The sequence below is a fragment of the Vigna umbellata genome, chromosome 3, assembly GCF_029865625.1.
Source record: "Vigna umbellata cultivar VRB3 chromosome 3, Vumbellata_1.0, whole genome shotgun sequence".
Taxonomy (NCBI): Eukaryota; Viridiplantae; Streptophyta; class Magnoliopsida; order Fabales; family Fabaceae; genus Vigna; species Vigna umbellata.
In genome coordinates, this window is record NC_142167.1 from 55113313 (window position 1) to 55184750 (window position 71438).

General features: G+C 35.1%; 5 protein-coding genes, 1 long non-coding RNA gene and 3 pseudogenes across 18 annotated transcripts; 5 read left to right on the forward strand and 4 right to left on the reverse strand.

Moving 5' to 3' along the window:
- Positions 1 to 3818: 3818 nt before the first annotated feature.
- On the forward strand, positions 3819 to 4525 carry LOC148202962 (uncharacterized). The gene is made up of 2 exons (XM_088108993.1): positions 3819 to 4230; positions 4488 to 4525. Exons 1-2 carry the CDS (start codon positions 3819 to 3821, stop codon positions 4523 to 4525), a joined length of 450 nt encoding a protein of 149 aa, XP_087965119.1.
- Positions 4526 to 8692: 4167 nt separating this feature from the next.
- Positions 8693 to 10287, forward strand: LOC148202963 (plant-specific TFIIB-related protein PTF2 pseudogene; annotated as a pseudogene).
- Positions 10288 to 15278: 4991 nt separating this feature from the next.
- LOC148202964 (uncharacterized) lies at positions 15279 to 48893 on the forward strand. Of its 2 annotated transcripts, none has more exons than XM_088108123.1 (12): positions 15279 to 15438; positions 15529 to 15590; positions 16115 to 16189; positions 16295 to 16373; positions 16556 to 16626; positions 16872 to 16973; positions 17744 to 17833; positions 18820 to 18894; positions 19181 to 19213; positions 19410 to 19487; positions 19804 to 19872; positions 48615 to 48893. In XM_088108123.1, the coding sequence occupies exons 1-12, from the start codon at positions 15378 to 15380 to the stop codon at positions 48876 to 48878; spliced, it is 1059 nt and encodes a 352-aa protein (XP_087964249.1). In that variant the 5' UTR covers positions 15279 to 15377; the 3' UTR covers positions 48879 to 48893. The 2 variants fall into 2 exon arrangements, with proteins under 2 accessions (XP_087964249.1, XP_087964250.1); XM_088108124.1 differs by having other exon boundaries at positions 19807 to 19872.
- On the reverse strand, positions 36378 to 41928 carry LOC148202965 (single-stranded DNA-binding protein WHY1, chloroplastic-like). 2 transcript variants are annotated; one of them, XM_088108125.1, is made up of 7 exons: positions 41713 to 41928; positions 41531 to 41631; positions 41333 to 41431; positions 37510 to 37604; positions 37277 to 37350; positions 36896 to 36993; positions 36378 to 36673 (listed from the first exon to the last, which is right to left on the reverse strand). In XM_088108125.1, exons 1-7 carry the CDS (start codon positions 41891 to 41893, stop codon positions 36554 to 36556), a joined length of 768 nt encoding a protein of 255 aa, XP_087964251.1. In that variant the 5' UTR covers positions 41894 to 41928; the 3' UTR covers positions 36378 to 36553. The 2 variants fall into 2 exon arrangements, with proteins under 2 accessions (XP_087964251.1, XP_087964252.1); XM_088108126.1 differs by having other exon boundaries at positions 41531 to 41625; positions 41713 to 41927.
- LOC148202966 (plant-specific TFIIB-related protein PTF2 pseudogene) lies at positions 42325 to 44184 on the forward strand (annotated as a pseudogene).
- LOC148202967 (uncharacterized) lies at positions 42680 to 48549 on the forward strand. 5 transcript variants are annotated; one of them, XR_015784588.1, is made up of 11 exons: positions 42684 to 42795; positions 44284 to 44403; positions 44692 to 44762; positions 45007 to 45108; positions 45900 to 45989; positions 46918 to 46950; positions 47146 to 47223; positions 47543 to 47612; positions 47929 to 47993; positions 48087 to 48184; positions 48404 to 48549. XR_015784588.1 is itself a non-coding variant. In XM_088108129.1 (10 exons), exons 3-9 carry the CDS (start codon positions 44751 to 44753, stop codon positions 47961 to 47963), a joined length of 420 nt encoding a protein of 139 aa, XP_087964255.1. In that variant the 5' UTR covers positions 42680 to 42795; positions 44284 to 44403; positions 44692 to 44750; the 3' UTR covers positions 47964 to 47997; positions 48087 to 48397. The 5 variants fall into 5 exon arrangements, 4 of the variants coding, with proteins under 4 accessions (XP_087964255.1, XP_087964256.1, XP_087964253.1 ...); XM_088108129.1 differs by lacking the exon at positions 48404 to 48549 and having other exon boundaries at positions 42680 to 42795; positions 47929 to 47997; positions 48087 to 48397; XM_088108130.1 differs by lacking the exon at positions 48404 to 48549 and having other exon boundaries at positions 42680 to 42795; positions 48100 to 48397.
- Positions 48894 to 60498: 11605 nt separating the features above from the next.
- Positions 60499 to 61967, reverse strand: LOC148202968 (uncharacterized). Its single transcript, XR_015784589.1, has 2 exons — positions 61653 to 61967; positions 60499 to 60690 (listed from the first exon to the last, which is right to left on the reverse strand). It is a non-coding gene; the product is annotated as an uncharacterized LOC148202968 (long non-coding RNA).
- A 2807-nt stretch (positions 61968 to 64774) lies between these two features.
- On the reverse strand, positions 64775 to 69613 carry LOC148202969 (uncharacterized). Of its 7 annotated transcripts, XM_088108135.1 has the most exons (12): positions 69480 to 69613; positions 69121 to 69191; positions 68773 to 68874; positions 67892 to 67981; positions 66930 to 66962; positions 66657 to 66734; positions 66268 to 66337; positions 65887 to 65951; positions 65696 to 65793; positions 65196 to 65476; positions 65019 to 65069; positions 64775 to 64880 (listed from the first exon to the last, which is right to left on the reverse strand). In XM_088108135.1, the coding sequence occupies exons 2-8, from the start codon at positions 69130 to 69132 to the stop codon at positions 65917 to 65919; spliced, it is 420 nt and encodes a 139-aa protein (XP_087964261.1). In that variant the 5' UTR covers positions 69133 to 69191; positions 69480 to 69613; the 3' UTR covers positions 64775 to 64880; positions 65019 to 65069; positions 65196 to 65476; positions 65696 to 65793; positions 65887 to 65916. The 7 variants fall into 7 exon arrangements, with proteins under 7 accessions (XP_087964261.1, XP_087964260.1, XP_087964259.1 ...); XM_088108134.1 differs by having other exon boundaries at positions 64775 to 65069; XM_088108133.1 differs by having other exon boundaries at positions 65019 to 65476.
- Positions 69614 to 69698: 85 nt separating this feature from the next.
- The window catches only part of LOC148202970 (plant-specific TFIIB-related protein PTF2 pseudogene), a 1885-nt pseudogene continuing 145 nt past the window's right edge, over positions 69699 to 71438 (reverse strand).

Genomic DNA, 71438 nt, shown 5'->3' on the forward strand with positions numbered 1-71438 from the left:
TTTAATCCATAAAAATTTAATAGAAACAACGCAAGCCTCGTTTGCCTTCGTTATTCTTTCGTGCTTTCTCTTCCCATGTGACCAAGCAGGTGCAACGACAAGGATCAAATGTGAGTTTTGCTTCATGTAACTTGCAGGCGTTTCACTATGTTAGTTGATGTTTTTTTATTGTTTTGCAGAATGAATTTCCTCCAGCAATGCGTTTTCGAGGCTCGAAGGATCCCTTTCAACTAGCGATGACGAGTAACTAAGGTGAGTTTTGATTTATTTAAATCAAATGCATGTTGTTTCATTGCCTTGTTTGAGCTTTCGTTTTGATTGAAAGTTTTCGTGTAGGAGTACAAGGTTGTTGGTTTGGAGTACAAGGTTAGTTTTGGTTTTCTACAGACAAAAAAAAAATTTAGCAATTTGAGAATTTTTTTTTTGAAGAAACTTTCTTCACCAATGTAAGTTTTCTTTATTTTACATTTTGTTTCATTTAAATTTTAGGATATATAGCATCACAATTAGTTTTATGTGAATCTTAATATGTATATATGTAGATAAAAAAAATCATTTTAGATGTTTGATTAATTATTAGGTCTATTGTGCTTTATAATTTTAGATTTGTTAGATTTTTTTATTATTTTTAGGTGCAGTGTTATTTTATATTAAGATTTATTATAATTTTAGTTAAACATGGAGCAAACTTTAATTTTCAAAATTTAGTACAAAATGATTAAACTTTAGTTGTTTGTATTAAATCTTGAATTGTCCAATTGGACAGTTTGAAAAAATTATTTTTCACAATTCGCTATAACGTATACATCAAAGTTTATGCATAAATTTGATAAAATTTCAGTTAAGACCATTTTATGTTGTTATCTGGATACATACTTGATTTTGGTTATACGTAATCACTTTCATTTCATGTACTTCAGAGACCAAAGTGAAATGATGCAGAAATTTTATCAAATTTATGATGTTAGACTTTTTCATATATGTGTTAGCAAATTATGAAAAAAAAAATTCAATGACTAAGGCCTTAACTTCTGAGAGTTAAAAATTTGAAATTGATGAAGTTTGTTACAAACATAGTATGATTGAAATAGATGAATGAATGTCGCATTTGTGAAAAGTATAATAAAAGGGTTTATGAGTTTTGCAATATGCTCAAGAATACACAATATCTATGAATGAGACATATTCTTATCACTATTTTTGTTGTCCTAGTCAAATACATCAGGACTTGGACACAATGTGTGTGATCATCTATTCATCTTTAGTATAGTGAAGAATTATATAGTTTGGACTTGGTGTGGAAAAGTATCACACAAGCATACAAAGTCATGAGGAACCAATTATATGGACGAATGAATGAGTGCTCATTTAGAGAACATGATATTAATAAAATATGTTTCCCATATACAACCAAAACTACATTCCCTAATTCATGATGAAGGTGATAAGATTAACAATGAGTATGTGATCTTCCAAATGTAGTTCACCTTAGATTCCTTTTGGGCTTTCTCTTCTGATGAGGATGAAAAGAAAAGGTTGGCAATAATTTGTTTTGTCTCTACAAAATGGGGACTATAACCCTTTTACGTAACATCTATAAGTTACGTTCAGAATTGTAATATTTATAATTTGATCCCTCATCAAATTAAAAATATTGCTTATGGTATGTGTACAATTAACCTTTCATGGCGTATATGTCGTTAATAATAATTTTTATATTAATTGATGATATATCTTAAAGAAAGTATGCATTGGATATTTTGGAGCAATCTGGATTGATGAATTCAAATTTTTTTAACACACTTATGAATCCTAATACTAAACTTCTACCAAATCAGGGGTAGCCTATGTCAAATCTCGAGTATTTTAGAAGACTAGTTGGAAAATTGAATTATCTTACAACTACTCGTTCTAACATTTCCTTTGCAGTCAGTGTGGTAAACTAATTTCTTAATTCTCTATGTGAAGATCATTGGAATGCATTCATCCGTATATTAAAGTACATTAAATGAGCTCCTAGAAAAGGGTTATTGTATGGTTCCAATAACCATAAAAAAGTTGTTTGTTATTCAGATGCTGATTGAGTAGGATCTTTTACTCATAGAAGGGCTACATCAAGATATTGTATTTCTGATAGTGGTAACTTGATCTTTTAGAAAAGAAGGAAACAATGTGTTATGGAAAGATTTGATGCAAAAGTAGAATATAGAACTATGACCTCAACCACTTGTGAACTTGTTTGCCTTAAAGAATTGGTTAAAGAGTTACAATTTGGAGATGTCACTTAAATGACACTTATATGTGACAATCATTGCTCTTCATATTAATTCTAATCATGCCTTTCATAAAAAGACCAAACATATTGAGATTAACTATCATTTCATTGGAGAGAAAATTGTATCTAGAAACATCATGGCTGAATTGGTTAACTCAAGTGATTAGTTAACAAATATTTTTACTAAATCTTTACATAGACTAATAATTGATTATATCTGCAACAAGTTTGATATATACAATTTGTATGTGTTGAAGTATAATGTCTTTATTTTATTATTAATATTTATGTTAGGGTTTTGTTAGGGGCTTCCCACCCTTTTATCTTTCAGAACTACTGTCTTCTATAAATACAATAGTAAGTTGTACCAGACTTGCTTAATCAAAATATAAGACTTTTCATTTTCTCTCAACTTCAAGTTGGTATCAAGATCCAGACCCTTGTGTCTTCTTCGTCTATCGTCGACAGCATCGTTTCTTTGTCTTTTTGTTGTTCGTTCCGTTGTCCGCCGCCATCGTCGTTGCTGTCTGCCGTCGCCGCCACCCAACGTCGCTTTCTCCGGTGAAGTCAAGGGTTAGGTGCGCCTTGAGAAGCGCAACCAAACCCTAATGGTCCTGTCCTCCGAAGCCTCCGCACCAGATGCCACGCACCGCTTCTTTCTGGCCCGTCCGTCGCCGCCGCCCAACGTTGTTTTTTCCGGTGAAGTCAAGGGTTAGGTACGCCTTGAGAAGTGCAACCCAACCCTGGTGGTCCCATCCTCCGAAGCCTCCGCACCGGCCGCCACGCGTCGCTTCTTTCCGGCTAGTCTCGACCACGTGTTCTGCACGCGCCACCTTCCCGGTGCCGGAGTTACACCGCGTCACTACAAATCGTCTCGCCAGGGCTTCTTGAGTGTGTTTTGGTTCCTGTTTCTCTGTTTCGTTGGCTTGGGCTCATACCTAGGGTTTTCTTCCTCACGTTTTTGAAACCCTAAGTTCCATTTCTTCTCACAGTTTTAAAATGGCTTCTTCTATTGGAAGTAATTCCTCTTTATCTGTTACCCTATCATTACATCTGCAAAACTGAATTGGAAAAATTATTTATCATGGTCCTCTGCTGTGGAATTGTGGTTTCTTGGTCAAGGACACCATAATCACCTTGAACAAGATATTTCTATGGTCCCAGATGAAGAAAAATCCCAGTGGCAGAAATTAGACTTTCAGTTATGTGCTATTTTTTGGCAATCGGAGCAAGAGGTTCTAGATATCTTGAGACCTTACAAGACATGCTCCTCTTTTTGGAAAAGGACCCAAGATATTTTTGCTAATGTTGTACAACGTCTTTTCGATGCAACCAAAAGAGCAACTTCTCTCAAACAAGTCAACCATGATATGGTTTCCCATGTAGCAAAAGCTCGGGCTACGGTAGAAGAGTTAAAGAACTTCTTTGTAGCTGATTCATTAGAAAATCTCAACAGGTTTACATGGTCCTAATTTTGAAAAGTTTACACTCTGATTTTGATCATGTATGTGATCAAGTTTTAGTTGATGATCAAATCCTGTCGATGGATGGCTTAGTTACTCGACTCCTTCGGGTACCTATATTGGTAAAAGACGAGAATTTAAGTGATACTATTGAAACATCAGCAATGGTGACACCGCGAGGAAGAGGAGGAGGTAGGAGCAACCGAGGAGGACGTGGTGGTCGAAGTGGACGTCCTCAATGCTCATATTGTAAGAGAATGGGTCATACCCAAGATAAATGTTATTCCTTGCATGGCTTTCCAGACAAAGCTGCTCATGTGTCTAAATATGATAATTCAGAATCTAGAATTTTTGATGAAGAGTACCAAGAGTTTTTGAGGTACAAGTCTGAAAAATCTTCTAATCTTGGCCAATCCTCCTCAATGCCAAATGTGTCAACTGCCTACATCTCTCAATCTGTGGAAGGTCATAGTCCATGGATTCTTGACTCAGGTGCCTCATATCATATCTCTAGTAACATCCTTTCATTTTTTTCCATGTCCTCTCCGAAAACTCCTAATTTCATTACTGTTGCCAATGGATCCAAAGTTGCATCTCAGGGGATTGGCAAAGTTACCCTATCTCCTTCACTAAAATTGAATTCTGTTTTGTATATTCCTCATTGTCCTTACAATTTAATCTCTCTGAGTCGATTGACTCGTTCCTTAAATTGTTCTGTAACCTTTTCTGCTAATTCCTTTGTTATACAGGAACATGGTACGGGTCGTCTGATTGGAGAAGGACATGAGTCACGGGCTTAAAACCTAACTCCTCAGTTTCCTGTTTTGCAACTTCATCCCCAAAACTTTTGCATGATTGGTTAGGCCACCCAAGCTTATCTAAGTTGAAGATGATGGTTCCAAGTCTCAAACACATTCAAGTCTTAGATTGTGAGTCTTGCCAGTTAGGAAAACATGTTAGATCTTCCTATCCTAAAAAGTATGAGACGTGATGTAATTTTGCCTTTTCAACTTTTCACTCTGATATTTGGGGACCAAGTCGTGTTACTTCTTTTGGTTTTAATTATTTTGTAACCTTCATTGATGAATTTTCTCGATGTACTTGGATTTATTTAATGAAAGAGAGATATGAACTTTTGGCAATATTTGTGTCTTTTTTTAATGAAATTAAGAACCAATTTGGGAAGACAATTAAAATCCTCAGAAGTGATAATGCTAAGAAATTCTTTTCTGCAGCATTTTCTTTATTCTTATCTTCCCAAGGAATTTTACACCAGTCAACATGTCCCCACACTCCACAACAAAATGGCATTGTAGAGAGAAAGAATAAACATCTCATTGAAATTGCACGCTCCCTGATGTTGAATATTAATGTTCCTGTTCATCATTGGGGTGATGCAGTCCTTACTGCTTGTTTTCTGATCAATAGGATGTCTTCTTCCTCTCTTAAGAATAAAGTCCCTCACTCTGTCATTTTTTCAAATGACCCTCTTTTCCATGTCTCTCCTCGTATATTTGGGTGTACTTGTTTTGTTCATAATGTTTCTCCAAGTCTTGATAAACTCTCTGCAAAAGCTATTAAGTGTATCTTTTTGGGATACTCTCTCCTTCAAAAAGGGTATAAATCTTATTCTCCCTCAACCAAGAGGTATTATATGTCTGCTGATGTCACATTCTTTGAAGATACACCTTTTTTCTTGTCCTCCATGGAGGACTGTTCATTTGTTCAACAAATGTTTCCTCAACCATCATGTGATTCCTTGGTTACTCCTGCTTCTTTACCTCAAACTCAAAATGCAAAGGACATTGTTCCTCCACCTCTTCTGGCATAATCTCAAACTCAGAACACTGAAGATCCTTGAGACTCAGATCCTCCTTCCTCAGATTCCCAAACCATGGATCCTTCATCCTCTTCACCCTCTCTTGACTCAGATAATAATTGGCCTATTGCCCTTCGGAAAGTTATTCGTTCTACTCGTAATCTTTATCCTGTTTATAATTTTTTGAGTTATCATCGTTTGTCTCCTCCATATTTCTCCTTTGTTTCTTCCTTATCTTCCATTAAGGTTCCTAATAATGTTCATGAGGCACTTGGTCATCCTGGATGGTGACAAGCCATGATTAATGAAATGCAGGCACTTGAACACAATGGCTTTGGAACCTTGTTCCTCTTCCTCCTGGTAAGAAGCCTGTTGGTTGTAGATGGGTCTATGCTATTAAGGTTGGTCCTACTGGTGCAATCGATCGTCTCACAGCTCGTCTAGTAGCTAAGGGATATACTCAAGTCTATGGCCTCGACTATTGTGATACATTTTCTCATGTGGCTAAAACCAGTACTGTTCGTATTTTGCTTGCTATGGCTGCCATTCGTCATTGGCCCTTTTACCATTTGGACATTAAAAATGCCTTTCTTCACGGTGATCAAGAAAAAGAGATATACATGGAGAAACCTCCTGAGTTTGTTGCTCAGGGGGAGTCTGGGTTAGTTTGTAAATTACATCGTTCCCTCTATGACTTGAAGCAATCACCTCGAGCTTGGTTTGGTAAATTTAGTTGGGTTGTGCAGAATTTTAGATTGAAACGATGTGAGGCGGATCATTCAGTATTTTATAATCATTCTTTTCCTGATAAAGGTGTTTATCTTATGGTCTATGTTGATGATATTGTCATTACAGGAAATGACGTCATTAGAATTGCTCAATTAAAGAATCATTTGTTCAACCGCTTTTAAACCAAAGATCTGGGTCGGCTAAAATTTTTCCTTGGTATTGAAGTGGCACAATCAAAGGAAGGTGTCATCATTTCACAAAGAAAATATGCTCTTGATATTTTGGAGGAAACAAACTTGACAAATTGCAAGCCCATTGATAGTCCTATGGACTCAAATCAAAAGTTAATGAAAGACCAAGGTGAACTTTTCTCAGACCCAGAGAGATATAGAAGGCTTGTTGGAAAACTCATCTATCTTACCATAACAAGACCTGATCTTTCTTATCCGGTGGGAGTTGTGAGTAAATTTATGCAAAATCCACATGTTGATCATTGGAATGCAGTGATTCACATTCTTATATATGTAAAAGGGAACCCAGGACAGGGATTGTTGTATGAGGACAAGGGAAACACTCAAGTTGAGGGATATTGTGATGTAGATTGGGCTGGTTGTCCAATTGATAGAAGATCTACCACAGGATATTGTGTTTTACTTGGAGGGAACCTTGTATCTTGGAAAAGTAAGAAACAAAGTGTTGTTGCTTGATCTAGTGCTGAAGCTGAGTATCGATCTATGGCTCTAACTACATGTGAACTTGTGTGGATTAGACAACTCCTGCAAGAGTTGAAATTTTGTGAAAATGAGCAGATGAAGTTGTACTGTGACAATCAAGCTGCCCTTCACATTGCCTCCAATCCAGTATTTCATGAAAGAACAAAAGACATAGAGATTGATTGTCATTTTATCAGAGAGAAGTTATTGTCAAAGGATCTTGTTACTGAGTTTGTCAACTCTAATGAACAACTCGCAGACATTCTGACCAAATCTCTAAGGGGGCCTAGAATTCAATTTATATGTTCCAAGCTTGGTGCATATGATCTATATGCTCCAGCTTGAGGGGGAGTGTTGAAGTATAATGTCTTTATTTTATTATTAATATTTATGTTAGGGTTTTGTCAGGGGCTTCCCGTCCTTTTATCTTTCAGAACTACTGTCTTCTATAAATACAGTAGTAAGTTGTATCAGACTTGCTTAATCAAAATATAAGACTTTTCATTTTCTCTCAACTTCAAGTGTATGCATCAACTTAAGGAAAAATGTTAGATATATTAGATTATTAGATATCTTATTTTATATATTATTATCTTCTTTATTATTTTGTCATTATTCTTTATTTGTATTTTGAGCTTAACTCATAATTATTATGTATATTTTCTACACAAGAAAAATTAATCTCAAACTTTTTTTTCACCATGATCAACATTAGTAAAAGTAAGAGTGGAATGTCAAATTTTGTATTACTAGAACTTAGAGTAAACTCACTTTATACCAGTATCTAACTATTGAAATTGTACACTCTGCTTGTGTGTCTGATATTCTTTACCCAAGTTTGGTTTGGCATGACTTTAGGACGAATTTGAAGCCCAGCTTTTAGCTCTTACTTGAAAAATATAAAAATAAACCTTTTTATATTATTTTTACTAAATAAAAGGTAGATAATATATTACTTACCCGCATAACAGCTATAAAAGTTGGTTATTTGCATTTCTGATTACCACAGATGCAGCATGCCCTCTCTTGAATATAGTTTTTCAGCAATATATGAATTTGATCGAGGGACAGGAAAAATTGAATCTTTTAAATTAATCCATGATTTGATGAAATATTTACATTGTCAACACATTATAATCAATGAACAACTATTTAGTTTTTAACTATACACTAATTTGGATATCAAATTTAGTCTTTTAGAGAAAATTATGTATAATTTATATATTTTAACATAAATGTGATTGTACATGTATTAGAGCTTATTACTGGGATATTCCAGAAAAGATTGATTTATAATTTTCTTGTTGAGATTATGATAGAACTGATTACTTCTTACTTGCAAGAGCAGAGTTACAGTTTATGCCAGTTAACAACACAATGCATATAGACGGATAAATTTTGTGGTTGACAGTTGATTCACTTTCCAAAATTTTCAGCATTATTACTTGCTTCTGCATCGCATGGCAACTGTTTCAATTTTTTTTATGTTTGGTTAAAATTTGCAGCATGTGCTGGAGCATAGCAAACCTTATGAACGTTCAGCTATAATCAAAGAATTAACTGGGCAAGTGCAGATGAGTCAGCAGAAGTTTGCCTATGATGTTATAGAAAAGTCTCTAGCAAAGGAGAAGAATTGATGTGATTTTGTATTGGGGTTTTTAAACTTGTAAAACTCTTTGGAACGAGGGGTTTCATGTCTCCTTCTTCTTGCAGCTACTGTGGCAAAACCTCATTCATCCGCGATGATGAATCTGGCGCGTTAATATGCTCTTCTTGCGGTTGCATTCAACAATTCGACCAATTTGAAGCCCAAATCGGCGGCATCGATGGACCCCAGGGTACTTTCATCCATGTCGGCACCGCCGATTCGGGCAGCGTATACTCTTATAGAGAGAAGAAACACTTTACCGCAAAAAGCACCATCGAGGAAGTGACCTACAGTCTAGGGTTATCTTCCAAGAACAACGACGTCAGGAGCATGGTGTACACGATAACTGATGGTGAGTTTGGCCAGGGCGAGTGGTTCCGCGTGCCCATCGGCGCGTGCGCTTATGTTGTCATGCGGAGGGAGGACCGACCCTTGCCCATGGCGGAGATTGGCTCCACGGTGGGGTGCGACATCTATGAAATCGATAAGATGATTCAGCGTGTTGTTGATTTTTTGGATCTGAGAGCTGATTTTCCGGAGTTTGACATTGTGCATTCGTTGGAAAGAACAATTAAAAATTCGAGTATTTTTTCCTCTGTTGAGAGTGGTGTGATTGAGAAGATGCGAAAACAGGGGGTGTTTTTGATTCAATGTGCGGTGAAGTGGTTTTTGAGCACCGGCCGCCGGCCCCTTCCGTGGTGGTGGCGGTCTTGGTGTTTGTGGCGGAGTTGAATGGGGTCGTGGTGGTGATGGAGGAATTGGCTAAGGAAGTTCATGCTATTGTTTCAACTTGTAGGCTTAGATATAAGGAGTTGCTTGAGACGCTTGTGAAGGCTGCGCAAGTGTTGCCTTGGGGTAAGGATGTTACTGTTAAAAACATTATTAAGAATGCGCCTTTGGTGATTCGGTATATGGAGAGGAAGGTTATGTTGAATCCTGGGGAGACTCAGGAGAAGAGGAAGGGTCTTGATCGAGCTGCGGTGGACTTGGAGGATGTGGTTGCTGAATGCTTGAGACATGACAATGAATTTGAATATGGCGTTGATGGCGTGACTTCGCGTAAGGATTTCAAGTATTTTTCGTTGGAGAGTAAAAGTGTTGGGGATGCTGACAGGATGCAGATTTCCATCGAATGCTTGTTTGTGATGTATAAGAAGTTTTTAGATCGAAATCATTCTACTGAGTCATTGCGAGGGAGCAGGAATTCTCGGAAAAGGATTATTTTTCAATTTGATATTCTGGAGTGTAGGGAGTGGTGGGATGGAAAATCTGAATTGAGCAAGAAGCTTATGCTTAAAGAACTAATGGAGAAGGATGTTGGTGTGGATACAATGCCGCCATCGTTTGTCAATGGTCAATTGAAATGTAAAATGAGGAAGGAGAAAATCAATGCTGCTAAGTTGCGCATAAAAAGCATTACGCATCCAGTAGATGCTAATCTAGGTGATGTTTCTGTCCCTTTAGATAGCTCTTGTCCTAAGAGAAGGAGGAAGAGAAAAGGAATGGTAGTGGAAGATGTTGATTGGGAAGACCTTATTATTGAGACCCTTGTTCTTCATCAAGTAAAAGATGAAGAAATTGAGAAGGGGCATTACAATACCTTACTGGATCTACATGTGTTCAACTCTGGCATTGTATGAGAGGTTTCAGATATAGCGGCATTCTGTGAGAAATTTCAGATATATTGCTATCGTAATTATTAGTTAACATTTTGTCCAAGACAACCATCTAGAGCAGATTTTTTGCTGCTGCAAGTTTTGTACGAACATCTTTTTTTGTATGAATGATGATGGCAATTTTGTTTGTTACTTTTTAACAATTCAGGGACCTTAATCTACATACATGATATCTGGATACAATGATGATTCTATATACATCTTATTTTGGTTCTGCTTTTACTATATTGCTGTTCAAATTTTAGTTACAGCTTGTTTTTGGTGATGATAGAGTTTTGGAATGTTCATTTTTAACCAATGGTAGGGTTTGGGAAGATTTGTTTTTAGGCTGGTCTGTTTATCAGTGGCTGTGACCGTAAATGCCTGTGATTTCCACGAATTTGGAATGATTGTCTGAAACTATAGCTACATATATTTATATAAGGTACTTGTATTTTAGTTTTTAATTCTATATTTTTATGTGCCATTTTTTTGACTAATGCAATGAACTTTGCACACTCAACTGGTGAGACTGTAGTTTATAATTACTTATTTTGCTGTCTTTGTAATTCTGTTTTATTCTTTTGGGTCATAAAATTGAATCTAAATTAGGCTACCATTCAACTTATTGATGTGAAATGGCAACACTCTGGTACTGTAGCAGCATTCAATTGCTAATGGAAAAGTGTGAACATGAGAAAAAGAAAGACATGAATGCAAGACATGATGGTGTATCAAACAGTCTTATAAGATATTTGTTGAGATTCAAGGGTTTGGGAATGCATGTGAAATAAAGCGTAGTGTTAGGGACATTTGCTTTTGGGGTTTGGGCAATATATTCTACCTTCGACTGCCTGTGATTTCAACTAACTAACTAAATACTTGTACAATATGTTATTCCTCATTGAAATAGCATAAACTTCACTATTTCGTTGCTGTTTGTTGAGCACGTAAATGGGTCACATTCACAACACTTTACCCATAAATCACAATTTAGGACAAGATATTATGTGTGTTGTGAAATTATAGCTTTAGCACTTTTACTACTCACGAACTTTAAGTATGTTCAATGAATATGAAGGATTGCATGTGACTAGCTAAATTCTAGTGAATTTATTACATCTATTGAGGTTACTCTTTTAATTGGTTTTGACAAGAAATTATGTTATCTAGGAAAAAGAAGAATTCACATGGAGGCAAATCGTATTCTCTCTTCTCGACCTCCTTTATGCTACATTAAAATTTTGTTTTACTTGTTGAACTGGTTGTCCTTGCTGCATCCATTGTGAGCAAATATGGAAAAGGTGAGTTCTCTGTGGTCCTCAACACAAGCCCTTGATCTTTTTCTTTGAAAGAATAATTGACTTCTTTTTTAGTAATCTGAACCTGAAACACATATGGTTTTAGGAACTAGAAGGTATAAATTCCTATAGGGCTAATTGCTTTTCAGAAGTATATATATTAGTTTGATAATTGGGAATCTACTGTCTATACATCTTTTGATTTAGTTTGTGGTTCCTGATAATTGTAAAGTCATGTTTAGCCTGTAGAGAGAAGTTATGCTCTCAACCAGGGAGGTTATGCTCCCAACCCCATTCTCTATAAAGTGACAATTCTACTATTGTGAATAAGAGAATCCATTTTTTCATCTCTATTATCTGTTGTCAGTGGGTGTTATTGTTTGGGTTTCATCTCTTTTATCGGCATCGAGAGGGTGCGTTGTTAGGTTCCAAACCCAGGAACCTAACAGATTGAGTTTTTGGTCAGTCAATAGATTAGTGAAATGGTCGATTTTAGATAAGAAGAGGGGTCTTGATAGGTGAAAGTTTGGAGGAATGGTTATACTTGTAAATGTGATGTTTGATGTTTACTTGGAGGTCATTTGGGACTTAGTTGGTTACTTGGTGCATTAGAAACCTGGTTTAAAGCATGAGAAAACTGATATATGAGTTTTGAGTTATAGGTTGATTAGTTGAATCTGGTTTCCTGGTCAAATAACCAAATTGGTATCCAATTTAAGATACAAATTGTTTTTAAATCATTTCTAGTGTTTAGGATGTCATTTGGATAAGTCTTATGTGCAACCAAATCAGAAAAATTAGGTTGTTGTCAAAAACTAACAAGAATAATCAATTATTTCACTTGATAATTGATTATGCCAGTCAAAATTTCATCCTTCATTCAAAGCTCTATGGAATAATAGATTATCTTACCTGATAATTGATAATTTCAGGCAAAAGGTCGTTTTTGTTTGAAATTTCACGCAAAAGGTCGTTTTTGTTTGAAATTTCTAAGAATAATTGACTATCAGGTGTGATAATTGACTATCACGTGTGATAATTGATTATCTCTAAAAAAAATTGGCACCTTGTATCCAGGTTTGGTTTCTTTTGTTTTCTTCTCTTATGCTTCTTATGAATGGAAATGTTTTAATACTTTAATTATTGTTTGGTAATATATTGAATATTATGATAGTTTATGCATGAGGTTATATATGTATTGAAGTATGGTTTGAAAATAGTTTTTAAGATGAAATTTTTTATGATTGTTTCAAGTAGAGTAATGTATTAACGTAGGGACTCAACATTGAAAGTTATCGTGATGTTTCAATAATCACTCCATCTTGGGTAGGAGATTATATAGTAAAGAATATTAGAAGGTCTTAGTTTATAATATGGTGTCTTTTGTTGATAGGTGGACTAATCTTATGTGATAGCTTAGGACTTGTACATATTTATAATAAATCTGAAAAAGATAAAAAACTATGAAAACTTCAAATAATAATATGGTGGTTATAGTTAGAGGTGGCCAACGGAGCAACCCATCTTGTTTAAGCTGGACTTAGACTTTGGTCTGCCACTTAATAACAAGTTGATTTTTACAATCTGATTATAATGTGTTTTGTATAGTCTTCCTATATTTTTTTTGTTTATACGTCTAATTATCAGCTTGAGAAGCAGGATTAATATTTTTTTTATTACTGCAGATATAGCTTATAAATTATATCATGTATAGTATGTACAAGCAGGGTGACAGAAGGTATTGGAAAGTCTGGCGATCAGGCTGAGGGTGAAAGGAAAATACTGTTGCAATAGCTGCTCAGTTAATTGCTTCCTGCACACATTTCTACCAGTAGTTATCCCCCACAGAATCTATTTTCCGAATCACAATAAACAATTTCATAAATACCGAAAACTATTTCTGGAAGTTTTCTGATAGTGGTATAAAAAGCAACAGCCCGATTGCGATTTTCAGTTTGACCTTTTAAAAGATGGGTTGCAGATATTTATTCGTGATTTTAGGGGATTATTATACGGTTTATATCTCGTTATTTATATAACCAAAATATTATCTTTATATTTGAGACATTTACAATTATCGCAGAATTATGTGCAAATTATATGAAAAATAATGTGTAAATTATATGGGAGGCTTTTACTTTTAAATGAGTCCATTAATTACTATTAATTAATTGAATTTTATTTATTTCCAGATATTTTTTTCAATTTAAATTAGCATTACATTGGATTTGTTTTTACTTTGTAATTTTATATAAGATCGTATGATAAAATATTAATTTCTTCAATTTGTAATGTTAATTTTTTTGTTTGAATGTGTACAAAATTAAAAGGTAACCTACAATCTACCAAAAATAATACAATAATGAATTGTTTTTTAGGGTTAAAATAATTAAATTTTTAGTACTTTTTTATGTGTTTAAGAGTTATATAGGTTTTTTTAGTATTTAAATGAGTTGATGGAATAAATATTAATTAAATTTTATTTATTCATTTCTACAATATTCATTGTGTGTAATTTTGATATAACATCATGTAATATATTAGTTATTTTAATTTATAGCTAATTTTTTTAATTTAAATTACGTAAAACATTAAAAGATAATCTAATAAATGTTAGAAATGGTACAATAATTAATTATTTATTAAAAATTGAAATAAGTAGTAATATGTAAATAAAATTATAGATAATAATTTTTTTAATTAAATTATAAAAGGTAGTAATTAAAAGAAAATTGAATATGTTACAAGTTAATTGAAGTTGATAATATAAAAGCTTCACTTTAAATTATTCACCAACACTTTTATATTGGTGAAAACTAACTTATAAATTACGCGATGAGCTAATAGCTAGGTTGGGGTCTTATCAAATGCATTCTTAATTTTATCTAAAAGAAGTAGTAGTAACATTTTACAAATAAATCAAAATTAATTCTAAAGAAAAAAAGTCTTTTTATAAATATAGTATAGTGTTAAAAAATATTTAAATCCGATTTTACATTGTGAATATAATTTTTTTAACACAAAAGCATCAATCAAAAGAAATGGTATCATAAAAAAAATCACAACTACAAAGTAGAGTTATGGGTACATTTAACTTTATACCGAGTTAAATAAAAATAATAACTAACTCATAATAATATTTTTAAAAAATAGTAACTAAATATCATAGGAAGAGAATGAATATTTAACAATTTTTGTTAATAAAATCTTGAGAATATATCTGACATTTTCAGAAATTAAAACTCACATTCTTTTAAGATTTAAGTTTTAGAATGCATCTAATGATAAGATGGAAACAAATATTTAGAAATAAATAATCTCCAATTTGTTTAGATAACAATGAATATTTTCATTATATTTTAAAATAAAACAAATTTTTGGAAAATTGAGATGTTTTTGAATTTGTTAAAATTAAAATATGTTGACTAAAAACAAAACAAATATCATTCTGAAAAATAAAAAAGTGAATTTCAATTTAATGGGATAATCATTCCAATTTCTCATATTTTCTGAAAGAGAAACATATTTGAAAATTGTATAGTAATAAAATAACTTTTAGATTTTTTTAAAAATAAAAATATCTTAATTAGTTATTTAAAGACATAAATAAAATACATTTGGAGGTTTCCGTTTTTATTATAGGTTAAGAGTAGATATATATCAAAACGAAGTCGTTGGGAAGGTTGTTTCGTTCTCGTTTTGGGTCAGTAGTGAAAGCATTTTATAGAGCAACAGAACCTGATCAACGAATCTTTCTCACTTTTCTCTCTCGCCATGGCTATGGCTATGCAAAGCGGAATTGGGATCTCCAAGATCCTCTTCATCGCTGGAGCAGGTACATCTCTCTCGCTCTATATCTCTCTTAATAGCATGTCAGTAGCTACTTTTTTTATTTCATTTTTGTGATTTCACTTTCTTCCTTCAGGTTACACCGGCACTGTCCTCATCAAAAACGGCAAACTGTCCGATTTAATCGGCGACCTTCAGGTATTTCCAGTTCCACTACTTTTCTCGTCGTAATATTCTACATCTCTCTTAACTTCGATCTTTTTGAAATCCGCGTTAGAAATCTTGTGCGATTGCTTTTCTGTTCTTTTTTCATTTGAGTTATGGATTTTGTAACGGTGTTGTCGAAGTTGAGGAGGCTGTGTTGTGAAACGGGTAGTGTGATAGAATTTTGGAACATTTATTTTTAACCGATGGGGGTTTGGGAAGATTCGTTTTTAACTTCGTCTGTTTATCAGTGGCCGTGCGTGACCGCAAATACCTTTGGTTCCTACGAATTCGGTATGCTTGTGTTAAGCTGTAGCTACATATGGTGGTCATCTTGTATTTTCTATAGTCCTCGTGAATTAAGTTTTCCTTTTTTTAATACGCCTATTATCAGCTCGAGAAGCTGTATTATTGTTTCTTCTATAACTTCGGATATTGCTTATATATTATATTATATGTGTATGTGTGTATTTATGTATGCTGATGGTGTTCAGTGTCTCTATTTTTTGGGGTTGTAGCTGCTGGTGAAGGGATTTGAAAAATCTGGGGAACAGGAAGGTGAAAGTGAATATGCTGATGCAATAGCTGCTCAGGTAATGAACTGAGTGAACGTGTCTTAATGTCTTTTGTTTATGAAATGAGCTGGGAGGAGAATTTAAATTTTTTTATTACGGAAATGTTGCTTGACTTTACTACAGGTGCGTCGTCTGGCAAATGAAGTTCGGCAATTAACATCAAGTAGACCAATCACAGTACTGAATGGGGGTTCTGGACAAAGTAATATATTGAATTCTACTATCTAATTTGGCTGTTACTTAAGATGTAGTGTTTTACTTGTTATGTTTCTCTTCATTTCATATATAGGGTGTCAACAGGTTGATGTGTGTTGTGCAGATGTAGAGTGTATTTTGTATGATCCATGCATTGCTTTTCTAATTGTTTGTTCTGTTTTTTGACAGGTAATTTATCATCTCTTGTCGTTCCAGCTGCTGCCTTGGGTGCTCTGGGTTACGGTTACATGTGGTGGAAGGTGTGAAAATGTTTCTTGTTTGATTCTTGCACACTCTTCGAATAATTCCATTGAATGTTTGATGAGAAATTTTTCTGTATTTCTCGTTTTCCAGTATTTTATTGTGTTTTCTTAATTTTTTTACGTTTAAAAGTAGCAAGTTGATGATATTCACCCTACAATTATTGTAATTTATTTTATGCATTTAATATTTCTGAATTAACTGCTTGTGATTCTGATTTCTGTTTCCTCCTTTCCAATAACAGGGCATTTCCTTCTCAGATCTTATGTACGTGACTAAACAGAGTATGGAAAAAGCTGTTGCAGATTTAACAAAAAAGTTGCAACATGCCTCTGATGTGATCGCTGTAGGTGTTCATTTATTTCTTGGCATTTTCTTTTTATATCTGTATGTAACTATGTTTGCTAGGTCTGCTTACTTATTGCACTGGAAACTGAGACTCCATTGATGTAGAATTTAATTTAAATCTTCTTCATTCAACTGGATTAATTATAATCTATCATTCATATGATTCACAACCAAGGTGTTTCACTTTGAATTTCTATGGAGTTGCTACTGTGCTTTAATTTGTACTACAGGATGACTTGTGTAGAATTGTAGTAGAAAGTGCTGTTTAAGGGTCAGTACAAATATATTGTTTGTAGACTCATGATCACAAACACCTTAAAAAAGTAAAAGAAGATCATCAAGGTTTCCCAAATCCATGAATGTAACCACATCAATCTGTTCTGGCCAGATTTTATTGGGTAAGCAGTGATCAAGGGATAGTAATTTCCATAACCACTTAGTTTAAGGACCTATTGTTGCACAACACTTTTAACACAGGAAAGAGAAACGAAAAGAGTTGCCTACATTTTGTAGGTAAGTTTGTATTCTGAAGAAGAAAAGGTCTTCCCAATGACAAATAATTAGTCTGAAATTATTAATTTTATTAGAACACAGGACAGATGAAGAGATATAATATAACCCATCACCAATAAAGTGAACTATACATCCCTTGTCCCTAATAAGGGTGGGGGATCGTTCTGTTTGGAAGACTAAATATGAAAAATCATATGTAAATTATATAATAAGATTTTTACTCTTACAATATCCTGTCAATTGTGATGATGGCAGGATGCCAAGAAGCATTTGATCCAGAGAATTCAGAATTTAGATGACAAAATGCTCAAGCAGATTGATTTGGCCCGGTCAACAAAGGATGAGGTGCGTCTTTCGTCACATAAAAGTTTATGCTTACACCGGTGTTTGGCATCAAATGCATGCAATCATGACGATTTCCTGGCAAAATTTTAAAATGCTCTTACATGCATTCCTTTTCTATTTACAATTAGAGCTGGTGCTTACTTATTAATTCTTTCCAGTCAAATGGATCAACTATTCTTTTGAAGTTAGTGACTTTGAAACTCAGTTTTGATGGATATCGATGTTAGTGAATAGTGTGGTAGTTACAGCAAAACCCTCCATTGGTCTGTCGTCTCATCCCTATTAGTGACCACTGAAGCTGCTCACATGCATATCATCTGATTTATTCTTATTCATTATACTTAGTACTTTATAAATCTTGAATTTTAGTTAGTAGTGGAATATCATGTTCTGTAAATATTAGATATGCTCCATACTTTCCCTCCTTCTATACCTCTTTTGGGAGCATGACAGTTTTTATTGAGGCCAAAATATTCAACATTTTTTTTAAGTTATCTCTATATTCTGCCAAAGACCAGTTACTGTATCTTTACAATTGCTCACAATATACACCTTTTCATCATACAACTTCAAAACAGCTATATTTATTCTCTTCAATAAACATAATTTTTAGCCTGACAGCTAACCTGTTATCCAATCATAAAGTCTTCCAATCTCAAAGATCATTCTTTTTAAAATTCTTAATCTTAGAATTTTTTAACTTGGAAGGCCTTATATAGTTACTTACTATAAGCAAATTACTGAAAGTTTTCTTGCATTACTAATTGAGGATCTGCACGCAGTCTAGAAATATTCAGGACTTGTTTTGAAATATACCTATCTATTTACAAGTTACATAAGGTCTGCTGGCAATCTCTTTTAAATCAGCTGTGTAGTTCAGGATAAAGGAATTGAAACCACAGTGTATTAATGCCATATCCATTTTTATATAATTTATAAACATCATGGAAGCAAACAAATCTGTGGTTGTGATTCACCTTTCACAGGTTACTGGAGTTCGAAATACTATAACTAGTCTCCATGAGGACTTGGGTTTCTTGCAACAAACAGTGGAACAAATGGTATGTAATGTGTTCACTTTCTTGCTTTGGCCAGTTGATTGCCATCATGGTTGTCTTGCTAGAATAGACGTATGATGATGGATATTTAGGAGTTCTGCTTGATTATTTGATTTCCATTTGAATGAAAATATCTAATCTAAGTTGTCACAAAATAATGTTTGTGTTTTCCCCCATATTGAATAGTTGTTTTATTAGACACTAGCTATATTTGTGCCTGTGATCATGCATGTACTTGTGTGCATCAAATTTTGAATTATTCTTATGTTGTATTGTTATGCCTTTTCAGGATGAAAGGTTGACTACATTGAGTTCTAAGCAGGTAAACTTTTTCATGTCATTGTTGAATATCTAATTCTTGAAAATTTTTATTTATTTTTATTTTGAACATCTCTTCCTTGTTTAAAGATTGAAGTGCCAGAATTATTTGGTTGGTATGCATTTAAGATCTTAGTATTAAAATTGTTACACCTGTTGGTACACTTAAAGAAAATACTGATTTAGTGGTGTGGTTGCAGGATTATGCAAATTATGGATTGGCATATCTTATTGACTTTGTACATGGAAAAGGCCAGAAAATGCCTGAAATTTTGCAGGTTGGAGTTTATTTCTTATATTTGTCAGTTCTGATCATACTCATATTTGTTGTTTGTCACACTCAAATTTCCTTTTAATTTGCTGCTGAATATGCAAATATATTATTATATATGGTCTGGGGACTGGATTATCATTAAATCTGCTGAGAGTTTTGAAGTAACAAGGAGAAACCTATATGAAATATTTAGTACTAACTTTTAGCTTACAGTATTACAACACCTTATTCAGATCATGTTCTTGTGTGGCTTACTTTCTAGTTTTATCTTTTGTGCTCCTGTTGAGATGATGATATGATGTTAATTAGTAAATATTCAGCAGGAACAACTGAAAGTTTCGGGGAAGTCCCCTAATTTGCTCACGTTTAAAGGAGCTCCAAATGTGATGGTATTCTTCTACCTTGTTGTACTCTGTTTTGTACTATTATTTTCCTATTGGCAAATGTGTCTGGGTTAAATATGTAAATATGGTTTAGTGTTGAATTTATATCCTTAGTATATGGTATCCTACTGTATTCGTTAATTTGAAATTCGTTTCTTGTAATGTGCTCAATGATTCTTTCTTTCACTTCTAGGGTCTCAAAGANCGTCGAGATGCGCTCAGTGGACGCTCGGCAGGAGCATTGGACGCTCGTCCATTTTTAGTGAACGCTCGTCCACATACAGATCGTCCGCGCCCAGGCGCGATTTTTCCAGAAAGTTTCACGCAAGAGTGCTTCTTCCAACATAACCCACCTGGTAATCGATTACCAAAATGGCGTCATCGATTACCAGTACGTTTTCTGCCTTCACATTTCCAGTCTTGCAGGGGTCAGGATTTCAACATTGTGTAATCGATTACCAAAAAATGGTAATCGATTACAGGACCCAGAAGTCGGTTTTGGGGTGCACGACTTCAACACTGTTGCTATGAACAGTGTGAAGTCGTGCAGGGGGGGCACGACTTCTTCATTTGAAGTCGTTTGGACCCCCCACGTCTTCAGTTTTAGTCAATTTTTGCCTACTTTGGTAATAAATACCACATTTTTGCCTACTTTGGTAACAAAGCCTAAATTATTTCTACAATCTATAGAAAAGATCTAGCTCCCCTTACCTCTTGAAGACTTCCTTAGCAGCTATTGAATCTATCTCCCCCAAGGCTTGCACTACCAAGGCTTCCTTGCAGCTCCAGAAGATCTCCACTTCACCTCTCCCAGATCTTGCTTTTCACTCCCACGGATTTGGCAGCAAGAATTTGACTCTCCAAGTGTAGAACCCATACCCCCTTTTTATCTCCTACGTGCAATGCTTTTTGAATGGTGCCAAAAATGAAAGCAAGGGCCCGAACGTGTGTTGTTCCCCATTTGCCAAATAAAATAAAATCTCACTTCTTTCTATGGGGCGGTTGGTGCTTCCCAACACTGATTGCTCCCTCCATTTTTTTTTGTTAAAGAATTAATTAGGTTCTTACAGTTGACACTTAATCATTTAATAAAATTAAATTTTAAAAAATATATTTTACTTTTATTACTTAAAATAATATTATTTAAAAAGTAATATATGTTTATTGATGAAAAAATATAAAAATTGTGATAAAAAAATTTTGTCTTAAAAAATTCATTATTAATTTTTTATTTGAACGGTTTCTTTTATTAATATTTTATTATTAAATAACGTTTTCTTAGCAAGACGGAGCAATTGAACGAAAACTAGAGAAGAGAAAAGAGTAGATACAGTTCTCACAGTTAACTGAACCGAAACTGTTATAAGTTCAGTTTTTAAAAACTAAACCATAAAATAGTATGCTGAACTTTTAGTAAAAGTTGATTAGTTTTTTTAAGTATAATATAGTATAGTTAATAGTGAATGTGAATGATGGATAATAGTGAATGATGACAAATTTATATTTTCATTCCAGTTTGATCAGGCTGGGGATAGGTGGTTATGATGGATAATAGCACAAGTAATGTGAGTGAACTGCCTTAGTGTAATGCCAATATTGATGCCCGTACTCAGATGTTGTTGGACTTGAAGCTAACATTGCATGTGTTTTAATTCAATGGAAGAAGCAAATTTTTTTTACACAAACTATGCCATTGGATGTGGATTTGGTGTGCGCACAAGAACATCTAAAAAAGATAACAACAACAATGTCAATTACTTGAGATTAGTTTACTCAAGGGAAGGGAAATATGTCTCTTCAATCAAGCCCGAGGTGAAAATAGCCAAACCAAGCAATGTCCAGCTGGCATCATCATTGCAAGGAAGGACGATAAGTGGTTTATAAGGACCGTTGTCCTAGACCACAACCATGATCTATGCCCAAATACCTCTATGCTAATTCCTGGCAATAGGAAATTGAGCAGTCAAGCTAAACGGACATTGGAGGTGAACAATGATGTTGGAGTCCAGATTAATAAGAGTTTCCTTAGTATCGTGAGTGATGTAGGTGGATTTGAAAACATGGACTTCATGGAGCGAGATGCGCGAAACTACATTGTCCAACACAGAAGATCCTTATGTAAGGAAGGTGATGGACAAGCCCTCCTACGACACTTTTCATCAATGAAAGATTTAAATAACGAGTTCTTTTATGACATTGCATTGGAGAAAGGCAATAGAATTTGTAGTGTTTTTTGGGCAGATGCAAGAAGTCGATCCGCCTATGAAGAATTTGGTGATGTCGTGTCTTTCGACACCACTTACTTAACAAATAAGTATGATATTCCATTTGCACCTTTCGTCGGAGTTAACCATCATGGACACTCCATTTTACTTGGATGTGGATTGTTATCTTCGGAAGACACTGCTCTTTTGTATGGTTGTTCCAATCTTGGCTCAGATGCATGGGTAATAAGGCCCCAAATGGGATTATAAGTGATCAATGTAGGGTAATGGCGAATGCCATCAAAGAAGTCTTTCCAAATACTAGGCATAGGTGGTGTTTATGGCACATAATGAAAAAGTTGCCTGAAAAATTTAACGGCTATAAAGAATATGTGGCTATCAAAAGTGATCTCAACGCGCTTGTCTATGACTGTGGTTGTCCAACGGACTTTGAGAATGGTTGGGAAGAACTACTGACCAGACATGGATTACAGGAGAATGAATGGTTATGTACTTTGTATCAAGAGAAACACAAATGGGTACCTTGTTACTTGAGGAATCATTTCTGGGCCGGCATGTCAACTACTCAAAGAAGTGAGGGAATGAATGCTTTCTTTGATGGATTTATCAATTCAAGTACCACACTTCAACAATTTGTGGTTCAATACGACAATGCCCTCAGAGTAAAGGCCTAAAAAGAAATACAAGCTGATTTCTCCTCCCTGAACACCACGGTTGCATGTGGGTCTCAGTCACCGATTGAGAGACAATTTCAAATAGAGTATACACATGCAAAGTTTGAGGAAGTGCAAACGGAGTTTCGATCAAGGATGAATTGTTTCATCAAACAAACCCTAAACGACAACTTCTTCAACACTTACACAATAAAAGAAGAGCTAATGTGGAAGGGTAAATGTCAAAATACATTTTATAAAGTGCAAATTATTATTCGATTTTAGAGGCATAATTTTTCGGCATTCCCTTTTGGTATTTGGGCATAAATGAGATTGGTTGTAAAAAGAGAGTCTGAATTTAAATGATAAATGCATGTATGACTCTCTTAACTCAAGGATTTTTTGATCTAGAAAAACCAATTCTTCTTGTTAGTCCAACCATGTTACAAGCCATGAAAAGCCCTTGTGATGACATTTGCGTGCAAGTATGATTGATTGTGGTAAATGAAAGACAATTTTGTTCTATGTGACATTTGGATAGTAGAAGGAAGGAGTGACCTCTTGAAACACTTGAGTGATTGAGTGAAACACTTTATCTAGTGAGGAAGAATTCCATGAATTCATGATTACATCTTTGTATAGTTAATTGATCATTCATGAGAATATCATCTGTTGGGTATTATGTGATTGTGTGAACACCATGATGAGTTAATTGAATTAAAGCATGTGCACATCTTGATTAAATTCTGTTGATGAGCTTATTTGAGTAATTACTTATCTTGAAAGAATGAGTTTTGGAATGTGATTGAACCATTGTGATGATTTGTGGAAGACTAAGTTTCATCTTGTTTGCTTGAGCACAAGCAAAGTTCTAAGTTTGGGGTTGTGATAACAGTTCAAAAACTGTTATTTTTATACTTAATTTTGATATTAAAAACACCCTTTTTGACTTAGAAGTTTGCTTAAACTCATGTTTTTCCTTTAGTTTTGTGAATAAGAGAGTTGAAGGTGAATTTAATGGTTTTGTGCTAGATTCCCTTGATTTTGTAGGTTATTGGAATGATTTAAAAGAAGAGTTAAAGTACATAATGGTTGGAACGTAGAAAAGTCAACCATAAATCATAAAAGTCAACAAGTCAACCAGAAAAGTCAACCAGTAAACCAGAATGCAGAAAAGTCAACCAGAGTGCAGAAAAAGTTGCGCTGAGCGGTAAATTCCGTTGAGCGGCAGTTTTGAAGTGCTGAAATCACCGCTGAGCGCCAAATTTTGTTGAGCACCAGTGCCACACTTACCGTCGAGCGGAAAAAGTGCCGCTGAGTGCCATTTTTATGGGCTTGAACCTGTTTTCTATCATTTTTTTGGGCTTGGATCTGATTTCTGTTATATTTATGTTCTATTTAAGGACTTGCACGTCCTAGGGATTATATCTTTTGATGGATTAAGCACAGAAACACACTTTTCAGCCCTTGGGGGTAGATTTGGGGATGGTGACAACTCTCCTCTTCTCTTTCTCGGGTTTTTCTATCTTTTTCATTCTTTCAGTCTATTATTCATCTAGTTTTTCCATGACGATGGAGGGCTAAACCTTATTGTTGTTGGAAAATATGTAACCTTTGTAAACTCTCATGTATTGAAATTGTTCTTTAAGATCTTCTTTAAGATACATGCTTTCTTTCATTAATTGTTAGAGATATTCTTCTTTGCTCAAATGCTTGTGGTGTTTCATTCATGTATGGCATAAATCTTATGATTTGTAAGTATCAGGAGATTTCGTACTCCTAGGGTTGGACGATTTGGGGATGTGACAACTCTCCTCTTCTCTCCCTACGATTGTTATTGAGAGATATCTTACAAATCACGATCTGGGGAATTTTCCCAATAGTAGTATAAACCTAGACATAGGAGTATGATGGTTGGTTGCCTTTGAGATTCTGTGCTTTATAATGCATGAGTAATTGCTAGGGAGACAATAAATTGTAAACTAGTGATTATGATTAGGCTTTCTTCGCCGAGACATCGAGTTTAAAGTAATTTAGAAAGTGGCATTAACATTAATGAAGAAAGACGAATTCATAAATACATGAGAGTAAGTTAGGTGAAATCTAAACCTCAACAATAATATCATCAACTTCATCCATTCTTTCATGTGTTTAACCTCAATTGATCAAATTGCATTCATATTTATTTTATTGCATTTGCATTCAAAACCCAAAAATATGTTCTTTAGAGTCTTAATTAGTTGAGTAATCACATAACTGTTTAGTGTCGTGAGTCTCTTGGGAAACGATACTTGGTCTTACCATGTTTATTACTTGATATGATTCGGTTACACTTATCGAGGTCTTAACAAGTTTTTGACTCTATTTTCGGGGATCAAAAATTTGTTCATCAGTAAGACCAAGTATCGTTTTTCCAAGAGACTCGTGTTCACTAAACAATCGTATAATACCTTAACTAATTAAGACTAGCGAACATTTTCAATGGTTAAAATAAAATGCAAGAAAAGTAAACATAATACTAAAGTGTAAAAGTGATCAATTGAGGCTTAAACAAGAGTAAATGAATGATGTTTAAATGATATGAGATGATGATATTGTTAGGGTTTAGATTTCACCTTCTTTACTTTCATGCATATTAGAATTCGTCTTTTTCATTAGAATGTTAATTTCACTTTCTAAATTACTTAAAACCCAATCCCTCGACGTAAAAAGCCTAGATTTGACTATTAGACAACAATCCCTTGAAAACCCTAACAATCAATTCCGCATTCAGAATATAAACTTAAGACAACCAAACATCCTATTTTTATCCGTAGACAATATTTCTTTTGGGTAAAATTCTCCATATCATGATTTCTAGGTATTTTCCAATAACAAAGAAATCCAAACATCATGCTATGAATGATCAAAACATAACAAGCATTGAGCAAAGGAGAAAATCACTAACATTTAATGAAAGAAGCATAAAATAATTCAGATCATATTCAAATACATGAAAGTTTAGAGGTTACATCTTCCCCAACAACAAATTAGTTTAGTTCTCCATTGTCATGGAGAACCTTGGTGTACAATGGAATGAAAATGAGATGGAAACCCTACAAAGAGAAAAGGAAAGCTCCCGCATCCAAGTCTGCCTCCAAAGGGTCGAAAAGAAGTGTCTCCAAGCTTCAGCTGTCAAAAGATACGAACCCTAATGCGTAGAGATCCTTAAATAAATCAGAAACACATCCAAAAGCCCAAGTCGCCAGTGCTCAGCGCCCTCACTAGGGCCAAGCAGGGGTCCTTACGAGAGGAGTGACCCTCAGCTCCCTGGTTGAGGGCAACCAGGCGTCCTCCGATGCAAGTACCCGGCGCTCAGCGCCCCATATGAGGGCAACCATGGGTGGTTGCGTGACTCCAGCACTGAGGGCCCCAGAAAAGGGAAACCAGGCGTGGTTGCGTGACACCAGCGCTTAGGGCCCTAGAAAAGGGCAACCAGACGTCCTTCAGCCTTCTGTAGCCTTCTCTTTTGGTGCTTTTGCTGTCCTTTCTGAGTTCCAACTCCTTTACACTTTTACTCCTCTTCCAAATCATTCCAATAACCTACAAAATTAAGGGAATTAGTGATAAAAATCATTAAGTATAACCTCAACTCTCTTATTCACAAAAGTAAACTAAAAACAAGAGTTGAAGCAAGTTTCAAAGTAAAAGAGAGTTGATTTAGTATCAAAATTACATAATAGATAACGGTAAAATCAACCGTTATCACAACCCCAAACTTGAAACTTTGCTTGTCCTCAAGCAAAAAATGTAACTTGGCCTAAACAACATAGATATACCACAATGGTCTAGCACACCAAAAGCATTTTCTTCTAGAACAAGTAAATTACTCATGTCTGCTCATCATAGAAATATCAGTAAAGATGTAATGACGTCTTAGGTAATCAAGCTTCATCTATGGTGCTCACATACTCAAAGAATATACAACAGATGCAAAAGCCTTATGAGTGATCAACAACCAAGCAAAATGTTATCCTATAGTGCATGAAACCATTCCTCACCAAGGAAAGTGTTTCACTCAAACTCAAAGGTGTATAGTGAGGTGACTCTTTCACTCTACCATCACAATGTCACATAACTCAACTTTGCCTTTAATTTAATCAACATCAAACACATTCACAATCAAGTTATCATCACAAGGACTTTTTAAGGCTTATAACGTGGCTGGGCTAAGAAGAAAACTGGTTTTTCTGGACAACAAAATTCCTTGAGTTAAGAGAGTGAACAATTCATAATTTAACATCAATCTCTCTTTCTCCTTTCACTTGAGAAACCATACTCAACTTAATCCCAACTTTCATTCATTAAGCTTATCCTTCTTTTCCTTCTTTCTTCTATTTTCTTTTGCTTTGCTCAATGCTTTTTTTCTTTCTATTTTATTTTCAAAGTTTTTTTTTCCAATTTCCCAACAACCCCAAACTCAAACCATTCTCCTATACCTCTTATGTATGTTCTACTCAACTCAAGCCACGAATTTCAAAGGGTTTTTCACATTCAGCTCAAGGTTCAAAGGATAAATTTTTTTTCTTGTTGGGTTAACATATTCGCATTGGGTTACAAGGGAGAAGAACAAATGACCTTGATCGTTTATAACAAGCAAGCAAAGGGTTCAACATACAAACTCAAGCAGAATCAATTATGATTCTAAAGCAATAACATTCAATCAAAAACTTTGGAGTCCAACCTCTCCCAGGTTAACTCAAGTTCCATAATTTTGACAAACATCCTACTAAGCATATTAATCACAGTTGAAACCATGCATCAGTCTTAAACAATTATGAGCAACAACCTGTGCTTAAGAGCTAAACCAATCATTATATCAACATGCATCTCAAAACAATAAAGCAAACACAAGACAATATAACTTCTCACAATCAAACAATTTATCACCAAACCATTGCATTAACTATCCATTAAACCAAATACATACTCAAAACACAATTAAAACAAAACAGACAGAATTCAAATAAGCATAAAATAAGACTAAAAAAATAAAATAAAAACAAAACAAAATAAAAACAAAAATCTTGATCTAGTAGCATCCATCAGTAGATGTTGTCATCTCTCCTCATCATCCTCTGTTGTCATCTGAGTCTTCCTCATCATCCTCTGAACCATCCTCCTCATCCTCATCGTTGTTCTCATCATCCTACTCCATAGCTACAACTCTAGACGTTCCATCTCCTCCACTAGCTTGAGCCTGGTCCACAAGCCATTCAACTTGGGCTAGAAAGTCATCCGGAGACATAAATTGATGCTTAGGGAAGGCAAATGTCATGCTCCTCAGTAATGCTTGCTCACCTTTGTACAGTGCCTCCAGCTTGGCATCCACTAATGCCATATACATGTCTCTCATCTAGAAAGGCTCAACATCGTAAGGTTGATCCTGCTAGGCCTGTTGAGGTCTCTTGTGGACCCTGGGAGGCTGAGGTGCTGGTACGGGCAATCCTTCTTCATCCAGCATGCAGTACTGGGTATAGTAAGAGGCATCTATCTCCTTCCTCGTCCTCTCAAATGGAGGGACATATGTGTTCACCCCTACTAGCTCACAAAGATGCGTGATTAGAGAAGAATGCCCTAGAGGAGATTTGCTGCTTGCAGCATGGGCACATTGTTTGATTTCGTTTACAATAACCTGCCCCGCATTAATGTTCAATCCTCTGAGGACGCAGTAGACGAAGACGACTATATGTGTGGTGATGTCCGACACATGAGAGCACGGCTGAATGTTGGCATGTGTGAATGTCGTCCAGTATTTGGCCAAGGGAGTAAGGTATGACCTCCTAATATGAATAGGCACATCCTGCCTATTCCTTTGAAAATGACCCCCTTGGATGCACAAGGTCCTCTCTACTTCAGCAAAGTTGATATTTTCCTCAATCGAAGAAACGAACTGACACTAGCTGTCTCCTGCCCATTCAGTACTTAGAAATGTGTTAATGGTGCCAACATCATAGGGGATCCTCTTTCCCCTAACATAGCTTGTATACATCTCTTCATTACCACCATAGGACCTTGCATTTGCATAAAACTCCTTCACCACTGCAATATTGGCAGGTGCAGGATAGGAAGCCAATTGCTCCCATTGTTTTCTACTCAACTCTGTCTCAAACTGCGAAGCCATGAGAGGTATCAAACCAACTTTTCTCTCCATCAATAACCTGCAGTTTTGCACCGCTTCAAAATTATGTTCATGCATCAAGGAGAGAAACTTGTTTGAATAGACTTGTTCTTTTCTCTTTCTTCCTTTCTCTGTTTGTGCAACAGTCGTTTTGATACGTTTTGAACCTGATGAAGATGCCATATCTGCACCACAAATACAAAAAGCATAACACTAATGAGTCACCCAAAATAAAGATTCAATCATACCAAACTCATCAAAGGTTACAAATATAATTTCACATTCCAAACACAATTCCTGTACCAAATACATACTAACAGAGGACATCAAGCATAAGCATCTGAAACTCAAAACATAAATCAAACACGGAAGGACTCCTCTACGACGCTGGGCGCCAGTCAGGAGGCCTCAGCGCCACTCGCACTCAGTTACAGCCAAATAAAACCCAGAATCAGCAACATGCACAGAATCGCCAGCACTGAGCGCCACTCAGGGGGCCCTCAACATAGTGACAGTAAAACCAAAAATGGTGCTTTGCTATTCTATTGTTCAATGCAGGTGCTCCAATAAAAAATTAACAGTTAAGGATCCATCGAATACAGTTTAAGCACAAATAACAACATCAATTATCGGATATGAACAAAAAATCATCAAAATAAAAAACTTTTAAACGCACAAATGAGAATGCCTACTTGAATGAAGAGTAGAACTTGAAAGATGCAACAAGAAAGTTGAAAAACATAGAGCTTGAGTAGAAAATGGCAACAGCAGCTCGAAACCACCCCAAATTTGATGAATGGAAGCAAGTGTGAGTGAAAGGAAGGAATTTTGGTGGTGGGAAGGATGAAGAAAGTGAGGGAGAGCTTTCGGGGAAGAGCTTGGACGGCTAGAAAGAGTGAGAGTGAAAGTGAGAAGCTTGGGCGAGTGTTTTAGGGTTAGGGGGTTTAGTTGGGCTTAAGTGAGCTGAGCCCAAAAAGCCCAAAATGTGAAACCTGCAACGCCAGTGCTGAGCGCCACCCAGGAGGGCGCTGAGCGCGACTCGGCCCTGCATTCTTCTCCTCTAATCTGCTGGCCCTAGGCGCCCCTAAGCAGGGGGCCCTTAGCGTCATCTCAAAATTTTTCAGATTTTTGGAATTTTTTTCCAACTCAACCTGTGATTTTGAAAATTTTTGACATTTTTAATCATTCAATTCAACCCAATTGGACATGTTTTCACTAAAGAAACATGTTTAACTTCAAAGGAAAGAAATTTGAATGTTAAAATGACAATTTCAATTCACACTTTCAAAACTTTCTAATTCTCCAACTCAAGCTTCAACATTACACATTTGAAACAATTAAAGTTCCATAAGCACATCAAAAACATTCATCCACCAACACATATCAATGCATACTAGATCATACAAGATAAATAGCCATAATAAACAAAATAATCTCAAACAAATAACCAACCCTAAAAAAAACTAAATTCAACTCAAATTAAATTACATCAAAACAACCAAATAAATAAATAAATAAAAATAGAAGTTTTTGAAACACTGGGCTGTCTCCCAGCATGCGCTTGTTTAATATCATTAGCTTGACACCATTATGCTCAATTTGGATTTTCAATATTGGTGTTCCTCTTGCTTTCATCACACCAACATAACTTCAGCAGCTTCCTAGTCACCAACTTGACTCTTCTAGAATAAGGAGCTTCAATCTCAATAACTCCATTTGCTTTAATCTCCTTAACAACCCACAACCTGTTCTTGTATTTCACTGGTTTTCCAGGTTTGAATTCCTCATTTTCAAGCATCGAGTCTTGATGAACTAGCTTCTCTTTAATATCTCTTTCCTCTTCTTGTACCTGTGGAAAGAAACAATTTTGACTCCTCTTGACCGATTTAGCATCTTGATCAGATAAGCTAGTCACGGGTAGATCTTCATCTGTTGTTTTAGGACTAGTCTTCTTTACTTGAATCAGCTGCACATCATCGAAGACATTAAAAGTCACCTCCTCATCTTAGTCTTTCAGTGTCAAAATTCCATCATCTACATTAATGACAACCTTAGCTGTCTTCATGAATGGTCTTCTAAGAATGAGAGGAATCTCCACATCTTCCCCCATCTCCATCACTATAAAATCCACCAGGAAATGAAGTTTGTCAATTTGAACCACAACATCCTCCACTACTCCATAGGGATTCTTGGTGGATCTATCCGCCATTTGCAATATCAAACTTGTAGGTTTAACCTCAAAACCACCAATCTTCTTAATCATAGATAGGGGCATCAGATTAATGTTAGCCCCTAAGTCAACTAGGGTCTTCCCTATCTCATAATTCCCAATGGTGCAAGGAATAGTAAAACTTCCCGGATCTTTGAATTTGGGAAGAAAAATCATCTACATAATGACACTGCAATTATCCTGTACTTCAATTGTCTCATCATCTAAATACTTCTTCTTTTTGAGGAACTGCTTTAAGTATCTTGCATAAGCAGGGATTTGTTGCAATGCTTCAGTCAAGGGAACAACAATCTCCAATTTCTTGAAGATATCCTTAAAACACCCAAATTGTTTCTCTTTTTCCTTCCTAGAATACTTCTTTGGATAAGGAAGAGATTTCTCAATTGGTTTTCCTTTTTTTCTCTTGTCCTCTTCTTCTTTTTTCTCCCCCTCATCATTTTCATTTTCTTTCTTTCTCTCAACTTTTTCTTTTCTCTATTCATTCTCACTCAGCTCATTTTTCTCTCCACTCATGTTTTCATTCTCAACAACTTTCTTCTCTTTTATCCCAATTTCTCTCTCTGCTAACATATCACCACTTATAAGCATAATAACAATGCATTCCTTCTTAGGGTTAACTTCAATATTAGCCCCAAAATTCTTTTCAGACTTTTCTTCCAACTTCTTAGCTAGTTGACTGTTCTGGTTCCTTTTCTTTTCTTTTGGATGCCATGGTCTTCATTCTTTTGCCTGAAGAGGATGCCATTCTTACATCAAACACAGATACAAAACCACAAAACATGTTGTTAATCATTAGTAAAACACAAACAACACCTTATTTCGAAGCTAAACCACCGCTGAGGGTCAAAATCACCCCTCAGTGCCACCAGTGCAGCAATCCAGAACTCAACTCAGCAAAAACAGCATGTCTGTCAGAGTACCACTCATTGTCAATTTACCCCTGAGCGGAAAAGGGAAACCAGGCGTGGTTGCGTGACACCAGCGCCTAGGGCCCTAGAAAAGGGCAACTAGACATCCTTCAACCTTCTGTAGCCTTCTCTTTTGGTGCTTTTGCTGTCCTTTCTGAGTTCCAACTCCTTGAAACTTTTACTCCTCTTCCAAATCATTCCAATAACCTAAAAAATCAAGGGAATTAGTGATCAAAATCATTAAGTATAACCTCAACTCTCTTATTCACAAAAGTAAACTAAAAACAAGAGTTTAAGCAAGTTTCAAAGTAAAAGAGAGTTGATTTAGTATAAAAAATTGCATCATAGATAACGATAAAATCAACTGTTATCAGCTGTCGGGCTTGAACCTTTTTTACCACCCCTAGTTCTGAATGTTGTTGACCTAAACCATCATATATGCCATAATATTCACCACCACGATCAGGCTTAATACACTTAATTATTTTGTTGAGTTGATTCTTAACTTCAACCTTAAATGATTTGAATACATCAAAGATTGCGACTTTTCATGTATTAGATATACATATGCATATCTAAAGTAATAATCTATGAATGATATAAAATAATGATCATTCCATAATGGTGTAGGGAATTGACGACAAATGTATGTCTGTATCAATTCTAAGACGTTTGTAGTTCTATACACACCTAATTTCTTTGTTTTTGTTTGTTTAACGTTAACACATTTAATACAAATATCAAAATTTGTGAAGTCAATGGAATCCAAGATTCCATCGAGCACAAGCATTCAAATATGTTTTTAGATATGTGACCTAAACGCTTGTGCCAAAATGCTCTTAAGCTAGTATTATCAATTTTACGTTTAGTACCACGTTATTCTGTATTTAAGGATTTACTATAGGAAGTCATAGTATCAAGCATATATAGATTATCATGAGCCAAAAGTGAATCAGTTCCAACAACATTTAAATTAAAAGACAAACTGAAACCATTATTTCCAAATGAATACAAATAACCCAATTTGCCCAAATACGAAACTGAAACCAAATTCCATCCATGCCACAACAAAGATGTCTTTGAAATCCAAATAAAACCGGTACATAATAATAATAAAAAATTCCCTATAACTTCCATCTCCATCAATTTGCCATCTCCAACATATATTCATCTTTCGCATTAATTGGCTTCCTTTCCTATAAATAAAGTACCTTGGGTTTGGTTTGGAAAATTTAGAAAGCAATTTTGTATAACTTGGTGTGAGGCAGATCATTCAATCATTTATTGTCACTCGAATTTTGAATGTGTCTAGTTAATAATATATGTTGATGACATCGTTATCATAAACAGTGACAACCATGACATCTCCTAAATGAAACATCTTTGCCTCCATTTTCAGATCAAAGATCTTGGCCAACTGATACACTGTTGTTAAAGCTATCAAATTGATAATACTTTTCAAGGCAACTTCAGTATTGTCAAGTTAGTAGTCAAGAAAGTATATAGGGTTAAAGTAACCCTGAGTCGTCTGCCAATGAACACAAAATTGTTTTTCAATATTTGACTCTTATGAATGTTATGCAATGCTCAAGAATAAAAGTGAAAAGCTATGCTAATGAAGTTAATATTTGAAGAATGTTTGAAGAACAAATAGGAAACTTAGAAACAATTATAATGAAATAGGCTAATTCCACTACTTTTCCAAGATAGATTCATTATCGGTTATCCAAAGATTATTGTTCAATTAATTATTGTTCGAGTTTCAAATTAATTGAAGTACATTCTTAATTAATTTGAGGGCGATCATACAATCAACCAAAGTAGATTCTCAATCAAAGGCAGGACTTTTTCTAGATTATTCACAATGAATTCAACCAAAGTACATTCTCAATTAAATCTTATTGTGTTTAATGATGTCTATTCTTAAATCCCTTAATCAAATTAGAAGCTAATTAATCAAAGTAAATTCTCAACTAATTATAGTTGAAATTTTTATCACCAATCAAAGTACATTCTCAATTAGTAGCAAGAACACGTTTAATCATATGAAAGTTCTTAAATTCAATCAAAGTAAATTTTGAATTAAACCTAGAAACCCTTGAACTCATATGATTAATATGCATGTAGAGTCAAACACTTTGTGATGCAAAAATCATTGCTTTTAATATGATTGAGAGATGAAAGACATAGAAGAAGAATAACCCAAATCAATAATCAAAAGAAACAAATACATTAATTCAACTAAACCTCAGAGTCCATAATGAAATTACAGTGGAATAGCCCTAGAAGCTTAGCCCTCCATGAATGAAGTAGAATACCTAATAAAATAAAAGTGAGAGGAGTGGTGGATGATTGTTTCTAGTGGATGAGTCTAAATGAATGAGTTATGATCTCTGCCTCTCTTGGGTTTCTTTATATAGACTTGATTGGGCTTAAACTCTGAATATTTTGTTGATAAAATATTTTACCTTATATCTAATATATTTCAACCCTTTTTATTTTATTCAAAATTGTACAGAAGTCCAAAATTTTCCTCTAATTGCACTTTAGCTATCTCTTTCTTTTCAAAATTGCATAGGAGCCCTGAGTTGACCAAATTGGATCAGTTTTGAGCATTCAATTTCATGCTTTAAATGAATAAAATTCTAACTTCAGGTGCACAAATAAACATTAGAACATCCAAAATAATTTATGCAACTAAGAATCACATTTTAAGCATCTTTAATTCTCAAACTCAATAAATCCAATCGTCACAAATTCATTTTAAATCAATCATTTAAGCACAAGAATCTCATCAAAAATTTGAATTTTAAAACATAAATATGCAGTCATCACCAACTCAGATATTTATTGGGTATTGACACAATCCAACGGTGATATCTCTTAAAAAAAGTATGCATTGGATATTTTGGAAGAAACTAGATTGATGAATTCAAAATTTGTTAACACACCCATAAATCTTAATACTAAACTTCTACCAAATCAGGGGTATCCTATATCAAATCCCGAGTAGTGTAGAAGACTAGTTGAAAAATTGAATTATCTTACAGCTATTCGTCCTAACATTTCCTTTGCAGCTAGTGTGGTAAGTTAATTTCTTAATTCCCCATGTGAAGATCATTAAAATGCATTCATCCGTATATTAAAGTACATTAAAGGAGCTCCTAGAAGATGGTTGTTGTATAGTTTCAATAACCATACAAGAGTTGTTTGTTATTCAGATTCTAATGGAGTAGGATCTCCTACTAATAGAAGGTCTACATCAAGATATTGTATTTTCATTAGTGGTAACTTGATCTTTTGGAAAAGAAAGAAACAAAGTGTTATGGCAATATTTGGTGCAGAAGTAGAATATAGAACTATGGCCTCAACCACTTGTGAGCTTGTTTGCCTTAAACAATTGCTTAAAAAGTAATAATTTGGAGATGTCACTCAAATGACACTTATATGTGACAATCAGTGCTCTTCATATAAGTTTTAATCATGTCTTTCATAAAAAGATCAAGTACATTTAGATTGACTATCATTTCATTTGAGAGAAAACTGTATCTAGAGACATCAAGATTGAATTTGTTAACTCAAGTGATTAGTTAGCAGATATTTTCACTAAATCTTTACAAAGACCCAAAATTGATTATATTTGTACCAAATTTAATATATACGATTTGAATGCATTAGCTTGAGGAAAATTGTTTGATATCTTAAATTATTAGATATCTTATCTTGATATGTTATCTTTATCTTTTATCTTTAATTATTTTGTCATTATTCTTTATTTGTATTTTGAACTTAACTCATATTTTTTCTATTACAAATATAATATCGTATATATATTTTCTACACAAGAGAAATTAATCTCAAACCCAGTTTTCACTATGTTTAACATTAGTAAAAGTAAGAGTACATAACTAGCAATGTGAAAGTTTTGTATTACTAGAACTTAGAGTAAACTCACTTTATACCAGTATCTAACTATTGAAATTATACACTCTGCTTGTGTGTCTGATATTCTTTACCCAAGTTTGGTTTGGCATGCCTTTAGGACGAATTTGAAGCCCAACTTTTAGCTCTTACTTGAAAAATATAAAAAATAAACCTTCTTATATTATTTTTACTAAATAAAAGGTAGAGAATTATTACTTAACAGCATAACAGCTATAAAAATGCAGCAAGCCCTCTCTTGAATATAGTTTTTCAGCAATATATGAATTTGATTGAGGGACAGGAAAAATTGAATATTTTAAATTAATCCATGATTTTATGAAATATTTACATCAATACATTCTAATTAAATTCAAAAACAAAAGAAGAAAGCAAGTACCAAAACACAAAAAACAAGGAAAAGAATAAAAGTAAATAAATAAATTAAAATGAGTGTTCTAACAATGATACTCAAAATTTCTCAAAAAATTATGCTATTAGAATGAAAAGATTCAACACATTTCAAAGTTGAGAAGGTAGCATAGGGTTTTGTAACTAACTGTCTACAGTAATTGATGAAGTGATGATTACTATCTGTTCCTTTCATTGTTTGCACTGTATCTGGGGTTGGCACTGTTCATTTGACTATATACCTCTGCCTTTATGGTGCTTGCAAATGCACTCCAACCTAGAAGGTACGGCACGATATACTGCATAGAAAAGCAGCAAAAGTACAATCAAAATATGAATCAGCCTGCATAAAGGAAATTTAGTTTCGTTCAAGAAAAAAAAATGTGTACACAACCTGTTCCTAAATGCTATATCACTTTATTCAATAAACATAGCCAGGAACTTTTCATTCCAAATTATAATAGGATCATGAAAATGAATATTCAACTACTAGAGGAAAGAGAGAGAATGAGAAACCATACATTGAAAATTGACCTTAAAACTGCTAGCTGCGCCCTTCTAATAGGGAGATAGATGTTTTCCTCAATTTCCTCCATGTTCGCAGGTTTTTTATAAACACCTTAGGAAATTGACGTAACAGAGTCAGAACTGAAGTAAATATTTACAGAATTTAATATTTTTCCATTATATTTCAGGTTGGCTTAAAATGGATAAGCAAAATTATTCCTTAAAGTACGTCAAGAATATTCCCTTACTAAGATTCGATTAGCAGTTTACACAAAACAGTGAACTAAATCAATCTAAGTGCATTGCAGAGTATCCCAACAACTTCAAGATGGCAGGAAAGTAAAATCAAATTGACACAATAACAGCAACAGAAGTTTATGAATAAAGAAAATTACTTAAGCTAAATGAGTGACCAGTAGCATCCAGAAGTGGCTCCATCTTCAAAACTTTTCTAACTTCAATTCCATTGCTGCATAATAATACAATTTTCAAAATGCTTTAAAAGATGATATCACAGCAGTCATTACTTATGGCATAACACAAAAAAGAAAAAGAAAAACTAAACAGGTGCTGAGAACACTCATGTAGTTATTTGTTAATACAGATGAATCCACAGAGAAAAAACTACCTTTTTGCCTTTGCAGTCTTACGTGAAAATTCCCAAGACTCCATTGCACCAAGGCTAATTAGAGTCCCCATTTCACTTACCGAAAGTGAGAACACCTGCATTCAAGCAAAGTGAAACACTACCTCATGTTCTATGTTCAACAGAATCATAAATTCCAATGAAATCACATCTGCTTTTCTTTATGGTTCAATGGAGGGCTGTTACAAACCACACCTCAAAAGCAAGAAAAAAAAAAGAAAGAAATGAAGTAAACACAGATGTTTGTATTATTTTGTTAATGAAAGCAGAACACAGAAGAATAACAAATCCCACTGCCTAGAGCTATGCTCCTCTAGAGCAACACAATTGATTCCTCCCCTTTTTACCAAAATCCCTCTCTTCCTTAACTGAATACAAATAGGATTTGTATTCACCTAAATATTCTTCTCTCTCATCTAACTGCTCTGCCCCTAAGTCATGCCACCTTAGCCATCCAATTCTTCTTTCTCACATACACTTTTCCCCATCTTCTCTTACTACCTTCATAGGCTAGTGGTTAATGGAGTCAACTCATTCTCTGGGCCTCAAAGAAACCAGCCATGACATGCCCAAAATCATATCAATGTCCTCTTGACCAAACAAATAGGCATCTATTATGAAGTCCCAATTTATTTCGATTTTAATTTTATGACAAACTCCAAACGTTTTTGACTTGTGACCATCTCTCATCAAGGATGGTCTCCCATGGCCAACCCATTGCTTCAACCAATCTTTTAGAAATAAAGTTATGTCATGCTTCACTGTTAATCAAAATAAACAGATGCAACTTATGTACCTTTCCTTTAAATTTAAGAGTTCGAGGCAACTCTATTTCTTTAGCTCCAAGATTGAGCAAACTCAAGGCACTACGCTCACCATCTGTGTCTCCCTCTTCTCTCTCATATGCATTTCTTGTCATCACATTCCATCTGGAATTTCATCACCCACCAATATGACCCAGAGCTGTTTCACGGGGCATTGGTGCATAAAGTTGTAAAGTCCACCACATTTAAAACACAACCCTCTGTTTCGCCTATCCAACAAGTCCTGATAGGCTAAATGCCTTTTTCCCCTATCTATAGGCCCGCTTCTATTATTTTCACCTGATTCTCCTATTGTGTTTGGACCAACCCCATTAACCCCTTCACTAGTCCCATGGTTTCTAGGAGCAATGCGACCTGAGATATTTGAACTAGTCTTGTAACTCGAATAGCTTCCCATTCGTGTTTCTTCTTTCCCATGCCATCCTCTGTTCTTATTCACAAAGTCCATATCAATGGCTCTTGCTACATTCATCATTCTTGCTCTCCTAAGTTGACTTACAACATGCAAACTTCTAATTCGGGCTGTAATTTCTTTATGCAAACTGTGAATATAGGTAGTTCAATCTTTTTCACTGTTTGTCGGAATTCATCAAGCTCCTCTCCTTCTAAGGACTTCAAGCCAATCTAATACTAGTGGTCTCCTTCTTCTACTTCGTATCTTTTGTCTTTTTAGGCCCGATAGAGCTCTCTCCCTCCATGTGAGGGATTTTCTCCCAGCTACGAGTCATCAATTTCACTGACTTCGATTGGTTTATTGTAGCCTCCTTACTCATCATCTCTATCATTCACTGATTTTCAATTGCTTGGAATCGTATCTCCTCCATGACAACTCTCATTCATTCCAGTTCTCCCTCAACAATCTCAACCCGAGCCTCCATGACTATTGTATTTTCTGGTTCCCCTTATTTCACCTTACTTCCTTTCTTCTTTGGTGACATTCACCGAGAAAGAAATATTTGGTAGGTCGGACCAAATATTACAAACTCCACACCTCAAAAGCAAGAAAAAAAGAAAGAAATGAAGTAAACACAAATCTTTGTATTATTTTGTTAATGAAAGCATAATATTGAAGGATAACAAATCCTACTGGGCCAGAGCTATGCTCCTCTAGAGCAACACAAGCGGTTCCTCCCATTTTTACCAAAATCCCTCTCTCCCTTAACTAACAGCAAAACCAAATACAAATAGGATTTCCATTCACCCAAATATCCTTCTCTCTCATCTAACTGCTCTGCCCCTAAGTCATGCCACCTCAACCATTCGATTCTTCTTTCTCACATACACTTTTCCTCGTCTTGTCTTACTACCTTCATGGCCTAGTGGTTCATGGAGCCCACTCATTCTTTAGGCCTCATCAAGGGCCCATTGGCCTCATGGGAGCCTACAAGTGATCTTATTTAGAGAAGGCCAGAGAAAAATGGAGGTATAGTGCATTGCAACATTTGACATTAAATCAGAGCACACTCCTTGCATATGGCATTATGGGTAGTTCTAACAACTAAACCGTCTTATAGGAACAACGAAATCATTATCTTTATTTTTTTTTTCAAAGAAGGGATAAAAATCAAATCGGTTGAACTGGCAATGGCAAATATACAGAAGCATCAATGCAATGAATGATGATGAGTAGCAACTTGTTAGTGATAGGATGGCAAGAGAAAAGAGACCATAAATAAAATTTATTATGTACTTGATAATGTCTAATTCAAGTCTCATTCAAAAAACAAAAATTTAAACTTCCTTAATTTCCTTCATTTCAGTTTTACATAATGGCCTTGTCCTGAACTTCTTCAACTTCAAGTTTCAGACTTAAGTCCAACCACTGCACCCCTTTCTCCCAATACATTATTTTTTTGTTTAACACCACTTCTAATTTCTTACATACAACAAATTATTTGTCAGCATTATCCATTTATTTAGCATAATTTTAAACTAATCAAAACTAAAGTTTCCCCAAAGTGAAACACAAAAAGATGGCATACCAATGTAGCCCCTAAGCAACCACTCAAACTGATGTCAACAACACATTTATACATTTGAAGAGCAAAAACATACGAGTCTTGAACCACCTAGGCAAAACCCCTAAAGTATAACAAATGAGATCATATTTTCCAAGAAATTCAAAGTTCCTAAGAGGAATACTCCCCACTGTCTTAATTTAAAATTGAAGTTATATTTTAAACAAGATCTAATGCAAAATTATTACTTGTTTAGGATCACCCTGGTCACATGTAATTGAGTGTTGTTAACACTCTTCTGTAAATTGAAAATCTTGAATTTATGTCACATGAATATTCTTGGGGATCATGCACACATGGTGGTCCAGGACCTTATACTAATTTTTCAGTCTAAAAGGTTGTATTTATCCAGACAATGCATTAGTGGAGTTGGTGTAGCACACTCACAAGAATACATAACAAGTCCTTACATTTTAGAGAAACCAAAACATTAAGTAGCCAGAAATGTTCAAGCACCTCTCGGACACTCACTTATTTTACCAAGACACCAAACCTACCTTCATAAGGAAAGTTAACAAAAATGTAATAGACTAATATAATAATAGAAAGATATAACATCTCCACTACATACATGTGTCTTCTAAATTACTCACTAAAAAGATCAGATAATATTATCTGTTGCAATAAGCATTAGGAAGTAGTTGTATTGGGAAAATACTAGTACCGTACCTATCTTCGTACCTAAGTATGTATGATTGATCTTTCACCGTCCCTATACACATTGTATCATAATACTATCAATATAAATATGAGATCATACGAGGAGAGTTTTCAAGCTCTCTCAGTTTAATCTTAAATATAGTCTCTTTTATTTATCTCAACTTTATCTTACCATAGTTAAGGAACCTAAAAAGTGGACTAACCAAAAATTTCAGTAACTTAATTATAATATTGTTTTTACAAAGACACGAAAACCATGCCAGTTACCTAACTATTAGACTCAATAGAAGAATCTTAAGTTACCTGCTTTTGGTTCCAATCATATATGGATTCTTCAGTACCAACCGAAGGAGCAAACTGGAGCAACATATAACCTTCCCTAGACACCCCAAACGCCCCAGACTGCAAAAACAAACACCAAAGCCTTCTGTCATAACTAAGCATTTCACTCACTCACGTTAAAAGACACAAAACACCAGAAACTCAGATATCAGAGCATACAGTTTTTGATTCAAATTCCGGAGGTTTAGGAGTCAAGGTGAGCACACCCTTCGCTGTATAAACAGAGTAATCTGCATACACCCTTTGCGGCAATTCTGCAACTAAAAACACAAACACCCATTATTTCACTCCGAGTTTTCAAAGAAAAATGATAAATTTTGGAGTTAAGTTGAAGAGTAAACCCGAAGGATATTGAGGCAGTGGTGGGAAGGGTTCCATGGAGTGGTTGCATCTGACAGAGAGTGAAGTTGGAAAAATGAAAGAAAAGTTCCTGTTCAAAGGAACAATGAATTTGCGAGGAACAAAAGAGTGGAAGGGTAGTGAGAAGTGCTTTAAGGGGAGGGAGTGAACAATGTGGGACATCTTCTTCTGTTAATCTACTTCCTACTCTTCTTAGCTGAAACACACACAGATATATATTTAAATTAAACCCACATATTTATATTATATTTTATTTTATTTTATATAAATATGTATAATTATAGTAATTATAAATATATATTTTAATAATTTATAAATTAGAATAATTATATAAATACTATACTATTATAATATTATTTATCATATAATAATATAATATTTGTATATAAAATATTAGTTTATTGATAAATTATATTAGTCATTATGATATAGTAATCATCTTGAATAGAATTATATTTGTAAAATATATTTTTAATAGCTTGAATAATGTTGTTTTTTACATTAATTAAATAAAATATAATTTTAAAGACAATATGTTGTTTATAAATAACTTTGCTAGATTGAAAAGGGCTTATATATACTCAATTTAATTAAATTTGTAAAACTCTTTGGAACGAGGGGTTTCATGTCTCCTTCTTCTTGCAGCTACTGTGACAAAACCTCATTCCTCCGCGACGATGAATCTGGTGCGTTGATATGTTCTTCTTGCGGTTGCATTCAGCAATTCGACCAATTTGAAGCCCAAATCGGCGGCATCGATGGTCCCCAGGGTACTTTCATCCATGTGGGCACCGCCGGTTCCGGCAGCGTATACTCTTATAGAGAGAGGAAACACTTTACCGCAAAAAGCACCATCGAGGAAGTAACCTACAGTCTAGGGTTATCTTCCAAGAACAGCGACGTTAGGAGCATGGTGTACACCATAACCGATGGTGAGTTTGGCCAGGGTGAGTGGTTCCGCGTGCTCATCGGCGCGTGCGCGTATGTTGTCATGCGGAGGGAGGACCGACCCTTGCCCATGGCGGAGATTGCCTCCACGGTGGGGTGCGACATCTATGAAATCGGTAAGATGATTCAGCGTGTTGTTGATTTTTTGGATCTGAGACCTGATTTTCCGGAGTTTGACATTGTGCATTCGTTGGAAAGAACAATTAAAAATTCGAGTGTTTTTTCCTCTGTTGAGAGCGGTGTGATTGAGAAGATGCGGAAACAGGGGGTGTTTTTGATTCAATGTGCGGTGAAGTGGTTTTTGAGCACCGGCCGCCGGCCCCTTCCGCTGGTGGTGGCGGTCTTGGTGTTTGTGGCGGAGTTGAATGGGATCGTGGTGGGGATGGAGGAATTGGCTAAGGAAGTTCATGCTACGGTTTCAACTTGTAGGCTAAGATATAAGGAGTTGCTTGAGACGCTTGTGAAGGCTGCGCAGGTGTTGCCTTGGGGTAAGGATGTTACTGTTAAAAACATTGTTAAGAATGCGCCTTTGGTGATTCGGTATATGGAGAGGAAGGTTATGTTGAATCCTGGGGAGACTCAGGAGAAGAGGAAGGGTCTTGATCGAGCTGCGGTGGACTTGGAGGATGTGGTTGCTGAATGCTTGAGACATGACAATGAATTTGAATACGGCGTTGATGGCGTGACTTCGCTGAAGGATTTACAGTATTTTTCGTTGGAGAGTAAAAGTGATGCTGACAGAATGCAGATTTCCACTGAATGCTTGTCTGTGATGTATAAGAAGTTTTTAGATCGAAATCGTTCTACTGAGTCATTGCGAGGGAGCGGGAATGCTCGGAAAAGGATTATTTTTCAATTTGATATTCTGGAGTGTAGGGAGTGGTGGGATGGAAAATCTGAATTGAGCAAGAAGCTTGAGCTTAAAGAACTAATGGAGAAGGATGTTGGTGTGGATACAATGCCGCCATCGTTTGTCAATGGTCAATTGAAATGTAAAATGAGGAAGGAGAAAATCAATGCTGCTAAGTTGCGGATAAAACGAATTATGCATCCAGTAGATGCTAATCTAGGTGATGTTTCTGTCCCTTTAGATAGCTCTTGTCCTGAAAGAAGGAGGAAGAGAAAAGGAATGGTAGTGGACGATGTTGATTGGGAAGACCTCATTATTGAGACCCTTGTTCTTCATCAAGTAAAAGATGAAGAAATTGAGAAGGGGCATTACAATACCTTACTGGATCTACATGTGTTCAACTCTGGCATTGTATGAGAGGTTCAGATATAGAGGCATTCTGTGAGAAATTTCAGATAAATTTATCGTAATGGTCAGTTAACATTTTGTCCAAGACAACCATCTAGAGCAGATTTTTTGTTGCTGCAAGTTTTGTACGAACATCTTTTTTTGTATGAATGATGATGGCAATTTTGTTTGTTACCTTTTAACAATTCAGGGACCTTAATGTACATACATGATATCAGGATACAATGATGATTCTATATTCATCTTATTTTGGTTCTGCTTTTACTATATTGCTGTTCAAATTTTAGTTACAGCTTGTTTTTGGTGATGATAGAGTTTTGGAATATTCATTTTTAACCAATTGTAGGGTTTGGGAAGATTTGTTTTTAAGCTGGTCTGTTTATCAGTGGCTGTGACCGTAAATGCCTGTGGTTCCCACGAATTTGGAATGATTGTCCGAAACTGTAGCTACATATATCTATATAAGGTACTTGTATTTTAGTTTTAAATTCTATATTTGTATGTGTCATTTTCTTGACAAATACTAAGTTTAGTGTTTAACGGAAACAGATATAGAAGTCTGATTAAGTGTATTCTATTTTAACATAGGAGTTAAATGGACTCTACTTATTGTTGAATCTTGGTTACTAAAAAGCAATTAGTTTAAGCTTGAATATTCTGATTTCAGCAGTCTTGGTACTTGTATGCAGATGTAGAGCGTATTTTGTATGATCCATGCATTGCTTTTGTAATTGTTAGTTCTCTTTTTTGACAGGTAATTTATCATCTCTTGTCGTTCCAGCTGCTGCCTTGGGTGCTCTGGCTTACGGTTACATGTGGTGGAAGGTGTGAAACTGTTTCTTGTTTGATTCTTGCACACTTCGAATAATTTCATTGAATGATTGATGAGAAATTTTTCTGTATTTCTCGTTTTACAGTATTTTTATAGTGTTTTCTTAATTTTCTCACGTTTAAAAGTAACAAGTTGATGATATTCACCCTACAATTATTGTAATTTATTTTATGCATTCAATATTTCTGAATTAACTGCTTGTGATTCTGATTTCTGTTTTCTCCTTTCCAATAACAGGGCATTTCCTTCTCAGATCTTATGTACGTGACTAAACAGAGTATGGAAAAAGCTGTTGCAGATTTAACAAAAAAGTTGCAACATGCCTCTGATGTGATCGCTGTAGGTGTTCATTTATTGCTTGTCATTTTCTTTTTATATCTGTATGTAACTATGTTTGGTAGGTACTGCTTAATTATTGCACTGGAAACTGAGACTGCATTGATGTAGAATTTAAAACTTCTTCATTCAACTGGATTAATTATAATCTATCATTCATATGATTGACAACCAAGGTGTTTCACTTTGAATTTCTATGGAGTTGCTACTGTGCTTTAATTTGTATTACAGGATGACTTATGTAGGATTGTAGTAGAAAATGCTGTTTAAGGGTCAGTACAAATATATTGCTTGTAGACTCATGATGACAAACACCTTAAAACAGTAAAAGAATATCATCAAGGTATATATAGGTTTCCCAAATCCATGAATGTAACCACCTCAATCTGTTCTGGCAAGATTTGATTGGGTAAGCAGTGATCAAGGGATAGTAATTTCCATAACAACTTAGTTAAGGACCTATTGTTGCACAACACTTTTAACACAGGAAAGAGAAACGAAAAGAGTTGCCTACATTTTGTAAGTAAGTTTGTATTCTGAATAAAAAACGGTTTTCCCAATGACAAATAATTAGTCTGAAATTATTAATTTTATTAGAACACAGGACAGATGAAGAGATATAACCCATCACCAATAAAGTGAACTTATACATTTTAATATACTAAAATGCATCTGTTTTCCCTAATAAGGGCGGGGGATCATTATGCTTGGAAGACTAAATATGAAAAATCATATGTAAATTATATAATAAGATTTTTACTCTTACAATATCCTGTCAATTGTGATGATGGCAGGATGCCAAGAAGCATTTGATCCAAAGAATTCAGAATTTAGATGACAAAATGCTCAAGCAGATTAATTTGGCCCGGTCAACAAAGGATGAGGTGCGTCCTTTCATCACATAAAATTTATGCTGGTATTGGCATCAAAGAAGATTTCCTGACAAAAATTTAAAATGCTCTTACGTACATTCCTTTTCTATTTACCATTGAGCTGGTGCTTACTTATTAATTCTTTCCAATCAAATGGATCAACTATTCTTTTCAAGTTACTGATTTTGGAACTCAGTTTTGATGGATATCAATGTTAGTGAATACTGTGGTAGTTACAGCAAAACCCTCCATTGGGCTGTCGTCTCATCCCTATTAGTGACCACTAATGAAGCTGCTCCCATGCATATCATCTGATTTATTCTTATTCATTATACTTAGTACTTTATAAATCTTGAATTTTAGTTAGTAGTGGAAGATCATGTTCTGTAAATATTAGATATGCTCCATACTTTCCCTCCTTCTATACCTCTTCTGGGAGCATGATAGTTTCTATTGAGGGCAAAACATTCAACATTTTTTTTAAGTAAACTCTATATTCTGCCATAGACCAGTTACCGTATCTTTACAATTGCTCACAATATACACCTTTTGACCATACAACTTCAAAACAGGTATATTGATTCTCTTCAATAAATTCAATCATAATTTTTAGCCTGAGGACTTGGGTTTCTTGCAACAAACAGTGGAACAAATGGTATGTAATGTGTTCACTTTCTTGTTTTGGCCAGTTGATTGCCATCATGGTTGTCTTGCTAGAATAGACGTATGATGATGGATATTTAGGAGTTCGGATTGATTATTTGATTTTCATTTGAACGAAAATATCTAATCTAAGTTGTCACAAAATAATGTTTGTGTTTTCCCCCATATTGGTTGGTTGTTTTATTAGACACTGTCTATATTGTGCCTGTGATCATGCATGTACTTGTGTGCATCAAATTTTGAATTATTCTTATGTTGTATTGTTATGCCTTTTCAGGATGAAAGGTTGACTACATTGAGTTCTAAGCAGGTAAACTTTTTCCTGTCCTTGTTGAATATCTAATTCTTAAAATAATTTATTTATTTTTATTTGGAACATCTCATCCTTGTGTAAATATTGAAGTGCTAGAATTATTTGGTTGGTATGCATTTAAGATCTTAGTATTAAAATAGTTACACTGTTGGTACACTTAAAGAAAATACTGATTTAGTGGTGTGGTTGCAGGATTATGCAAATTATGGATTGGCATATCTTATTGACTTTGTACATGGAAAAGGCCAGAAAATGCCTGAAATTTTGCAGGTTGGAGTTTATTTCTTATATTTGTTAGTTCTGATCATACTCATTTGTTGTTTGTCACACTCAAATTTCCTTTTAATTTGCTGCTGAATATGCAAATATATTATTATATATGGTCTGGAGACTGGATTATCACTCATCTGCTGAGAGTTTTGAAGTAACAAGGAGAAACCTATATTAGCATGAAATATTTATTGCTAACTTTTAGCTTCCAGTATTACAACACCTTATTCAGATCATGTTCTTGTGTGGCGTACTTTCTAGTTTTATCTTTTGCGCTCTTGTTGAGATGATGATATGATGTTAATTAGTAAATATTCAGCAGGAGCAACCGAAAATGTCGGGGAAGTCCCCTAATTTGCTCACGTTTAAAAGAGCCTCCAAATGTGAAGGTATTCTTCTACCTTGTTGTACTCTGTTTTCTACTGTTATTTTCCTATTTGCAAATGTGTCTGGGTTAAATATGTTAATATGGTATAATGTTGAATTTATATCCTTAGTATATTACTGTATTCGTTAATTTGAAATTTGAATTTATATCCTTAGTAAATTATCCTATTTATCATGTATTTTTGTATCAATTTATTCTTATAAATAGAAGATTATGAGAGGGATCAATCAAGTCCTCTAGAATTATTTTATACTTTAATTTTCAAGTATAATATTATCTAGGCTAATTCTATTCTTTGAAATTGTAATATTTTACAGGTAATTTTGATACAAAAGCATTTGGCAAAGAATAGAATAATCACGGACACTGACAAAAAGGGAAAGTAAGTAAGCAATCATGCTCGGTACTATAGTGCCTCATTTGGGCTAATGCTTTCTTCCTAACCTTTATTTTTTATTTTGGCTTAACATAACAGTATATGTTACTAGCATCACGCAGAAAATAAGCTCAGAAGCCATTATTGTGATGGAAGATGAGAAGTTGTGGTTACAATTGAAACAATTCGCTAAACAGGTTTTGTTTTCGTACATTTTAAACATGACTTAATTATGGTTCATACTTGTTTAATGTTATGATATTTTTTTATAATTTATAACTATTATAAATGATAAGAGTTTGAACAATGATGAGACTTGTACAATACACCACATCCTTCTCAGTTTATTTTTAGCTTTAGCACAATAATATTGTTGATTATGCTATAAATTAATTATGAATTATGCTTTGTCCCAGGAATGTAAACAATGATAGCTCCAAATGTGAAGGTATTCTTCTACCTTGTTGTACTCTGTTTTCACTGTTATTTTCCTATTGGCAAATGTGTCTGGGTTAAATATGTTAATATGGTTTAATGTTGAATTTATATCCTTAGTATATTACTGTATTCGTTAATTTGAAATTTGTTTCTTGTAATGTGCTCAATGATTCTTTCTTTCACTTCTAGGGTCTCAAAGACATAGCAGAAACGTTGTCTATTGGTTTAGACAGGTCAGCTTCGGACACTATCACGCCCAATGGTACGGAAAAACTAAACCAGCTACGGAGGCCATTGTTGAGGTTTGAATTATCCGCCGAACGAACGCTATTTACCAACAGGCCGAACGCTATTTCACCGAACACACTATTAGGCCGAACGCTGAGATCGATACTTAGGCCGAACGCTGGGATCGAATACTTAGGCCGAACGCTATTTTACCGAACACCATAAAGGATTAAGCACCATTGGGACAAACGCTAAGATCAATTACTTAGGCCGAACGCTTAAACCATCGACACCATACTGAATTCAATACTGTTTGGACGAGCGCTCAAAGATTACCTCACCAAGACCGAACGCTGCCTATGACGAGTACTACCTGAAGACAACACCATCGAGAACGAACGCTAATATTCACTAATACACCAAGGCCGAACGTTTAAGATTCCAACTAAGAATATCAAGTTAAAACCGAACGCTTACAATCACTAATACCCAAGACAGAATGCTTGTGATTCAAACCTAGGAATACCAACTAAAGGCCGAACGCTCACAATCACCACTAAAACAAGGCCGAACGCTTAAGATCACTTCCTGAGAATACCAAATTATGGACGAACACCTACGATCAGTATTTCACCATGACCGGACGCTCAAAATTGAAATCTATCAATTTAAGACCGAACGCTCAGGTTCACCAGCCGAGACTACGATAACTATTAGACCAAAACCGAACGCTCGTAATTGAAGCCAAAGGACCCTAACTTAAGACCGAACGCTTACGAACAACAGTACACCAAAACCGATCGCTCAAGATCAAACACTATTAAATTCAACATCCTTAGAACGAACGTTTTGAATATTAATCGAACACCTAAAGTACTATGTCGAACACCTAAGAATTTAACAATCGTCTATAATCACAAATAACCAAGACCGAACGTCTGTGATCCAAACCTAAGAATCCTAATGGAGAACGAACGCTCTTTGAGAATACCAGTTTAGGGATGAACGTCTACAATCCTCATCGAACCACACTTAACCGAACAGTAATAATTCATAGACTGACCGAACGGTATTAAACATTCAAGACCAAACTGTAGATCAATACTTAACCGAAAACTATCCAATCAAATATCAACCGAACGGTATAAAATGAACCATGACCGAACGAGATAAATCACCACTTAACCGAACGTTACCAAAAATCAAGATTTAACCTATACTGACGATCGAACGCTAATATCACTTAATACCTGATCAAGATCGAACGCTAATTAATCACTAGCACTCACCAAGGACGAACGCTAACGCTCACTACTGAAAATACATGACCGAACGCTCACTTTGGCCGACCACTATTTGGTCGAGCACCATACGAATGAACGCGCGTTCTGCAAAATTCTGCAGAATCGCACCAGATTTTCCAGAAAACCCAAAAACCCCATTTTTCATCTCCTTTCTTCCCAGATTTGGTTCAACAACAATATTCTACCACTACTCATACAAATTCATACTAAACAAGATCACTCTAAGCACAAATCGTTCATCAAATCACTTAATAATACAAACCTCAAATACATAATTTATCTCTACAATCTACATAAAAGATCTAGCTCCCCTTACCTCTTGAAGACTTCCTTGAATCTTGAATCTCCCTCCCAAGGTCTCCTTGCAATTCCAGAGCTCTCAACCTCACCTTTCAGATTTTTTTCAGCAAAACTCCATTTCTTCCTCTCTGTATTTTTAAAGCCATGCCTTCTCCCTTGTTGCTCTTGAACGGTGCAGAATGAAAGACAGGGACCTCTGAGTGCTGCTCCCCATTAGCAAATAAAATAAAAGCCCACTTCTGATATTGGGGCGGCTGGTGCTTCCAAGCATGATGACTGTCGCCCCCCCCACTGAGAACGTGCGGTCATTATATTCTCCCCAACAACAAAAATTTTCGTCCTCGAAAATTAGGCTTATCAGAACAAGTGGGGGTAAGTTTCTCTCATCTCGTCCTCTAACTCCCAGGTAGAGTCGCTGGTTCCACTATTCCAGATAACTTTGACAAGTTTGACAGTTCTTCCTCTAAGTTGTTTGTTTTGACTCTCCTCAATCCTTATTGGTTGCACTTCAATTGACAAATTTTCTCTGACTTGCACATCGTCAACTTCAAGCACATGAGAAGGATCGAACATGTATTTTCTCAGTTGAGATACATGGAACACTGGATGCAAGTTTGCTAACTGAGGTGGCATGGCTATCTCGTAAGCTACGGGTCCTATACGTCGTAGAATCTGGTAAGGACCAAGATATCTAAGAGATAGTTTCCTAGCACGAATGGCTCTTCCTACTCCGGTAGTAGGAGTCACTCGGAGGAACACATGATCCCCAACTGCAAATTCTAACGGCTTGCGCCTCCGATCAGCATAGGACTTCTGCCTATTCTGAGATGCCCGCATCCTCTCTTGTATAAGCTTCACCTTCTCTGTAGTCTGCTGAATTATCTCTGGTCCCGTCAAAACTGCTTCTCCATCCTGAAACCAACAAAGAGGTGTTCTGCAGCGCCTCCCATATAATGCTTCAAATGGTGCCATGCCGATACTAGCCTGGTAGCTGTTGTTGTAAGTGAACTCAACCAGTGGCAATATCTCATCCCATACCCCTAGGTGATCCAAAATGCAAGTCCTCAACAAATCTTCAAGCGATTGGATTGTCCGCTCAGACTGTCCGTCCGTTTGGGGATGATAAGCCGAGCTCATTTGTAGTCTGCTTCCCATCTCATTCTGAAGGGTTTGCTAAAACCTGGATGTGAACCTCGGGTCTCTATCTGATACAATACTCGAAGGCACCCCATGTAACCTTACTATCTCTTTAACATACAGTTGTGCCAACTTCGCCATAGACATTCTCAAATCGATCGCCAAGAAGTGGGCACTCTTGGTCAGTCGGTCCACTATTACCCATATTGCATCATGTCTTCGGACAGTGCGTGGCAAATGGGTGACAAAGTCCATAGCGATGCTATCCCATTTCCACTCTGGAATTTCTAATGGTTGCAACAAACCTCCCGGTCTCTGATGCTCTATCTTAGCCTTCTGACACGTTAAACAAGAGGCAACAAACTGAGCTACATCTCTCTTCATACCGGACCACCAAAAAGACTCCTTGAGGTCTTGATACATTTTAGTCATGCCAGGATGCATGCTAAAACGGCTTTTATGACCTTCCTCAAGGATTAACTTCTTCATTTCTAAATTGCTAGGGATACAGACTCTGCCTTTGAACCTTAAGATACCATCAGTCCCCAAGGCAAAATCTTTTCCTTGTTCAGTCCCAATCAAACTGGATGACGTTTGGAGCTCAATATCCTTCGACTGCTCTTCTTTAATACGCTTCAACAAGTCATTGGACACCACCAAATTACTGCATCTGATGTTGTCAGCTTCAAATTCTACCTGCAATCTCAAATCTCTGAAGCTTTCTACCAACTCTAACTCTCTGACCATTAAGGCCGAAATATGCACTGACTTCCTGCTCAATGCATCCGCCACCACATTAGCCTTCCCAGGGTGATAAAGGAGATCAAAGTCAAAATCTTTAAGAAACTTCATCCATCGCCTTTGCCTCATATTAAGCTCCTTCTGATCAAAGAGGTATTTCAGGCTCTTATGATCACTGAACACCTGAAATTGCGCGCCATACAGGTAGTGTCTCCAAATCTTCAAAGCAAATACCACAGCAGCCAACTCCAAGTCATGAGTAGGGTAATTCTTCTCATGAACCTTGAGTTGTCTTGATGCATACGCCACTACCTTCTTCTCCTGCATCAGTACACACCCTAATCCTTGATGAGAGGCATCACAAAAAACCTCAAAAGGTTTACCTGTGTCCGGGATAACCAAAATTGGTGCACTAGTCAACCTTTTCTTTAGCTCTTGGAAACTAGTCTCACAACGATCTGTCCAGACAAAAGGTTGATCCTTCCTAGTCAGTTGTGTCAACGGCGCCACAATCCGGGAAAAACTCTCAATAAAACGGCGATAGTAGCCCGCTAGACCCACAAAGCTCCTGACTTCTGTAACAGTCTTAGGTCTCTCCCATTGAAGCACTGCTTGCACCTTAGTGGAATCAACAGCAATTCCTCCAGCTGAAATCACATGTCCAAGAAAAGGAACCTCTTCCATCCAAAACTCACACTTGGACAGCTTGGCGTACAATCTTCTTTCTCTCAGCACTTCAAGCACTGCCCTAAGGTGATGTTCATGTTCTTCCCGAGTTTTAGAATAGACAAGTATGTCATCTATAAACACCACCACAAACTTGTCCAAGAAGGGTCTGAAAATTCGATTCATATAGTCCATGAATATGGCTGCAGCATTAGTCACACCAAAAGGCATAACCACATACTCATAGTGACCATACCTGGACCTGAATGCCGTCTTTTACACATCATCTGCCTTCACTAAAATTTGATGGTAACCCGACCTCAAATCAATCTTGGAGAATACCATAGCTCCGTGTAATTGATCCATTAGATCATCGATCCTCGGCAATGGATACTTGTTCTTGATCGTCAACTTATTCGGCTGTCGATAGTCAACAATGAATTAAAGTTTTAAATTGTTAGTTGTTATGAGTTTTAGTTACAGCTATTTGAAAGTTTTGAATTAATTTCTACGAATTATTTATTTATTTATTTATATACAGTATGTTTGTGACATCCTAAATCAGAGTGCTACAATATATTTCTATTTCACTTAAAAGAAGAATATCACGACAAAAATAATTAATTATTATATTAATTAAATTAAATATTATTTAATATATTAAAAAATTATTATTAATAAAAGACTTTAATTGGATGTGAATTAACAATATCAAAGTTTTGTCAAGTTAAATTTATAACTAATGTTAGAGATTTATTCATAATAATAATAATAATAATATTATTATTATTATTATTATCATTATTATTATTATTATTATTATTATTATTATTATTATTATAATTATTATCATTATTATCCTTATTATCATTATTATTATTATTATTATTATTATCATTATTATGATTATTATTATTATAATTATAATAATAATAATTATTATTATTATTATTATTAGGGTTAAATATGTTTTTAGTCCCTAAACTATTGACCGTTTCTGGTTTTCGTCCCTCTTCCAAACTAAGGTACGATTTGGTCCTCAATCTTTAAAAAACGTTCGTTTTAGTCGAAAAAACGAATGTTTTGAGGACTAAAACGAGGACTAAAAACAAAATTTTGAGGACTAAAACGAACGTTTTTCTAAAGAATGAAGACCAAATCATACCTTACTTTGGAAGAGGGACGAAAACCAGAAACGACCAATAGTTTAGGGACTAAAAACATATTTAACCCTTATTATTATTTATAACCATTTGGTGTTTAATTTATTTGCCCAATATATGTTTATATCATAAATTAATAAGTAAAAAATTATAGGTGATAAAATTTGTTTATTTTTAGAAGTAATTAAAGAGAAACTTAATTGATTTTAAGAGAAAGAAAAGACTTTAGAGGACCAAAATCTTACATAGTCAAAACTAAAAGGATAACAAAATACAAATAAAATCAATTTAAAAATTTTCTCCATAAAAGGTATTTTAAATTAAGTTAACTAATTATTCGAGCTTTTATTAATTAAATGCCTCTCTAAATATAAAATAAATTTTGTAATATTTGCAATTTTTTATGATTTTAATGATTTCTCCCCAAAATAAATACATTTTTTTGTCGTATCTGTTGTCCAAATGTCTAACTAGAAATGCATATCTTTCCTACGGGAAAGTAAATTGAATCACTTATTTAGGTTTTACAAGAATAAACTTGGTCGTGATAAAATATTTTTTGGCAATTATCCTTGCTAGCTAGTTAGTAATGATATATATATATATATATATATATATATATATATATATATATATATATATATATATATATATAAAAGGAAAATGATATTAATAGTAGGGTTAAATATGTTTTTAGTCCCTGAATTATCAAGCGATTTTGGTTTTAGTCCCTACTTAGAACTTTGATGGTTTTTAGTCCTTATTGTTTTGAAACTCTGAGTAATAGTCCTTAAAATTGGACGGTGTTAAGTTTCAGTGGATGTGGCAAACGGCGTTGCCACGTGATCACTGATCTGCTCTATTCTCTGTCTGCCACGTTGGATGTTTAAGTGTTTGAACTGAGATTAAGTTAGTTAACCACTTCGTGAGTGCGGACGTCGTTTCGAATGGCGTGTGCAAGAAGCGGAAGGTATCGCGGTCGTGGCGGTCGCACCTGGCGTCGGAGAGCTGGAGCCTGAGCCGGGAGCAGGGGAGCAAGCTGCTCGGGAGGCAGTTCTGCGACGATATCCTGTACGTTGAACAAGAGGAAATTTTACTGGAAGTCCATGCTTCCCACCACATCAATGCCCAAAGCCATCACTGATTTGCTACATCCTGGTCAGTACAATTCCTACAAAACAACACAAAAAATGAAGAATAGTTCACAATTATTTTAGTTAATTCAATTTTTTTTTCAGGCTATGCTTTTCGACAGTCTCTTTGTTTTTAAGATTAAGGAAGACTCTTTCTTCCTCCACTCCATTGTTTCTTCATGCACTGTTAGAAAAATAAAAATTGCCCGTGGTTAGCACTTTTAGATTGGGCAATTTTTATATCATGTTTTGGATTTTCCAATTCAAAATATATTTTCTTATCTAAAATTGCATTTTGGATTTCTAATATGAAAATGCATTACAGGTTTCTAAAACGAATCTGAAAACGAATTCTAAATTTATTCATTACATAATTGGAAATACATTTTTAAATCTGAAAACGTATGCAGATTATTAGGTGAGTTGTCTTTTTCTCATTCAGATTATTACAGTTTTCTTAAGTTAAACTTGCAAAGTATGCAGATTGGAAGGAAGAGAAAGAGACCGCGGTAGATGTAGGGAATGGTGGTGTAAATGTTGGTGTAGAAAAGGGAAACCAAGGACAAGGAGGTGGCACTGATGTTAATGTTGGTGGAGGAAACGGTGGAGTGATTGTACACACTGAACCAAAGGGAAATTTCCTCTTGTTGCCGTAACACAGAAAGAAGAAGCTTGAGCGATGATAAAAAGAAAAAGAAAACCGTGAAGGGGAAATTTCCTCTTATTGCCGTCGTGAATGGTTCTCCAAACCCTAGTGCGTTTGAAGTTCTTGAAAACGCCTCTAAAGAGGCGGTACTTCCTCTTCTCCTCCTTGTGCACGCAACCCGGCCAGTCGCAAACGTACAGGATATCGTCGCGGAACTGCCTCCCGAGCAGCTTGCTCCCTTGCTCCCGGCTCAGGCTCCAGCTCCCCGACGCCAGGTGCGACCGCCACGACCGCGATACCTTCCGCTTCTTGCACACGCCATTCGAAACGACGTCCGCGCTCACGAAGTGATTAACTAACTTAATCTCAGTTCAAACACTTAAACATCCAACGTGGCAGACAGAAAATAGAGCAGATCAGTGATCACGTGGCAACGCCGTTTGTCACATCCACTGAAACTTAACACCGTCCAATTTTAAGGACTATTACTCAGAGTTTCAAAACAATAAGGACTAAAAACCATCAAAGTTCTAAGTAGGGACTAAAACCAAAATCGCTTGATAGTTCAGGGACTAAAAACATATTTAACCCTTAATAGTAATGAAAGTAACAAGTAACTTTTTTATTTTAATTAAAAACAATAAAAATATTATATATTATACAGGTAACACTGAAAAACCTTTGCTATATATCCAACATACTTTTAATAAAAATTAGGTTTAATATCCTATTTTGTTCCTAATTTCGCTTGAATGTGTCAAATTAGTCTATCATTTAAAAAGTGTGTCAATTAGGTCCTCACTTGATAAAAATTGCGTCAATGAAATGTAGACTTGGGACTAATTTGACATACTCGAACGAAACTAGGGACAAAATAGGGTATTAAACCTAAAATTACTTATTTTTACATTAATTGTAACATTATTTTATATTAATCATAAAATAAAACATTGGTACATACACAAATAAACAAGATAAACAAGATACCATAACAAAATAATACCCATCTTACCCTCTTAACACAAATAAAATGAGAAATATTTTAAAAAAAATATAAAGACTTGACATACTTAATAAATCATATAAAATTAATAAAAAAATTTAAAACTCAAAACTTAATTAAATCATTATAATTCTAATAAAATTACAGAGGCTAAAATGGTAAACTTTGGCTAAAAGATTTTAAAATATTTAAAGTTACTGGATCTATTTCCTCGTCAAAGGATTCAATATAACTCACTTGTCTATTCTATATTTCCTCATACAATTATACACACTCACAAAAAATCTTGTATAACACTAATTAAGAAGTATGAGATATTTGACTCAATAATGAAAATCAAGATATGCTTTTTGAATATTTTAGGTGAAATATAGATCAAATTCAATGGATTCATCAAACTAACTAATAAGCTCAGATCACATGCACGCACCATCCCTAAAACTGTAAAAGGATGTCACACGTGTGAATGTGGTAGTAAATTAAATTACTAATCAAATACGCATGTTAAATGTATATACCTATATATAATTTTTCAAAAAGCTTTAGAGAAAAGAAAGACATATTCTTAGGGTTAAATATGTTTTTAGTCCCTGAACTATCAAGCGATTTTGGTTTTAGTCCCTGCTCAGAATTTTGATGGTTTTTAGTCCTTATTGTTTTGAAACTCTGAGTAATAGTCCTTAAAATTGGACGGTGTTAAGTTTCAGTGGAGGTGGCAAACGGCGTTGCCACGTGATCACTGATATGCTCTATTCTCTGTGTGCCACGTTGGATGTTTAAGTGTTTGGACTGAGATTAAGTTAGTTAACCACTTAATGATCTTTTATAAATCAGATTTGAAGAAGTTGGGTTCTTCTTCGTGACCGTGACGACCGCCGCACGCTCGGTCTTGTACTCCTCCGCCGCACGCTCGGTCTTGTACCATCTCCGTCAGCATCAGATGCATTAAAATGCTCTTCTTTCCACCAACCGATATCATACCCGAAAGACTCGTTATCTGGTAAAAATAAAAAATAAAAAAACACAACATTCAATAGACAGTCACCATGATTAATCATCGGTATCTAAACGCACGGCGATCTCAAGTTCAAATCCATAGCACGCAACTACATTAGTCGATTATAGTAGTGTTACTCGGATCTAAAGGCTGGAAAAGGGGACAGGCCTGCATTTTGAGCCCAACTGGGAGGATCGTACTCGGAGAACGAAACAAAGCCATCGTGATTCTTATCGTGAAGCTCCATTTCCCTCTGGGTGCGATGCAGGACCTCGCGCTGTGCCTGGTGGAGGTTCCACTGAGTCAACTCGTGCTCGGTGACGAACCAATCGGCGGGGTCCACGTCGATCTTGGGGAACAAGAGTATCAATCTGGTGGAATACCTGCTTCTCCCACTCCTTGTCCTCCCGGTGCCGCTCCAGCTCCGCCACCAAGGGGTCGAAGGCCATGGCGTGGTGGCGCGACGGTGCTAGGGTGAAGTTGGAGCGGAGCTTGAGGCGGCGGCGGCGGTGGCCGGAGAACTTCTTCGGTGAATGAGAGAGGAACAAGAGCAGCACTGCCGCGACAACTATGTAGACGAATATCAACGTTTTGGCCATCGCTAAGGGACAGCCACCAGAAGAACCCACTTTCTTCAGATCTGATTTATAAAAGATTACGAAGTGGTTAACTAACTTAATCTCAGTCCAAACACTTAAACATCTAACGTGGCAGACAGAGAATAGAGCATATCAGTGATCACGTGGCAACGCCGTTTGCCATCTCCACTAAAACTTAACACCGTCCAATTTTAAGGACTATTACTCAAAGTTTCAAAACAATAAGGACTAAAAACCATCAAAGTTTTGAGGAGGGACTAAAACCAAAATCGCTTGATAATTCAGGGACTAAAAACATATTTAATCCCATATTCTTATATACTAAAACTTTCACATGTTGACTTCAATTATATAAATTCAAAGAGTTTTTTTTTTCCTTTAGTTGTCAACGTCTATTCAAACACAAGAATTCTATATCATATATTTAATTTAAATTTTAAACATAACTTAACTTTACAAAATCCATTTATAAATAAAATTTATATTTACATATATAATTTAAATTAATTTTATTTTTAATTAATGTAAAACTTCTAACATATTCTCTTCATGATGAGGTATATATATCTGAAAGGTTTGAGAGAATACCTGAAAGGTCAAGCTATGACCGAACGGTTGAACGTTGAGGTCAAATGGCCGAACAGTCGAGGCCGAATGGCCGAATCGTTGATGCCAAATTTGGCTAAGTATCTGTGAGACCAGGTTTAAGAGAATACCTAAAAGGTCAAGCTATGGCCGAACGGTTGAACGTTGAGGCCGAATGGCCGAATCGTTGATGCCAAATTTGGCTAAGTACTTGTGAGGCCAGGTTTGAGAGAATACCTGAAAGGTCAAGCTATGACCGAACGGTTGAACGTTGAGGCTGAATGGTCGAGTGGTCGAGGCCGAATGGCCGAACGGTCGAGGTCGGATGGCCGAATCATTGATGTCAAATTTGGCTAAGTACCTGCAAGGCTAGGTTTCAGAGAATACCTAAAAGGTCAAGCTATGACCAAACGATTGAACACTGAGGCCGAATGGTCGAGTGGTCGAGGTCGATGGCCAAATCGTTGATGCCAAATTTGGCTAAGTACCTACGAGGCCAGGTTTGAGAGAATACCTAAAAGGTCAAGCTATGACCGAACGGTTGAACATTGAGGCCGAATGGCCGAGTGGTCGAGGCCGAATGGCCGAATCGTTGATGCCAAATTTGGCTAAGTGGTCGGGTGGACAAGGCCGAGTGGCCAAGTAGGCGAGACCAAGCGGACGAGACCGAAAGGTTGAGTTGACGTTCTTTTGAGGCACCACTCACGGGTTCCTTGTGGTTACAATGGGGAATACTAACTCGGCCCCACGGTGGGCGCCAAAATGTTTCGGGGTGGTTTAGAGGTCCCTTAAAACATTCCAAGTTGTCTCGAAGACCGGAAGAACCTTGAAGACTGGACGAATTCGTTGAAGGCCGGACGATCACCTGTGAGGGTCGGACGGTTACCTGTTGAAGGCCGAACGGTTAATACTCCAAGTTGTTCGTTCTCCCTCCTCCTTCTCTAAGCCGGGCGAGCGAGTACCTGTCAAAGGCACTCTGACGCTCAAGTTAGTAAAAGTGAGTGAACGGCCATCACTATAAGTGATGCATGTGGTGTGCATAATGTTCAACGTGGTCTGAAGTCACACTTGAGACCTTTATTTATACTAGTTGTAATGGGTTTTACCTTTCGTGGGCCTGATGACGGCCCAACCACGCCATAACCTCCATTAGGAGCTTTAATGAGCTATTATCGTTTATGATCTAACCATGCGGCCGACTAGTGTGATGGATGGTAGGCCTGGGTTGTCGATCTGATGGGCGACCTGGATGCTCGACCTGGGAAGAGCCGTTCAGCCTAAGCATTCGGTCGGCCCTTGGGGTCGACCTGGTGGCCGTTCGTCCTGAACCGTTCGATTCCTAGAGCTGGGAGAACCAGTGTGTCTATATATATATATATATATATATATATATATATATATATATATATATATATATATATATATCTATATATATATCTATATATATATATATATATCTATATATATATATATATATCTATATATATATATATATATATATATATATATATATCTATATATATCTATATATATATATATATATATATTAAATTAGCCTTAATAGACATGGGTGTTCCAACTTACTTCTTTGTTAAGATTGAAAAAGAAGAAGAAACATATTATAATTGTAATGTGGGGGTTTCAACGTTTATGAAAGATGTTTCGGTTGAATTGGTCTGAGGGTCGGCCGTCCTTCCTTGCTCTGCTCTCTTTTGATTTTCAATCCTCTCCGAGAACGCAATCCACTCTGATGAGTTATTGACCTACAGAAAACACTCAAACGCTCAAGTCAAGTATGTTTTATAAAGAGGTTTATATTTTATTAGGATAGAAGATGATCTATTTACCTGGACATCAATCGTATATTTATAGGGCTTGTGGAGACAAACTCATTGATTAACCATTAGTGCAATATAATTTTAGACAATCAAACCCAATAATCAATAATCAATACTGTATATTTGTAAAACATAAAACAATCTGACTTATTAATACTTGTTAATTGTCTATAAATGACAATTAATTCTGATTGGTATACTTCATATATTACAATTATTATGTACATAAAAGGATTAAATGTTATAATGTTTATTAAAATTGTTAATTTTAATAAAAATTTTAGTATAATATTTATATAAAAATTAAATTTGGCCTTAATTTGAAAAATAATAAAATTATTATATTTTGAAAAAACAAATAAGATTGGATTGAACAAAATTAATGAAATTGAATTGAATTAAACAAAATTAACGAAAATCGTAAGTAAATGAAATATCAGACAGTACTTAGAATGACTTGACTTATAATGACCTGAGAGATTGATTAATGGAGGGAACTGGAAATTGGCGGCAATTAACATCATGACATTGCATTAAATATCCATTTCGCTTAACTTCGAAAAGCTCCCACTTACACGAGAAATTACCCGTGAAGATGAATGCTCGGTTGAAGCTAGGAATAAAAAGGTGTTATGAGTAGTTAAAAAAACAATGAAATCATATTAATTACAATATATTCTTAAAATTTTTAATTCTTAAAATTTTTAATTTCAAACTATAATACTGGATTAGTATATTCTGTGCCTTTCCCGCCTGCTAGGAAATTACAGCTGAGTTATCACTGAATCTGTTCACTACAGTACTCTGATAATGTATTTCAATTGACATTTTAGGAATCTGAAGTTAGGGAAGCGCGAAAACTGAGATCAAGTCATGAGAACACTGACCTTTTGAAGGAGAAATTATTGGAGGAAAAGAGTCACCGGGAATGGGCAGAATCAGAGCTATCCAAGTTACAGGATATCCAGTTAAACATGAAAAAGTTAAAGGATCAAATATCATCGTGGAGAATGATGATTACATACAGACACATATATAACAATAAGTCACATTATCACGAGTACACACAACACAATGGGGGCTGCTAACTAACTTAGATCTGGTAATAAACCCAATCCTTTTGTATATAAATAAAAGGAAAATGATACTTGAACAACCATTTTTGACAACATTTAGACACGCGCACACGTGTCAAAATCTGAGTGGTCCATTTTCATTTAATTTTTCCAACTGGACCACTCAGATTTTGACACGTGTGCGCGTGTCTAAATGTTGTCAAAAATGATTGTTCAAGTGTCATTTTCCTAAATAAAATCATACAACAATCAACGGTGGAGATTGATAACCCAGTTTAGACCATGTTATAAACCCTACCCTTATTGTTACTTAATCAAAATGGTAATCATTGTTACTTAACCGGTTCTTGCCCATTTAATTTCCGGTTTCAGCTTATATAAGACTTCATTCACACGGTTCTCTATAGTTTTTTCCATTTTCGGTACTATAGTGCCTCATTTGAGCTAAATAGTTTTTTCCATTTTCGGTACTATAGTGCCTCATTTGAGCTAATGATTTCTTCCTAACCTTTATTTTGGCTTAGCATAACAGCATATGTTACTGGCATCACGCAGAAAATAAGCTCAGAAGCCATTATTGTGATGGAAGATGAGAAGTTGTGATTACAATTGAAACAATTCGCTAAACAGTTTTTGTTTTCATACATGACTTAATTATTGTGCATACTTGTTAAATGTTATGATATTTTTTTATAATTTATAACCATTATAAATGATAAGAGTTTGGACAATGATGAGACTTGTACAATACACCACATCCTTCTCAGTTTATTTTTAGCACAATAATATTGTTGATTATGCTATCAATTAATTATGAATTATGCTTTGTCCCATGATATGTAAACAATGTGAGGTCTATACAAAAGAGCAAGCATTGGAGTACCTTGAATTGGTCAGCTTGGACAGATGTAACAAATATCCAGTTTTGTTACCATATTTTACATCATGTTTCCCTCGTAACTTTGTGGAGTTGGTCTTCTTTAAGTAGATATACAAATTCCTCAGTTTCTCCTTTTGCAGTTTTACTTTGTTTTGCATTAGATACACAAACATAATAATTATTCTTATGTATTTATTAATGACGTGCACTGACCAGGTAAATCCTGACATGTATCCAAACAATTCAGCTGAAAAGGTTTCATCTTTTTCCGTCTCTTTTTTTCGTGAGAGTGATTTTTTATACATTAGAATGCTTTAATAAAATAATTTATTAATCTCACATTTTGTCTTTGATTTTGTTGTTGGCATTTGATTCTTTTTTTACAGGGAGAATAGCATTTTCATTACTAGGAGATGTATTTCTTGCACATATACCAGTAACGATTTCCTTCAATCTTAAATGTCTTATAGTGTTTCTTTGGGACAATTTGATTTCATTCTATTCATTTTCAACTCATGTAATTTGACTTAGTTGTGTTTCGTTTGTTCATTACTTCTTATTTTGTTGTCAATAGATGAACGAAGATAATTTTCATCTAAAACGTATACATGCTGCTCTTATGATAAGACGCCTAATGGATGTAATTTAAAAAAAAAAAAAGAACCTACTGACAAGATTGTGTCTACTTCTCTCTTGCTTTCTTATTATTATTTTCTTTTATAAATAACGAGTTTATTATTATTAATATAGAAGAAAAAAAATAAAAAATGTGAGAGGTTAATAAACTCTTATGAACTAATAAAAAAAAAAAGTAAGATAATGTAAAATATTCAACAAAGATACGTTGATCTAAGAAACACACTCGTGGGTATGAAACTACATTGTTCTTCATTAATTAAAACTGAAGCAAATACAGCGTATATATTGCACGGGAGAATAGAGTTGTCCTTTACTACAGAGGTTACGAAAAAACATAACTAAATCAAACACTAACTGATAATAATTGACATCCCTAACATATGACTTGTCATTAGTTTTTTATATTCACAATTGTTTCTTTTAACTCAGAATTATATGGGAAACAAGCGGTTCATTTCATCTGGCCAGTTAATGTCTTTACTTTTTGAGGTACGATTGTGTTTAATTTGTCATGTTGCTGGCAAATATACTGTAGTTGGTTCATTATTAATTTTAATTCAATTATTTAATATTCTTCTTTTTGGTTTAGAATCTATTCCAGTCCATGACAACTGCAATTAAGAAGGTGGCTAACAAACTATTAGGAAGGCCTGTGCTGTCAATTTTGACATATCAGATGTAAGTACGCTGAAAATTCTTCAATCAAATATAATCTTACTAAAGTTGTCCTGAATCTGTGACTTGTCTTAGTAAGATTATATTTGATTGAGGAATTTTCAGAGCGTACTTACATCTGATATGTCAAAATTGACAGTGTTGCCAAGCCTTTCTAATAGTTTGTTAGCCACCTTCTTAATTGCAGTTGTCATGGACTGGAATAGATCCTAAACCAAAAAGAAGAATATCAAATAATTAAATTAAAATTAATAATGAACCAACTACAATATATTTACCAGCAAGATGACAAATTAAACACAATCTTACCTCAAAAAGTAGAGACATTAACTAACAAGATGAAATGAACCGCTTGTTTTCCATATAAAATACAGTTGTGAATATAAAAAACTAATGGCAAGTCATATGTTAGGGATGTCAATTATTATCAGTTAGTGTTTGGTTTAGTTATGTTTTTTCGTAACCTCTGTAGTAAAAGGCAACTTTATTCTCCAGCGCAACATATACCTGTATTTGCTTCAGTTTTAATTAATGAAGAACAATGTAATTTCATACCTGTTAAGGAGTGTGTTTCTTAAATCAACATATCTTTGTTGAATATTTTACATTATCTTACTTTTTTTTATTAGTTCATGAGAGTTTATTAACATCTCGCATTTTTTATTTTTTTTCTTCTATATTAATAATAATAAACTCATTATTTATAAAAGAAAATAATAATAAGAAAGCAAGAGAGAAGTAGACATAACCTTGTCAGTAGGTTTTTTTTTTTAAATTACATCTATTAGGCGTCTTATCATAAGAGCACCATGTATACGTTTTAGATGAAAATTATCTTCGTTCACCTATTGACAACAAAATAAGAAGTAATGAACAAACGAAATACAACTAAGTCAAATTACATGAGTTGAAAATGAATAGAATGAAATCAAATTGTCCCAAAGAATCACTATAAGACATTTAAGATTGAAGGAAATCGTTACTGGTATATGTGCAAGAAATACATCTCCTAGTAATGAAAATACTCTTCCTCCCTGTAAAAAAAATCAAATGCCAACAATAAAATCAAAGACAAAATGTGAGATTAATAAATTATTTTATTAAAGCATTCTAATGTATAAAAAATCACTCTCAAAGAAAGAGACGAAAAGAGATGAAACCTTTTCAGCTAAATTGTTTGGATACATGTCAGGATTTACCTGGTCAGTGCACGTCATTAATAGTTATTATGTCTGTGTATCTAATGCAAAACAAAGCTGCAAAAGGGAAAAACTGAGGATTCTGTATATCTACTTAAAGAAGACCAACTCCACAAAGTTACGAGGAAACATGATGTAAAATATGGTAACAAAACTGGATATTTGTTACATCATTCCAAGCTCACCAATTCAAGGTACTCCAATGCTTGCTCTTTTGTATAGAGCTCACATTGTTTACATTCCTGGGACAAAGCATAATTCATAATTAATTTATAGCATAATCAACAATATTATTGTGCTAAAGCTAAAAATAAACTGAGAAGGATGTGATGTATTGTACAAGTCTCATCATTGTTCAAACTCTTATCATTTATAATAGTTATAAATTATAAAAAAATATCATAACATTAAACAAGTATGAACCATAATTAAGTCATGTTTAAAATGTACGAAAACAAAACCTGTTTAGCGAATTGTTTCAATTGTAACCACAACTTCTCATCTTCCATCACAATAATGGCTTCTGAGCTTATTTTCTGCGTGATGCTAGTAACATATACTGTTATGTTAAGCCAAAATAAAAAATAAAGGTTAGGAAGAAAGCATTAGCCCAAATGAGGCACTATAGTACCGAGCATGATTGCTTACTTACTTTCCCTTTTTGTCAGTGTCCGTGATTATTCTATTCTTTGCCAAATGCTTTTGTATCAAAATTACCTGTAAAATATTACAATTTCAAAGAATAGAATTAGCCTAGATAATATTATACTTGAAAATTAAAGTATAAAATAATTCTAGAGGACTTGATTGATCCCTCTCATAATCTTCTATTTATAAGAATAAATTGATACAAAAATACATGATAAATAGGATAATTTACTAAGGATATAAATTCAAATTTCAAATTAACGAATACAGTAATATACTAAGGATATAAATTCAACATTATACCATATTAACATATTTAACCCAGACACATTTGCAAATAGGAAAATAACAGTAGAAAACAGAGTACAACAAGGTAGAAGAATACCTTCACATTTGGAGGCTCTTTTAAACGTGAGCAAATTAGGGGACTTCCCCGACATTTTCGGTTGCTCCTGCTGAATATTTACTAATTAACATCATATCATCATCTCAACAAGAGCGCAAAAGATAAAACTAGAAAGTACGCCACACAAGAACATGATCTGAATAAGGTGTTGTAATACTGGAAGCTAAAAGTTAGCAATAAATATTTCATGCTAATATAGGTTTCTCCTTGTTACTTCAAAACTCTCAGCAGATGAGTGATAATCCAGTCTCCAGACCATATATAATAATATATTTGCATATTCAGCAGCAAATTAAAAGGAAATTTGAGTGTGACAAACAACAAATGAGTATGATCAGAACTAACAAATATAAGAAATAAACTCCAACCTGCAAAATTTCAGGCATTTTCTGGCCTTTTCCATGTACAAAGTCAATAAGATATGCCAATCCATAATTTGCATAATCCTGCAACCACACCACTAAATCAGTATTTTCTTTAAGTGTACCAACAGTGTAACTATTTTAATACTAAGATCTTAAATGCATACCAACCAAATAATTCTAGCACTTCAATATTTACACAAGGATGAGATGTTCCAAATAAAAATAAATAAATTATTTTAAGAATTAGATATTCAACAAGGACAGGAAAAAGTTTACCTGCTTAGAACTCAATGTAGTCAACCTTTCATCCTGAAAAGGCATAACAATACAACATAAGAATAATTCAAAATTTGATGCACACAAGTACATGCATGATCACAGGCACAATATAGACAGTGTCTAATAAAACAACCAACCAATATGGGGGAAAACACAAACATTATTTTGTGACAACTTAGATTAGATATTTTCGTTCAAATGAAAATCAAATAATCAATCCGAACTCCTAAATATCCATCATCATACGTCTATTCTAGCAAGACAACCATGATGGCAATCAACTGGCCAAAACAAGAAAGTGAACACATTACATACCATTTGTTCCACTGTTTGTTGCAAGAAACCCAAGTCCTCAGGCTAAAAATTATGATTGAATTTATTGAAGAGAATCAATATACCTGTTTTGAAGTTGTATGGTCAAAAGGTGTATATTGTGAGCAATTGTAAAGATACGGTAACTGGTCTATGGCAGAATATAGAGTTTACTTAAAAAAAATGTTGAATGTTTTGCCCTCAATAGAAACTATCATGCTCCCAGAAGAGGTATAGAAGGAGGGAAAGTATGGAGCATATCTAATATTTACAGAACATGATCTTCCACTACTAACTAAAATTCAAGATTTATAAAGTACTAAGTATAATGAATAAGAATAAATCAGATGATATGCATGGGAGCAGCTTCATTAGTGGTCACTAATAGGGATGAGACGACAGCCCAATGGAGGGTTTTGCTGTAACTACCACAGTATTCACTAACATTGATATCCATCAAAACTGAGTTCCAAAATCAGTAACTTGAAAAGAATAGTTGATCCATTTGATTGGAAAGAATTAATAAGTAAGCACCAGCTCAATGGTAAATAGAAAAGGAATGTACGTAAGAGCATTTTAAATTTTTGTCAGGAAATCTTCTTTGATGCCAATACCAGCATAAATTTTTATGTGATGAAAGGACGCACCTCATCCTTTGTTGACCGGGCCAAATTAATCTGCTTGAGCATTTTGTCATCTAAATTCTGAATTCTTTGGATCAAATGCTTCTTGGCATCCTGCCATCATCACAATTGACAGGATATTGTAAGAGTAAAAATCTTATTATATAATTTACATATGATTTTTCATATTTAGTCTTCCAAGCATAATGATCCCCCGCCCTTATTAGGGAAAACAGATGCATTTTAGTATATTAAAATGTATAAGTTCACTTTATTGGTGATGGGTTATATCTCTTCATCTGTCCTGTGTTCTAATAAAATTAATAATTTCAGACTAATTATTTGTCATTGGGAAAACCGTTTTTTATTCAGAATACAAACTTACTTACAAAATGTAGGCAACTCTTTTCGTTTCTCTTTCCTGTGTTAAAAGTGTTGTGCAACAATAGGTCCTTAACTAAGTTGTTATGGAAATTACTATCCCTTGATCACTGCTTACCCAATCAAATCTTGCCAGAACAGATTGAGGTGGTTACATTCATGGATTTGGGAAACCTATATATACCTTGATGATATTCTTTTACTGTTTTAAGGTGTTTGTCATCATGAGTCTACAAGCAATATATTTGTACTGACCCTTAAACAGCATTTTCTACTACAATCCTACATAAGTCATCCTGTAATACAAATTAAAGCACAGTAGCAACTCCATAGAAATTCAAAGTGAAACACCTTGGTTGTCAATCATATGAATGATAGATTATAATTAATCCAGTTGAATGAAGAAGTTTTAAATTCTACATCAATGCAGTCTCAGTTTCCAGTGCAATAATTAAGCAGTACCTACCAAACATAGTTACATACAGATATAAAAAGAAAATGACAAGCAATAAATGAACACCTACAGCGATCACATCAGAGGCATGTTGCAACTTTTTTGTTAAATCTGCAACAGCTTTTTCCATACTCTGTTTAGTCACGTACATAAGATCTGAGAAGGAAATGCCCTGTTATTGGAAAGGAGAAAACAGAAATCAGAATCACAAGCAGTTAATTCAGAAATATTGAATGCATAAAATAAATTACAATAATTGTAGGGTGAATATCATCAACTTGTTACTTTTAAACGTGAGAAAATTAAGAAAACACTATAAAAATACTGTAAAACGAGAAATACAGAAAAATTTCTCATCAATCATTCAATGAAATTATTCGAAGAGTGTGCAAGAATCAAACAAGAAACAGTTTCACACCTTCCACCACATGTAACCGTAAGCCAGAGCACCCAAGGCAGCAGCTGGAACGACAAGAGATGATAAATTACCTGTCAAAAAAGAGAACTAACAATTACAAAAGCAATGCATGGATCATACAAAATACGCTCTACATCTGCATACAAGTACCAAGACTGCTGAAATCAGAATATTCAAGCTTAAACTAATTGCTTTTTAGTAACCAAGATTCAACAATAAGTAGAGTCCATTTAACTCCTATGTTAAAATAGAATACACTTAATCAGACTTCTATATCTGTTTCCGTTAAACACTAAACTTAGTATTTGTCAAGAAAATGACACATACAAATATAGAATTTAAAACTAAAATACAAGTACCTTATATAGATATACGTAGCTACAGTTTCGGACAATCATTCCAAATTCGTGGGAACCACAGGCATTTACGGTCACAGCCACTGATAAACAGACCAGCTTAAAAACAAATCTTCCCAAACCCTACAATTGGTTAAAAATGAATATTCCAAAACTCTATCATCACCAAAAACAAGCTGTAACTAAAATTTGAACAGCAATATAGTAAAAGCAGAACCAAAATAAGATGAATATAGAATCATCATTGTATCCTGATATCATGTATGTACATTAAGGTCCCTGAATTGTTAAAAGGTAACAAACAAAATTGCCATCATCATTCATACAAAAAAAGATGTTCGTACAAAACTTGCAGCAACAAAAAATCTGCTCTAGATGGTTGTCTTGGACAAAATGTTAACTGACCATTCCGATAAATTTATCTGAAATTTCTCACAGAATGCCTCTATATCTGAACCTCTCATACAATGCCAGAGTTGAACACATGTAGATCCAGTAAGGTATTGTAATGCCCCTTCTCAATTTCTTCATCTTTTACTTGATGAAGAACAAGGGTCTCAATAATGAGGTCTTCCCAATCAACATCGTCCACTACCATTCCTTTTCTCTTCCTCCTTCTTTCAGGACAAGAGCTATCTAAAGGGACAGAAACATCACCTAGATTAGCATCTACTGGATGCATAATTCGTTTTATCCGCAACTTAGCAGCATTGATTTTCTCCTTCCTCATTTTACATTTCAATTGACCATTGACAAACGATGGCGGCATTGTATCCACACCAACATCCTTCTCCATTAGTTCTTTAAGCTCAAGCTTCTTGCTCAATTCAGATTTTCCATCCCACCACTCCCTACACTCCAGAATATCAAATTGAAAAATAATCCTTTTCCGAGCATTCCCGCTCCCTCGCAATGACTCAGTAGAACGATTTCGATCTAAAAACTTCTTATACATCACAGACAAGCATTCAGTGGAAATCTGCATTCTGTCAGCATCACTTTTACTCTCCAACGAAAAATACTGTAAATCCTTCCGCGAAGTCACGCCATCAACGCCGTATTCAAATTCATTGTCATGTCTCAAGCATTCAGCAACCACATCCTCCAAGTCCACCGCAGCTCGATCAAGACCCTTCCTCTTCTCCTGAGTCTCCCCAGGATTCAACATAACCTTCCTCTCCATATACCGAATCACCAAAGGCGCATTCTTAACAATGTTTTTAACAGTAACATCCTTACCCCAAGGCAACACCTGCGCAGCCTTCACAAGCGTCTCAAGCAACTCCTTATATCTTAGCCTACAAGTTGAAACCGTAGCATGAACTTCCTTAGCCAATTCCTCCATCCCCACCACGATCCCATTCAACTCCGCCACAAACACCAAGACCGCCACCACCAGCGGAAGGGGCCGGCGGCCGGTGCTCAAAAACCACTTCACCGCACATTGAATCAAAAACACCCCCTGTTTCCGCATCTTCTCAATCACACCGCTCTCAACAGAGGAAAAAACACTCGAATTTTTAATTGTTCTTTCCAACGAATGCACAATGTCAAACTCCGGAAAATCAGGTCTCAGATCCAAAAAATCAACAACACGCTGAATCATCTTACCGATTTCATAGATGTCGCACCCCACCGTGGAGGCAATCTCCGCCATGGGCAAGGGTCGGTCCTCCCTCCGCATGACAACATACGCGCACGCGCCGATGAGCACGCGGAACCACTCACCCTGGCCAAACTCACCATCGGTTATGGTGTACACCATGCTCCTAACGTCGCTGTTCTTGGAAGATAACCCTAGACTGTAGGTTACTTCCTCGATGGTGCTTTTTGCGGTAAAGTGTTTCCTCTCTCTATAAGAGTATACGCTGCCGGAACCGGCGGTGCCCACATGGATGAAAGTACCCTGGGGACCATCGATGCCGCCGATTTGGGCTTCAAATTGGTCGAATTGCTGAATGC

Coding starts and splice junctions, on each gene's coding strand:
- LOC148202962 (XM_088108993.1), top strand. CDS start 3,819: ATGGATGGCTTAGTTACTCGACTCCTTCGGGTACCTATATTGGTAAAA. Junction 4,231..4,487: donor TCCATGGATTCTTGACTCAG/GTGCCTCATATC, acceptor TTTGTTATACAG/GAACATGGTACGGGTCGTCT.
- LOC148202964 (XM_088108123.1), top strand. CDS start 15,378: ATGGCTATGGCTATGCAAAGCGGAATTGGGATCTCCAAGATCCTCTTC. Junction 16,627..16,871: donor ACGGTTACATGTGGTGGAAG/GTGTGAAAATGT, acceptor TTCCAATAACAG/GGCATTTCCTTCTCAGATCT. Junction 16,974..17,743: donor ATGCCTCTGATGTGATCGCT/GTAGGTGTTCAT, acceptor TGATGATGGCAG/GATGCCAAGAAGCATTTGAT.
- LOC148202965 (XM_088108125.1), bottom strand. CDS start 41,893: ATGTCCCACATTGTTCACTCCCTCCCCTTAAAGCACTTCTCACTACCC. Junction 41,432..41,530: donor CGGAATTTGAATCAAAAACT/GTATGCTCTGAT, acceptor TTGTTTTTGCAG/TCTGGGGCGTTTGGGGTGTC. Junction 37,605..41,332: donor ATGATTGGAACCAAAAGCAG/GTAACTTAAGAT, acceptor GCTTGAATGCAG/GTGTTCTCACTTTCGGTAAG.
- LOC148202967 (XM_088108129.1), top strand. Junction 45,990..46,917: donor CCCGGTCAACAAAGGATGAG/GTGCGTCCTTTC, acceptor ATGCCTTTTCAG/GATGAAAGGTTGACTACATT. Junction 47,613..47,928: donor AAGAGCCTCCAAATGTGAAG/GTATTCTTCTAC, acceptor AATATTTTACAG/GTAATTTTGATACAAAAGCA.
- LOC148202969 (XM_088108137.1), bottom strand. Junction 67,982..68,772: donor ATGCCTCTGATGTGATCGCT/GTAGGTGTTCAT, acceptor TGATGATGGCAG/GATGCCAAGAAGCATTTGAT. Junction 65,952..66,267: donor AAGAGCCTCCAAATGTGAAG/GTATTCTTCTAC, acceptor AATATTTTACAG/GTAATTTTGATACAAAAGCA.